Source organism: Hylobates moloch, unplaced genomic scaffold, assembly GCF_009828535.3.
Source record: "Hylobates moloch isolate HMO894 unplaced genomic scaffold, HMol_V3 SCAFFOLD_18, whole genome shotgun sequence".
Lineage (NCBI taxonomy): Eukaryota > Metazoa > Chordata > Mammalia > Primates > Hylobatidae > Hylobates > Hylobates moloch.
In genome coordinates, this window is record NW_026652293.1 from 59100625 (window position 1) to 59165199 (window position 64575).

Here is a 64575-nt window from a genome sequence, read left to right on the forward strand (position 1 = left end):
CTTGGCCTCTACTCCCGACCTATCCTCATGCAGTGAAACTTAAAAACCCAGAAAGAGGGCCAGGTGTGGTGGCTCACACCTGTAATCCCAGCACTTTGGGAGGCCAAGGTGGGTGGATCCCGCGGTCAGGAGTTTGAGACCAGTCTGGCCAATATGGTGAAACCCTGTCTCTACTAAAAATACAAAAATTAGCCAGGCGGGGCCCCGGGAGGCGGAAGTTGCAGAGAGCCGAGATCACATCACTGCACTCCAGCCTGGGTGACAGAGCGAGACTGTCTCAAAACAACAAAACAAAAAAACCTAGAAAGAACTACAGGATTCTAGGGAAAGACTGGGTGGAGTTGGGGTATAGGGACAGGAGAGTGAGCCAGCTGGGGAAGGGCATGGCCCTGGGGCAGGAAGGTCCCCCAGGGAGAGTCCTGTGGGGCCTCCAGAAAGCAAATTTGATCCTGTTTGCTCACTAGCTGACCCTCAGGAAAGCTTCTCAGCATGCACTCCACCAACACCAATCCCGGGTCTCCTTCCAGTTCCACCCGCAGGCTGCCAACCTGGCAGCTCCCAGGGCCTCACTAGGTGGGAATGGAGACCAAGGAACAAAGGCCAGGCTGGGACACTGCCTAGGACACTGGCTTGAGGGGATGGAAGAGCCACCTCTGCACCTTCTTTCCTTGCCACTGTCCTCCAATTCATGCTTACAGAACAGCTGTGTGGGCGTGAGCTGAGGGCCACTGACCCTTCGTGCCACCAGTGTGCAGGCTGCTGTGAGCGGGCAAAGCTGTTCCGGGCAGCCTCTGCCGGTGCCTCTGCCCACGCAGCGCCCTTCAGCTCTTCCAGTGCCACCAATTGAACCCGTCACAAGTTCAACCCGTCCAGCCTAGCAAGTTTTCTGGAAAGACTTGTTCCTCTGTTCTCTTAGTGGCCCTCCGCCTCCTCCCTTCCTGGGAAGGGGCTGGTGTTCACCGTATTATTAATGTCCTGTCGCTATTACAGGAACCGCAAGAGACACACACGAAAGACGGCCCTGCCCTCCAGGGCTCTCCAGATCCTTGGTTCCTGTCGTGGAAGAGAGGGGCAGGTAACAGCCAGTGTGGCCCAAGGTCAGGGCTACGGTGAGAAGCTGTGTGAGGACAGGGGCCCTGTGCTGTGTGCAGAGGGGGTCCCTGGGCCTCTGTGGAGGGAGGACAGAGTCCTGAAGGTCAAGTTAGTAGGAAGGGCAAGGCCCAGAAGGGTGACTGATGAATGTGGGGGCATGTCCTGGAGGCAAATGGGGAGCAGTGAGGGGGCCTGGGAGGAGGAGGTAGAGCTGATGCTGCTCTTTGGAGTGACCTCTGCTTAAAAGTATGGCTCTTGTCTAGAATTTTTTGGGGACTGAAGAGTTTTAAGCTGGGGAGGGACATTAGATCTGCCTTTCGGAAAGCTCCCTGGCTGTGTTGCAGAGACCGGATGGATGAGGAGGCTAGGCAGCAACTCAGCAGAGAACTAGTGAGAGCCCGGGGAGGGAGAGGAGCTGGCTTAAGAGTCCTTGGGAAGTGGAAGCAATAGGACTTGGGCGCTGATGAGGGGGGAGGATGGAAAGAGGACACCACTCACAGACACAGGGATCCAGGAGGCTGGATTTGGGGGCAGTTTTGGACAAAGTTGAGATGCCAGTGGGACTCCACAGTAGAATCCAGGACAGCTCAGCGTAACCTGGCCATCTCCGTTCCCATCATGAATAAGGGGAGCAGCCTCCATTACGTTTCCAGGTACATCATGCAGCCCTCCCTCCAGCACCGACAGGAGATTCCCCTTCCCTTCCCCACGTATCTTCTCCCAGGTGATACCAAACCCACTCAGCGTGCAGGGTGAGGCCCACTCAGCGTGCAGGGAGACACCCACTCAGTGTGCAGGGAGAGACCCGCTCAATGGACAGGGAGAGACCCACTCAGTGTGCAGGTTGAGGCCCACTCAGTGTGCAGGGTGAGACCCACTCTGTGCAGGATGAGACCCACTCAGTGGACAGGATGAGGCCCACTCAGTGCACAGGGTGAGACTGTGTACAGGTGTGGTGGCCATGGTCTCAGGCAGCGGATCCCAAAAGACTTTTGAACACTGCTCAGGACACCAGGTGGGGTGACTTCCAGCATAAACCGTGGCCCAGCAGCACCCCAAACATTGCCACTCCAGACAGGTCCTGTCACCTGTCAGCTCTGTCTTCAAAATGTATCCTGCATTCGACTCCCCTGTCTTCACTGCTCCAGCCTAGTTCAAGCCACCAGAGCCCCACCTGGACCACTGCCCTCACCTCCTAACTCATCTCCCTGTATCTACTGCTTCCCCACTCTCTATACAGCAACCAGAGAAATGTTTTCAAATAGAAGCCAGATCATGCCCTTCCTGGGCTTCACGCCTCCCCCATGGTCCCCACCACACCTGCAAAGGAATGATGTGCCCCGCCGCTTTCTCCAATCTCATCCCCTGCTATTCCCCCCCCGCCTCTCACTTCGCGCTTCACTGGCCGTCGTCCTCCACACACACAAACGTGTTCCTACCTCAGGGCCTCTGCACTGGCTGTTCCCTCCTGGAAGCCTCTGCCCCCATCTTCACGGGGCTAACATCGTTCAGGTCTCAAACAGCCCCTCTTCATAGAGCCTTTCCTGACCTCTCAAGCTAAGGTGGTGGCCCCCGTATCATCCCTTCACTTTTCTCACTGCTTTTCGTTATCTGTTATTTCCTTTCCTTATTTGGTCTGTCTCTGGCCAACAGGATGTCAGTTACTTGACAGCAGGGCCTGTGCTGGGCTCCATGCCCGGCTTCGCCCGCGTCTGGCGCTGGGAGCGCAGGTGCTACAAGAGTGTTTGTTCAATGAATTGTTACTGAATGCTGCAGAACCCTGCTCCACGCTGCTTCCTCGCCCGGGCGTTTGGGAGCCTGATGACAGCCCTGCCCCTGAAGACCGCACCTAGGGACAATGTCAGGCTGAGGAGTTAGCCCGGGTGGCCTTGGCTCCAATGCTGCTGCCCTCTGTGCAGTCGGCCCTTCTTCACAGGCCGGACCCAGGGCAGGGCGCCCTCACAGCCTCCGTGCTAGGCCTGGCCTTCCGCCAGCACCTCTCTCCTCTCCCAGTGCCAAAGTCCACTCTCCTTCCTGCTGTGGGGAAAATGGCACTCCTTTTAGGGGAAACACCCACTCCCCACTCAGCCTGGAGCTGGGCTTAGGAGCCAGTGAGAGCTGCAGGAGGGGAGAGAGACCAGCCGGAGCGTGCAGAGCAGTAGACACTCACTTCTTTGGTCAGCGTCCTTTGAGAACAGGGTAGAAACTGAGAAAAGGCCTAGGTGGCCACATCCTGCACTGAGGTTTCCAGAGGGTTCACACAGCACCACAGCCGATCCACAGGGTTCCAGGAACGACCGAGGAGCCCTCCCTCCCCCGGTGTCTAAGCTGCTAACACGGGTTACCAAAGGCGTTTTACACACAAGACTGCTTAAAATCCTCAAACAACGCTTTGCAGGGGGTGCTCATGTTTCCCGGACTACAAGAGAGGAGGCTCCCAAACCAGCGGGCCAGGTGGGAGCGCACAGGGGAGGGAGAAGAGGGCTGCAGCTGGAATCCCTGGGACCTGCGTGTTTCGGGGACAGGCAGGAGCCAGGGAGAGGGCGGGAGAGTGCCCAGGGAGGCAGCAGGGAATGGAGAGCACCAGGTGGAGCGGACTTTCAAGGAGGAAGGGGCAGGAAAGAGGGTGACATATTGCAAAGCAGCCCAGGATACAAAGGTGTCAAAGGTTTTATCCACAGAAACTGCTGGTGATCTTTGGTGAGGGCAGAAGCCAGCCTACTGGGTTGACAGGACAGATGAGGGGTGTAAGACGTTGCTGAGCAGCCTGCGTCTGTGTGACAGAAAGGAGATTCAGCAAAAGCTAGCGGGGGCCAGGCTCCGGGCACATTAGTTTTTTTCCTCCTAAGATGAAACTTGAAGGCTGGGTGTAGTGTGGTGGCTCACACCTGTAATCCCAACATCTTGGGAGGCCGAGGCGGGCGGATCGCTTGAGCCCAGGAGTTTGAGACCAGCCTGGGCAACACAGCCCCCTGCCCCCTCACCCTGCATCAACAGCTCCCTCCAATCTCCCCTCCACTGGCCTGGCTGACCACCTGCCCTCACTCTGCAGGGACCGCTTGGCCTCTCATGGGATGGTACCTACTCCCCACCTATCCTCATGCAGTGAAGCTTAAAAACCCAGAAATCAGGCTGGACGCGGTGGCTCACGCGTGTAATCCCAGCGCTTTGGGAGGCTGAGGCGGGCGGATCACGAGGTCAGGAGATCGAGACCATCTTGGCTAACAGGGTGAAACCCCGTCTTTACTAAAAATACAAAAAAATTGGCCGGGCGTAGTGGCGGGCGCCTGTAGTCCCAGCTACTTGGGGGGCCGAGGCAGGAGAATGGCATGAACCAGGAGGCGGAGCTTTGCAGTGAGCTGAGATCGCGCCACTGCACTCCAGCCTGGGAGAATGAGCGAGACTCCATCTCCAAAAAAAAAAAGATCAGGCAAAAATCTACTCTTAAAATACTAGGGAGGAAATGGAAATATATTGCTGTAATGTTTTTTTTTTTTTGAGACTCAGTCTTACTCTGATGCTCAGGCTGGAGTGCAGAGGCACGATCTCAGCTCACTGCAACCTCCACCTCCTGGGTTCAAGCGATTCTCTTGCCTCAAGCTCCCGAGTAGCAGGGATTACAGGCGCCCGCCACCACGCTAGGCTAATTGTTTGTATTTTTGGTAGAGACAGGGTTTCACCATGTTGGCCAGACTGGTCTCGAACTCCTGTCCTCAAGCCATCCCAAACTCGAACTCCCACCTCAGCCTCCCAAAGTGCTGGGATTACAGGTGTGAGCCACCACACCCGGCCTGTTGTAATGTTCTTATGCTGTATGTGAAGTAGTGTAATATATTTGAAAGTAGTCTGTGCTATATTAAAGATATAAATTTTGGATCCAAGCACACTAAAAAACAACAAAACTGAAAATAAAACAGAAGAACTAATGTAATAAATCAACGAGAAGAAAATAGATCTATAAAAAAAATCAATCCAAAAGAAGGCCATACAAGAGGGAAAAAATAATCCAAAGAACAGATGGGGGCTGGGTGCGGTGGCTCACACCTGTAATTCCAGCACTTTGGGAGGCCGAGGTGGGCAGATCACCTGAGGTAGGGAGTTTGAGACCAGCCTGACTGACATGGAGAAACCCTGTTTCTACTAAAAATACAAAATTAGCCAGGCGTGGTGGCACATTCCTGTAATCCCAGCTACTTGAGAGGCTGAGGCAGGAGAATCGCTTGAACCCAGGAGGCAGAGGTTGTGGTGAGCCGAGATCACGCCATTGCACTCCAGCCTGGGCAACAAGAGCAAAACTCTGTCTCAAAAAAAAAAAAAAAGAACAGATGAGACAAAGAGAAAATAGCAAAACTGTATATTTAAATCCAATCACATTGATAATTACATTAAATGTAAATTGTCTAAACATGCCAATTAAGAGAAAATGACTGTCAGATCGGATTTTAAAAACACTCAAATTATATGCTGTCAACAAGAAACCCACTTTAAATATAAAGACATAGATAAGTTAAAAAGTAAAAAGATGGATAGATTGGGCATGGTGGCTCACGCCTATAATCCTAGCATTTTGGGAGGCCAAGGCGGGTTGATGGCTTGAATCCAGGAGTTAGAGACCAGCCTGGGCAACAAAGCAAGACCCTGTCTATACAAAAAGTAAATAAATTAGCCAGGTGTTGTGGTGCAAATCTGTAGTATCAACTACATGAGAGGCTAAGGCAGAAGAACAGCTTAGAACCTAGGAGGTCAAGGCTGCGGTGAGTTATAACTGCACCACTGGTTATAACTCACCGCAGCCTTGACCTCCTGGGCTCTAAGCTGTCCCCCAGCCTGGGGGACAGAGCAAAACCCTGTCTCAAGAAAATAAAAATAAAATAAAATAAAAAAATAAAAAGATGGAATAAGATATATCATGTAAACTTTAATCAAAAGAAAGCACGAGTGGCAACACTAATACCAGATGAAATGGACTTCAGAACAAGGAATATAACTAGACATGAAGAGATATGTTACATAATAATAAAGAGGTCAGTTCATAAAGAAGCCATACAATCATCAACGTGGATACACCAACAAAAAACTTTGAAATAAATAAAGCAAAAATGGGAAAAAAAAAAGTGGGAGGAGGGAGGAACAAATCTACAATTTAGTTGAATAATTCAAAACTGTTTTGGTAACTGACAGAACAAGCAAACCTTACCATCACTACCAACCAACTTAACTTGATTGACATTTACAGAACATTCCACCCAATGACAGCAGACTACACATTCTATTCAAGTGAACATGGAACATCCACTAAAAGACACCATTCTGGGACATAAAACAAGCCTGGTAAATTAAAAAAAAATGAAATAATGACATTCAATTAGAAATCAACAACAGAAAAACACTTGGGAAATCCTCAAATATATGGAGCCTAATACACTTCTAAATAACCCATGTAACAAGGAAGAAATCACAAAGGAAATTAGAAAATATTTTAAACTGGGCCGGGCCCGGTGGCTCATGCCTGTAATCCTGGCACTTTGGGAGGTCTAGGTGGGTGGATCACCTGAGGTCAGGAGTTGGAGACCAGCCTGGCCAACGTGTGAAACCCTGTCTCTACCAAAAATTCAAAATTAGCTGGGCATGGTGTTATGTGCCTCTAATCCCAGCTACTCGGGAGGCTGAGGTAGGAGAATCGCTTGAACTCCGGAGGCGGAGGTTGCAGTGAGCCAGGATCATGCCACTGCACTCCAGCCTGAGCAACAGAGTGAGACTCTGTCTCAAAAAAAAAAAAAAAAAAAAAAAAAGAATTTTAAACTAAATGCAAACAAAACCCCAACATATCAAAATATATAAGATGTAAAAGAGCAACACTCAAAAGTTTTTAGTTTTGGATTAAAAAAAAGGGAGGCTCGAATCAATAACCTAAGTTTCTACCTGAGGAATCTGAGGAGCAGGGGAAGCCAAGCACAGTGGCTCACACCTGTAATCCCAGTACTTTGGGAGGCCAGGGTGGGAGGGTCATTTAAGCCCAGGATTTCAAGGCTTGTACCAGTGTACTCCAGAGAGACCATGTCTCAAACAAAATACATGGAAAGCTCAAACCATGAAAGTTTAATAAATCTGAATGAGGGCTGGGTGCGGTGGCTCATGCCTGTAATTCCAGCACTTTGGGAGGCCGAGGCAGGCAGATCACGTGAGATCAGAAGTTCCAGACCAGCCTGGCCAACATGGTGAAACCTCGTCTCTACTAAAAAATAAAAAATTAGCCGGGTGTGGGGGTGGGTGCCTGTAATCCCAGCTACTTGAGAGGCTGAGGCAGGAGAACAGCTTGAACCTGGGAGGAGGGGTTCCAGTGAGCCGAGATGGTGCCACTGTACTCCAGCCTGGGCGACAGAGTGAGACTCTGTCTCAAAAAAAAAAAAAAAAGGCTGGGTGCGGTGGCTCACACCTGTAATCCCAGCACTTTGGGATGCTGAAGCAGGAAGATCACTTGAGGTCAGGAGTTCGAGACCAAAAACCCAAAGTGTGGCACCAATTATTTGTGATGCACACAACCAAAAAGACCGTAGTATCCAGAATATTTAAAGTACGCCTACAAATCAAGAAATGTACAACAGAATAATGAACAAAGGATATAAATACACAACTCACAGAAGGCCAGTAACATATGAAAAGATGGTTATCCCCGTTGGTTATTTTTTATTTTTTTTGAGACAGAGTCTCACTCTGTTGCCCAGGCTGGGGTGCGATGGCATGATCTCGGCTCTTGCAACCTCCACCTCCCGGGTTCAAGCAATTCTCCTGTCTCAGCCTCCTGAGTAGCTGGAATTACAAGCACGTGCCACCAGGCCCGGCTAATTTTTGTATTTTTTAGTAAAGATGGGATTTCACCATGTTGGTCAGGCTGGTCTTGAACTCCTGACCTCAAGGGATCTGCCCACCTCGGCCTCCCAAAGTGCTGGGATTACAGGCGTGAGCCACCGCGCCCAGCTCCACTGGTTATTAAGAAAATATAAATTGAAACCACAGATGAGATTCTGTTTTACACCCAACCAAACTGGTACAATTACAAAATCTGACAATTCAGCAAAGACATGGAAGACAGGAACTCTTTTACTATTGGCAGTTTAAATTGGCATCACCTTTGAAGAGCAATTTTGTATTGTCTAAAATAGACCTACATAGTTACGGCTTAACAATTCTGCTTCTTGGTATATACACTGGAGAAACCGGCACATGAGCATAAGCAGACACGTATAAGAATTTTTTTTTTTTTTTTTTTTTTTTCAGAATTTTGTTTCTCAGACAGAGTCTTGCTCTATCACCCAGGCTGGAGTGCAGTGGTGCCATCAGCTCACTGCAGCCTTCAACTCCTGTGCTCAAGTGATCCTCTGGCCTCTGCCTCCCTAGTAGTTCAGGAAGGAATAAATTTATTTATAAAATAAATAAAAATGCCAAGAATTTATGATCCAGTATCCACTTTTTTTTTCTTTTTTTGAGGCGGAGTCTCACTCTGTCACCCAGGCTGGAGTGCAGTGGCATGATCTCATGTCACTGCAACCTCCGCCTCCTGGGTTCAAGTGATTCTCGTGCCTCAGCCTACTAACTAGCTGAGATTACAGGTGCCTGCCACCACGCTCGGCTAATTTTTTGTATTTTTAGTAGAGATAGGGTTTTGCCATGTTGGCCAGGCTGGTCTTAAACTCCTGGCCTCAAGTGATCTGCCCACCTCAGCCTCCCAAAGTGCTGGGATTACAGGCGTGAGCCACCACCTGGCCCAGTATCCACTTCTTGGTATATACTTTTGAAAACCTCATGGAGATTTGCAGAGACAAATAACTGGAACATCACTTCTAATAACAATGATAACAAAAAAAATCAGAAGTAACCTAAATGTTCAATAACAGAAAAACAGCCAAAAAGACTTCTATGGAAGAACACACAGTTGATCAAAAGAACACGATAGAACAATACTTAAAAGCTCTCCGGGCCGGGTGCGGTGGCTCATGCCTGTAATCCCAGCACTTTGGGAGGCTGAGGTGGGTGGATCACGAGGTCAGGAAATCGAGACCATCCTGGCTAACACGGTGAAACCCCATCTCTACTAAAAATACAAAAAATTAGCCGGGCGTGGTGGTGGGCGCCTGTAGTCCCAGCTACTCGAGAAGCTGAGGCAGGAGAGTGGCGTGAACCCAGGAGGCGGAACTTGCAGTGAGCCGAGATCGTGCCACTGCACTCCAGCCTGGGTGACAGAGTGAAACTCCGTCTCAAAAAAAAAAAAAAAAAAAAAAAGTTCTCCAAAACACAACCTGGAATTTTAAGTTGCAAAATGTAGACCTTATGAAAAACATGTTCACATTTCCATACTTTGCCATGCCCAAAAAAGGTGTGTTACCTTTAACTGGAGACATTTAAGTTAATGACCTTCGAAAAAGATAAAAATCGTTTTTATTGGCCTGGCACGGTGGCTCACGCCTATAATCTCAGCACTTTAGGAGGTCTACACAGGCAGATCACCTGAGGTCTGGAGTTCGAGACCAGCCTGGCCAACATGGTGAACCCCCATTTCTACTAAGAATATAAAAATTAGGGCGGGGTGCAGTGGCTTATGCCTGTAATACCAGCACTTTGGGAGGCTGAAGCGGGTGGATCACTTGAATCCAGGAGTTTGAGACCAGCCTGGACAACATGGTAAAACCCCATCTCTACCAAAAATACAAAAATTAGCCAGGCATGGTAGTGCATGCACCTATAGTCCCAGCTACTGGGGAGGCTGAGGTGGGAGGATCGCTTGAGCCCAGGAGGTCGAGGCTGCGGTGATCTGTGATTGTACCATTGCACTTCAGCCTAGGTGACAGAGTGAGACTCTGTCTCAAAAAAAAAAAAAAAGAAAGAAAAAACATCTTAAAAAAACTGAAGAACTGAGATATACATGAGACAAAAGTCCAATACTGATTCACACGTAATTTGAAAAGTTAATGAATGGAAATGAAGATCTGCTCTAACCCAAGCAGATACACAGGCACACGTTTTTAGGTTGCAGACGGAAGTGTTGAACTGAGAAAAAGCCAGGGAGAGAAGCAAAGATGGTTTTGGTTGTAGATTGTTGAACTTTTTTTTCCCCCAAGACAGAGTCTTGCTCTATCGCCCAGGCTGGAGTGTAGTGGTGCAATCTGGGCTCACTGCAACCTATGCCTTCCAGGTTCAAGCGATTCTCATGCCTCAGCCTCCCGAGTAGCTGGGACTACAGGTGTGCACCCCCATGCACGGCTACTGACGGTTGAACTTTCATTTTTATTTTTTTGAGACAGAGTCTCGCTCAGTGGCCCAGGCTGGAGTGTAGTGGCGTGATCTCAGCTCACTGCAAGCTCCGCCTCCCAGGTTCATGCCATTCTCTTGCCTCAGCCTCCCGAGTAGCTGGGACTACAGGCGCGTGCCACCACACTCGGCTAATTTTTTGTATTTTTAGTAGAGACGGGGTTTCACCGTGTTAGCCAGGATGGTCTTGATCTCCTGACCTCGTGATCTGCCCGCCTCGGTCTCCCAAAGTGCTGGGATTACATGCATGAGCCACCGCGCCCGGCCCGACTGTTGAACTTTAAGCCCTAATGAATTATTAGCAATTATTTATTATTTTGAACCGGTTGCTTCTCCTGCTCCAAAAGACAGATGGTCAAGACTCAGTAGCGTGGTTCCCAAGATGTGCTTACCTCAACCGCTCTCCTTAATGTGTCTTCAGTCTGGCTTTACGGTATCCCACAGAGCAAAAATACCAAGATGGTCACCTCATCTGTCTCCTCAGATTTCAAAAGAAAAAAATTACGCCAGTCACCCTGCCTATCAGTGGGGTCATCTGGATGTAGCAACCTCATTCTGGGACTCCACATCACACTGACTGGGCACTTCCCCACAAGTGCTCTGCAATCATCCACCCTGAGCAAGCGAGGGCTCTGCCTCCGGAGATCCATTAAAGTGTGCGGGGTCCACATATTTCATAGAACACACTACATACATGGTAGTGTAGAGAAACAACTTTATAACCTAGTCATTTTCAGTAAGAAATCAGTGCTAGCCTTTGCATTTAAAAGTGTGGAAAAATTTAAATCTATTTTAACTCCGTAAGGTAATTAATAGTAAAACTAAAATAATCGGCCAGAAAGAGTTGTTTTTCAACTAGAGCCTTTTAAAACAAAAAAGATGTTTGAAACATTTTTCTCCTACCCAAATGTTGAAATACTGTACTAATGCTTCAGAGAGTAACTATATTAATGAAACATCAACAAGTTACAGATAAACATTTTAATTGATTAAATATATTACTTTCAAGATCTTTTTGAAATCGCACTTGTACTGTACTAATCAACAGCCAAAGGCAATAAAAAAGTTTAAAACCAAAAATATTCTGACATGAACATGACAGGAACCGCTGCTATGTAAAGTAACATACACTGCTCCCAAGAACAATGATATTTTTAGGAGATAATTCATCTTAACATGTGCAAGGACAGATCTGTAATCAAAGGCTAGAAGAAATATATATTAGTGCCTGCTTTTTAAAAGTTTATTTTACATTTTAAATACAGTGTTTTTCTCATAAAAAAAAAAATCCAGGAAGTGCCTAACTCCATGGTTTCTATACCATATGTACATGAGAGCTGACAGAGAGCCTGACAAATGTTCTGGATGTAACAGTATGAACACCTACGAGCTGGGACTACTTCTGAATCAAAATTAAAAAACACAAATTAAGCACTGCTTAAGAAAAAAATAATCCAGTTTCTGAACAACCAAAAGAGAACAGAGTTAGATATGTACAAAACCAGGTATTAAAAAACAGAAATACAGCACACAAAAAACTCAAACAACCCATATGTAGTGAACTGTATATACTGCAGTTAATGAAAACCCTCCTACAAGAAGTGATTTAGGATTTGAAATTTTAAAAATCTAAGTACTTCAGTAACAACATATAATAACAACATTAAGTGTATATTGCCATCTTTGTCATTTTCTATCTATACCACTCTCCCTTCTGAAAACAAGAATCACTAGCCAATCACTTATACAAATTTGAGGCAATTCATCCGTATTTGTTTTCAGTAAGGAAAAAAAGATGTACCTCTTCCCGTCAATAAAGAAATAATACAAATTAAAGCTATAAAATTTAAGCATGGGCATATGTATTTCCAATTCTCCTTAATAAGTAATTCCAAACTGGAATAATGTGGGGTTTGTGACTAAGTAGTAACAAATTAAAAGAAAATAGACTGCCTCTGGCAGTGACTTCCGTATTAGTGCAATGTTACTTCCCATATGCTGAATTATATTTAAACGATTTTATGTATTTTAATTCAGTAGGTGCCAATTTGAGTTTGTAAAATCCCTAATTTTATTCTTTGTGCAGAAAAGTTTCAATTTGAGATACTCTATGAAGCCAAATCAAAACAAAACAAAAAATCTGTATTTTGCTACTAGTAGTATGAATACCAAATAAAGATACAAGGATTCAAAGTTTGTGGAAGCTCCTGAAGAAAAATCTCTGAGGTGTTCTACGTATCTTGATACTTCAATTATCAATTAGTTTTGAACATTCTAGTTTAAGATTATCTCAGAAAATAATTCTCTGTAATATAACTCTGAACTAAACAGCTGCACCCAAAGCAGAAACAATCTGGGTCATTCCGAACAAGATCAAACTGAGGCCATTTCTTTTTCTATTATAATCTGTGAGGTCTTGAGTTTTTAAGTTTTAAAAATGACCTTTAATCAAAGCCAGCTGCACCTGATATAGACTTATTAACTTATGGATTTCAAATTAGGGGGCACTGTAACTACGGGCTCTCATAAGGACACATGGAGCAGGCAGCAAGGGGCTACCATCAGCCGGGTAAGGTCAACGTTGGGGTGTTTTATTTTGGAGACTTTAAATATTTAACATGTAGCTCAGGTAACTTCAGCATCCACTAGTGACTCTGCTGGTCAGCACCCAAGGACTGGATGAGTCTGAGGAATCTCCTCTAACCCCAAAGTATGAATGCTAAACAGTCTCAAGGAAATTTTGATTCCCAGCAAGAGTTCACAAACCATCAGACCAATATCAATAAGGTAAACTCTGACTCTAATGCTCCACAAAAGTAAAAAGAAACTTCCAAATTAAATGTCATCTTCTGCCCAACCCTAGACTCCAGAATTTGTAACAACATTTTTATCTAGTATAATAGACTCTGTAGTAGACTGATTTTGACCTCCACAAAGAGTAGGAGTTGTCAAACTTGAGGAGATAGACTCCTCTCCCTGGATATTGGTGGCTGCCAGCATACACCTCCTCATGACAGTCCCGTCGGTACACAGGCACAATCTCATCCAGGAGAGGCTTGTTGGCATTCTTTTTGGCTTTCTCTTCACAAGTGATGTTTTCTGTAAGAACAGAGACAAGTCAATGAACAGATTCAGGAAAACCACACTTGCATCAAGCAATTAAAATCTATCCTTTCTTTTTTTTTTGGAGACAGAGTCTTGCTCTGTCACCTAGGATGGAATGCAGTGGCGTGATCTCAGCTCATTGCAACCTCTGCCTCCTGGGTTCAAGCAATTCTCCTGCCTCAGCTTCAAAGTAGCTGGGATTCCAGGCGCGCACCACTACACCCAGATAATTTTTGTATTTTTAGGAGAGAGAGGGTTTCACCATGTTGGCCAGGATTGTCTCGATCTCCCGACCTTGTGATCTGCCTGCCTCAGCTTCCCAAAGTGCTGGGATTACAGGCATGAGCCACTGTGCCCAGCCTATCCTTTCTTTGAGAAACTGCTCTTGTTGGGAATTCTGTTGAACCATTTAACAAGTTATGTGCATGTGAGCATTTATTAGTTCCATTCATTCATTCACTCACTCACTCATTCAAATACCCGAGTATGTGCTATATATCAAACCCTGTTCTGAGCCCTGGGAGCCCAGTGATGAACATCTAGTGGTAGCAGTGGTCAGCATCCTATCTCTTTCTGTGCTTACTACCATTCCTATTTCTAGGTCCCATTTTCCCCTTTCCATAGCCATTCAATTTCTAATTCATCCCCAGGAATTTCATTCATCTAAGTAACATGAAAATGTTGCTCTCATCATCCTCCTTCTGACCAATATTTGGAAAGATGGAAGATGATTTGTGAGGACTATTGCTTTCTGTGTATCTTAAATATAAGCAGTAAAATGAAAAAACCATAGTAGGGAGATAGGCATTCAGAGATACTCTGAAAATTCAATTATTTTCACTAGGTCAATTTAACCCAGAGATGATCTAAGTGGCAAAAAATGGGCTCTGAAAGGTTTGCCCTGACTAATAGTTTTCTGAACTGTAATGCTATGAGGTTAGGAAAAAAAAATGTCTCTAGAAACCTACAGGAATGAGAAAATTATGAACCAGCTTCGAAGTCTCAGTTTAACATATTTAATACAAACCAGCTCAAAGAAAAGAGGTCAAGGGAGTATTCAGCATAGAAGACAAGACTTTCAGGTTTATGGGGTTTTTGTGTTTGTTTCTTTTTTGTTTTTTTAAGAGACTGGGACTACAGGCATGGATTTTCAGGTTTATAACATGGCAGAGTGAATTCTGGCAACACAAATTAACTGAGTGATGCCTGTCAATGGCCACTATCGGGAATTTAAAACAAGGTAAGTTTGAGAAATTCTCACCGTCCATAGCAGATTAAGGAGATACGATGATTGACTATAATGTGGCATCCTGGAATGGATCTTGGAACATTAGGTAAAAACTAAAAACATCTGAATAAATATGGACTTTAGTTAATTAATGAATCAATGTATCAATATTGTTTCACTAGCTGTGATGAGTGCACCACAGTACAATGTAAGATGCTAACAAGAGAGGGAACTTGGTGCAGGGTATATGCGTACTCTTTGTACTATCTTTGTAACTTTTCTGTAAATCTACAACTATTCTAAAATTAAAAGTTCATTTAAAAAAAGCAGATGGCACTCTTATAAAGGTAGGTCAAAACCAGATTTACTTTACCACAGAAATACCTATAATTAAGCATGTTTCATGTGCAAATGAGAAATACAGAACCATCCAAAATGTACACTATTGTTGACATCCAAGAAATAGACTGGTCCATTGATTCAAGACTCAAATTTTGTTCTAAATCTATAAAACTAAAGATTACTGGGATAGATGAAAAGGCATCTTTTATGAATTTAAGCCAAGGTTTAGGACCTGTAAACAGTGAAGAAAGTGGAGAATTAAAACAGGAGGATGTGTTACCATCCATGCTTCTTCAGAGAAAGCAAACTCCTCTGTCTACCTTTCAAGACCTAAGGAAGAAAAACCAAACCAAAAAACAAAAAACTCAGACTCTTCTACCATATGAAATACAAGACACGGTAGGACAGTAGCTTCTAAGGCATAGGGACAAATACAGTTTGTGAGCTAAATCTTTAAATGGGATAAAGTGATGCTCACGTAATAAACAATTCTTAGGAATGATAAAGCTTCACTGCTGTGAGGCTAAAATGTTTTAGCTGCAAATCATTTTATGATTAGGAATGGTACAAGCACAGGGAATGCCATCTTTCATTTGAGGGACATATTAGAACTAAGATCAAGGATATTAAGGTTCTCACCTCTAGAAATGAACCCCTGCCATTTTCACTAGTGATCTTCCCAACACCAATATAACCCCAAAACTATCATCAGCTGAGGGTTCAGACTCGGCAGTAACCACCTTTTAGAAGCTCTCTAATAGGCAAGCCAGGAGAAATACACTACCTCAACCAACTTCTGAACAGAGAATTCTTATTCACAAAGCTCTTTTTTTTTTTTTTTTTTTTTTGAGACGGAGTCTGGCTCTGTCGCCCAGGCTGGAGTACAATGGCATGATCTTGGGTCACTGCAATCTCCACCTCCCAGGTTCAAGCGATTCTCCTGCCTCAGTCTCCCAAGTAGCTGGGATTACAGGCACGCGCCACCATGCCCGGCTAATTTTTGTACTTTTAGTAGAGGTGGGGTTTCACCGTGTTGGCCACCTGACCTCAGGTGATCCACCCGCCTCAGGCTCCCAAAGTACTGGGATTACAGGTGTCAGCCACTGCACCTGGCTATCTTGTTTTTTTTTTTTTTCTTTTTCTTTTTTTTTGAGATGGGTTCTGGCTCTGTGGCCCAGGCTGGGGTGAACTGACTTGATCTCAGCTCACTGCAACCTCTACCTCCTGGGCTCAAGCAATCTTCCCACCTCAGCCTCCCAAGTAGCTGGGACTACAGGTGCACGACACCACGCCCAGCTAGTTTTTTGTATTTTTGGTAGAGACAGGGTTTCACCATGTTGCCCAGGCTGGTCTTGAACTCCTGAGCTCTGGCAATCCATCCGCTTTGGCCTCCCGAAGTGCTGAGATTACAGGCAGGGGCCACCGTGCCTGGCCTTACAAAGCTCTTTTTAAGTACAGTAATTTGTACACATACAAAAAACTTTCCTTCCCAGACATCTGCAGAGAGTCTGACTTTAATGAGTCCCTGTGATGCAACAGAAAGGACAGAACAGGTTCTGATGTTGTTGAAGGTCACATGAGAAACAGTAGTGCCCCCTGGCCAATCTGCTACAGTCCTGCTCTCTAACTGCTTTTTTTTTAGAGGGAGGGCCTAGCTCTGTCGCTCGGGCTGGAATGCGGTGGCGTGATCATATAGCTCACTACAGCCTCGAATTCCTGGACTCAAGTGATCCTCTTGCCTCAGCCTTCCATGTACCTGGGACTACAGTTACATGCCACCACACCCAGCTAACTAAAAATAATTTTTTTTCACAGAGATGGGGTGTCACTCTACAAAACGGGTTGCCCAGACTGGTCTTAAACTTCTGGTCTCAAGAGATCTTCCTTACTTGGCCTCCCCAAAAGCTGAGATTATAGTCGTGAGCCGCCGTGCCCAGACAGGCTTTTTCTTTTTTTTTATTTTTGAGACGGAGTCTCGCTCTGTCACCCAGGCTGGAGTGCAGTGGTGCGATCTCTGCTCACTACAACCTCTGCCTCCCAGGTTCAAGTGATTCTCCTGCCTCAGCCTCCCAAGCAGCTGGGATTACAGGCGCCTGCCACCACGCTTGGCTAATTTTTATATTTTTAGTAGAGACAGGGCTTCACCATGTTGGCCAGACTGGTCTCGAACTCCTGACCTTGTGATCCGCCCACCTCAGCCTCCCAAAGTGTTGGGATTACAGGCGTGAGCCACCGTGCCTGGCTCAGGCTTTTTCAATCTTACATTTTTTCTTTCTGTCTCAGTCAGTATTATTTATGGGCAATGCTTTCCCTTGCTGGTGGTATTCAGGAATAAAGACTGATGAAAACAAAATGCCACATAAGACAAAGCAGCTCATGCTTCCATATTTACCAGCTAGAATCTTGACCTGTGGTATAATGAAGGATTTTAAATCTGCTTCTGTCGTAAGAGTCAATCTGCAAGATGTACTGAAATTTCTGGGATACTCCGATGGTTCATGTAGATAATGGTACGGAATTATCTTTGGATTACCTTTTGATTAGCATTAAATATTAACTGTTAAATTGAATATTAAACTTAATTTCAAGAAATGTTATGGTACACCTGCTGTGTATGCTTCTGTAGATAGCCCCAGAGGCCCCAGGGTGTTGCATGGTATGGTAATATGATTGGACAACTCTGTACTTCACAAATTGATAGAACTTTCAGGCTTATTCCATGTACTTTCAACAGTATCTTTTTAACTTTATCCCACTGTAATCTGTAAAGCAACATTGCCAACCCTCTTCAAGAACAAGCAGTCTGTTTACAAGCCACCTGAAAGGTCAGTTAGTCCGGAAGAACTGAGACATGGTGCTTTTCCATTCTCACAGGGCATGCATTCCATATCACTTTCAATCAAGTCAACAAATAAATTAAGTGCTTATTAAGTGTATATAAACAAACCCTACATTCTAACTTTCCTGGGTAACAAAAATAAACAGACCATCTTCTCAAAAAGCAATACATTTATAACCTTTTTCTTAGACCAAGATATTTTAGACTGTCCTTTAAAACACCCAATTTTGTCTACTTATTCAGAGGAAGTAAAAAAATTCCACTCTAGCAAAATAGGGATTTCCAAATGGAAAAATAATTGAAATTTTTTTTAAGTGGAATGTTCTGGTGAGTTTCTGTATTTACATAAAAAATTTTAGAATAATGACCTAAAAAGCTAATATCAACAATATAAATTTAAATAAATGCCAGGGTTGACAGGAATTCTTACTTGCTCCTCTAAAATTTTTCAAAGTGGGCCGAGCTGTGGCTCACGCCTGTAATCCCAGCACTTTGTGAGGCCGAGGAGGGTGGATCACAAAGTCAGGAGTTCGAGACCAGCCTGACCAACATGGTGAAACCTCGTCGCTACTAAAAATACAAAAAATTAGCTGGGCACAGTGGTGCGTGCCTGTAATCCCAGCTACTCAGGAGGCTGAGGCAGGAGAATCGCTTGAACCTAAGAGGCCGAGACTATAGTGTGCAGAGATCACGCCACTGCACTCCAGCCTGGGAAACAGAGTGAGACTCCATCTCAAAAAAAAAAAAAAATTTTTTTTTCGAAGTGATCTTGCGTATTTGGCTTTTCAACACACAAGGTTAGAAGTAAAATAGTATTCAGAAAGGAGTAAAATAGCAAATTGCCACATAGATTTTCCTGGCATTCAGAAAAATTCAGGTTCAGGCCCCAGTCCCCTACAGGAGCCTGGCCTCACAACCTTTTCAGCCCAAGGTCCCACTAATGAAGAAAGTGCTCCCTAACCGTGAAGTGTTAGTCAGGAAGCATAAGGCTGGGTGACACCCGAACTATGTACCATTTCTGCCAACACACAACCCAGCAGCTACTGAATATGGACCAAGGGTTCTACCTTCTTCCTCCTCATCGTCATCGCTGGACTCACTGACATGCACGCTGACAGCAGTGTTTGGAGAGTCTGTCCATTCAAAATACACCCCAAACCCAATGTCATAATTGTCTGTAGCAAATTCCCAAAAGAGATATGATCCTTCTTCATGGGTGGGTACTCGAACAGTGACCACTTCTCCTCGGCCCACTGTAATCACGGAATCTGCATCCTGCTGAATCTTCTCTTTGAAGTCTTTGATCTGAGGTCGTGTCCACATGGATGGAGCTGCTATTACTGGAAGAGATTCTAAAGGCAACAGGAATTAAAAAGCTAAAGAAAAAGAGCCTTCACCCTGCAGGTAGCCACATTTTCATAGGACTACCTGATCAGTTGTACTCAGGCACCAAGTACAATATGGTCTAGCTTAGATCAAGGACTTGGAGGAATAAAAAAGCTTCCCCATGGGAGTCTCTCCAGATTACTATGCTTAACAATGTTGCAGGCACTCAGAGGTCATCATACTTCTTCAAGTAACAACGGCAGCCCACAATTTTAGAATCGAATTTTTTTCAGCACTCCCTCTATGAGGATTCAAGAATGACCTTGGGAAGGCCCCAGCTGGAGTAAGGGAAATATTCTAGCAAAGAAGAGAGATTCTGGCTTTAGGAATAAATTACTCTTGTGGATGTGAACAAAGAAAGCTGGACTTTGACTTCAGCCTGTCTGTTGAAAAATTCTTCACCTCCAACTATCCCAAAGTTCTAGGGACTATTCTAAAGGAGCTCAAAGAAACAAAAACTCGGACAGGATTAGAACCACTAGGGATTGAGAAAAAGGGGTAAAGTCTTGTTACTGAGCAGTATCTATGTGCACTTGACTATGCCATAAGTTTTTCAAAGTTAGTCACAGAGCCTTTGAAATATTTTCTCTCATTTGAAAATGCTAGTATAATCCCTTGATAAAAAAAAAGGGAAGGGGGCAGTAAACTAAGGGATTTCAAAGCCTTTTCTGAAGCAATTATTACTTGTTCTAAACAGACAAGGAAGATCTCTGAAACCAAATTTCTTATGAACCATACCACTATCCCTGACCACTGTCACTGAAATGCTCTCCTCTTCCTCCTTAGTTAACTCCTCTTGCTTCAGATATCTCAGGTCAATTGTCCCTTCCTCTGGGAAGCCTCTGGTGGCCTCTCTGACTAGGTCACACTTTCCTGTTTTACATTCTCTCAAAGATAATGTACCTCTCTCTCCATCATACTTATCGCAGCTACAATCTACATTTTCTGTGTGTTATTTTGCCTCACCACTGTACCCCTGGCACTCAGGAAACCTTCAACTAATTGCTGAATGAACAAATGAGCTGCCCATGGAAAGCTAGTAGAGCTTTGAAAATGCAGTTATTTTCTAGGCAACATGATACTTTAGTCTCAAAAATATATCTATTTATATGGTAGCCAGCCTCCAGGATGGTCCCCAGGGATCCTCACCTCTGGGTCTTCATGCACTTGTGAGGTACCACCCACAATATATTAGGATTGGTATGTGTGACCAACAGAATATGGTGGGAGTTCCAAAGTCAAGGCATAAAAGACACTGCCACTTCTGCTAGGGGAAGCCAGTAACTGTTTTGAGGACCCTCAAGAAGCCCTATGGAGAGGCTTCATGGGGCCAGGAATTGAGCTTCCGGCCAAAATCCAGCCATATGAGGGAACCATTTTGGAAGCAGATCTTCTAGTCCTGACATCAACATCTTGACTGCAATCTCATGGAACCTAAGTCAGAGCCATTCAGCTAAACTGCTCCTGAAATCCTGACCTACTGAAGCTGTGCAAAATAGTAATAAATGTTTATTGTTATTTCAAGCTACTAAATTTAGGTGTAATTTGTTTTTGTTTTTCTTTTTTTTGAGAGAGAGTCTTGCTTTGTCACCCAGGCAGGTGGAATCATAGTTCACTGCAGTCTCAAACTCTTGGGCTCAAGTGATCTTCCTGCCTCAGCCACCCAGAGTGCTGGGATTACAGGTATGAGCCACTGCACCCAGCCTGTAATTTGTTATGCAGCAACAGATAATTTATTTATATGTATATATATGATAAGACAAAACATAACTTTTGTCTTAAAAGTGTCCAAAGACATCTGATTTGCTCTTCTACACTGGTCTATATGAGTCACCCAAGCATCAGATTCAGACTAAAAAGAGTAAAAACAATGTTCAACTCTCACAAATATGTAATCGTTCTCAAAAGCTAATTATAACCTGACTTCATGACTTTTGCCTTTCACAGATTCGGAATTAGGACATCTGGACAAATACATATGCAAAACCTACCTTTTGGTCCATTCTCCAAGGCTTCTTCTGCAGCTTCTGGTTCCAGTTCTTTTTCGGAGCTGTCAGTGTGTGTTTTGGCCTGTCCATTAACCGACATCATATTACTTGGTACAGGTGCATTCACTTTTGATGATGTAGGCAAGGAAGACCCAGCCACTACTACTTCCTGTTGTTTCTGTAATGCTGCCTACAAATCAAGAGAAAGTGAAGACACACTGACCAGGAAGGCTAGCAAATAGGACATCTGCCCTGGAGTACATCTGATACCATGCTTTTGCCCTACCAAAGTGCTATGCTCAAGAAATTACTAATAAATTTTTATCAGTTTTTATCCTGTCTATAATATTAGTAGTACAATATCAAACTGACAGCTAAAAATAATAAAAAATCAATAAAAATTAATGTGGACAAAAACCTGCAACTAAGGCTCACATTTCTGTGATCTGAGAATCACCATAAAAACTAACCAGGAAAAACTGAAGTAAGTAAAGCCAGGAGAAGTGGCTCACACCTGTAATCCCAGCACTTCAAGAGGCCAAGGTGGGTGGATCATTTGAGGTCAGGAGCTCAAGACCAGCCTAACCAACATGGTGAAACCCCGTCTCTACTAAAAATACAAAATTAGCTGGGCACGGCGGCGCATGCCTGTAATCCCAGCTACTTGGCAGGCTGAGGCAGGAGAATTGCTTGAACCCGGGAGGCGGAGGTTGCAGTGAGCTGAGATCAGGCCATTGCATTCCAGCCTGAGCAAGAAGAGCGAAACTCCATCTCAAAAAAAAAAAAAAAAAAAAAAAAAGTAGAAATAACCCAAAATAAAACTATTAAAGGCAAAAATTGAACACAGTAACATGTGCTCTTAAAATTGATGGAAGAAAAAAATCTTGATAAACTTGGTGGGAATAGTCACAGAAGAAAATTCACAAAGGCAGAAGCTATAATTGGCAAAATCTGGTATGGGCCCCCAAAGTAATAAAAAAATCAAATATGGACAATTATTCTAAAATAATTGACCCCAAAAAATCAATAAATTAAAACTTCAGGGAAAAATTATGATCACAATGAAATTGAAAATTGTTAATCGTGTTGTAAAATGCTGACCTAAGAATTAAACAGATTTACAGGATGTAATTTGAGGTTAAAAATATTTTCTCAATGAAAATTTGTCACTGTTTATATGGTTATGATTGAAATGTGTATTCACAAATATAAAATCAAAATGTCCTCTGAGTCAAAATGGCCATAAAAACATCTTAAATCCAAAGGACTATTTTGGGACATTCCTATTCTAAATCAACATGGACAGATACTACTTCAAATATCTGAGTATTACTTAGGTAACTTTGGTGGGGAACTATAAATTGAATTACAACATACATGTAGAAAAGTGTACAAATGATAAATTACACAGCTTGATCAATTTTCATAAATCAAACACATCCATGTAACTAATACTCAGATCAAGACAGTATCTGCATCCAGAATATTCCCCGGTACCCCTTCCTGGGCACCTGCCCTGAAGGGTAACAACTATTCTGACTTATAACACTATAGATTTGCTTTGCCTATTTTAAAACTTTAAAGAAATGGGTTGTATATAGTATACGTTCTTTTTTATGTCTGGCTACCTTCACTCAACATTACTTTTATAAGCTACATCTATAGGGTCACAAGTAATTGTATTTTGTTGTTTGCATTACTATTAAGTTATTCCATCATGAAAAGATAAAATCTATCTATTCTACTGCTGATGAGCATTTGGGCATGTAAGCAATGTTTTAAACTAAAACATTGTCACAAGTAAGCAAGTATGCATATGTTCACTGCAGGAAAAAAAATACACACACACACATACACACATACACGGAAAAAGGCTTTAGTATCCCATGGGGTAGGGATAATGATATATTTTGGCATATCTCTACACACATTTCATTGAATGTATCATTTACAAGCCAATTACTTAAATGAATAGCAACGCCTCTCTTTGCTGCTAATATAGGTTAATAACATGCTTAAGATTTTAAGATATCTTCTTCCAAGGTCTGGATTTTCAGTAATTTCCACGTCAATTTTCTAGAAGGGATACTAGCTTCCAGAAAAAGTACCTAAAATCAAAACAAGTCAGCACATTCAGAACATTTACTGCATGACAGGAAAGCAAAAGAGCATTTTTGATGATCAATAGGCCCAGCTCAAATGGTCCCTCATCTCCACTAATCCTTTCTTGAAAGGCTCTAGCAGAAAAACAACTTTCTCTGGGATCCCCTGACCATGAATCTATTGTACTACATGTAATAGATTGTAATGATATATTTACATACTCTCTTCCTGTTATTAGGAACTTTAAAAAAGCACAGAAAGGTATCCAAGCAATGTAACAAACACCCACAAATGTATCTACACCCCAAAATTAACAAATGTGTTCATTTTGCTATTTACATAAAAATTAATATTTTATAGGAGTAAAGTTCCCTTTGTTCCTTCCCCAGTCCCTTTCCTTTTCTCTTCTCAGAAGCAACCAATCAATTTGATAAACTGAGTTTGATCACTCCAATCTCAATTATGGCTTTTTTTTTTTTTTTGAGATGGAGTTTTGCTCTTGTTGCCCAGGCTGGAGTGCAATGGCACAATCTTGGCTCACTGAAACCTCCACCTCCTAGGTTCAAGTGATTCTCCTCCTTCAGCCTCACCAGTAGCTGAGATTACAGACGTGTACGACCATGCCCGGCTAATTTTGTATTTTTAATAGAGATGGGGTTTCTCCATATTGGTCAGGCTGTTCTCGAACTCCCAACCTCAGGTGATCCACCCACCTCAGCCTCCCAAAGTGCTGGGATTACAGGCGTGTGTCACCGCACTTGGCCTATGGCATTTTTTTTTTTTCAAGACAGGGTCTCACTCTGTCACCCAGGCGGGAATGTAGTGGCGCCATCATAGCTCACTACAGCCTCAAACTCCTGAGCTCAAGTGATCCTCCCGCCTCAGCCTCCCAAGTAACTGGGACTAGAGGCGTGCACCACCATGCCCAGATAATTTTTTTTTCTTTTTTTTAAGAGATGGGGTCTCCCTATGTTGCCCAGGCTGGTCTGAAACTCCTGGCCTCAAGCAACCATTTTGGCCTTAGCTTCCCCAAGTGCTGGGATTAAAGGCATGAGCCACTATGCCCAGCCTCCATTATGGCTTTCTAGTTTTGTTTCAAAGATTTGTGGCTTTGTCCTATTTGACTTTCTTCTCATTAAATGATAGCAACCTATAAACAGGACAGAGTGTGTGTGCTATTAAAAACGATCTCACTGCCTATCAAAGAAGCAGGAAAATGGAAGTGAAACTAAAGTAGAAACAGGCTTCAGAGGAGAGAGAATAAATCTCTCAAAAATACCACCTATTATCTTGAATAAACTCTGGTTTGGCATCTTTTCCTCCTCTTCAGGATTACAAAAAACTTGCAGTGCTTTTTAACTTCTAACTGATGCCAAAGACTCAGGAGAAAAGGTTGTTTAGTAAGAATACACATTTTCAAGGAATTTAAAGAGTTTGGCAAAAACAACAAAGATTATTTCATGCAGTAAGAAATGCTGAGCAACTATAATGTAACACTTTTCTTCACTCAGATTTTTTGGCAGGTGGTAACTGCTTTATAAGTGAAAATTAAGTAAGTTAAACTAAGCTATGTTAAGTTTAAGGAGATATTTTATGCCTGCACAAGATGTAAAAAAATGAATGTAAAATTAGTGTCTTCCACAAGTACAAAAATCGTTCACAGGACAACTCTTTTCTCATTTGACTCCTCTGATAGTCCTGTGAGGTTAACAGGACAGGTGATTTGATTTTATATCCTATTGTTACGGACTGAAAGAAAGGGCAGAACAATCAGAGCAGTAAGAACTTGTCTGAGATCAAACAAGGTAATGTCAAAGCCCGAAGAGAATCCAAGTGTTATGAGACTCCCAGTCCCATGTTCTTTCACCTAAACCAACCTCTCCTATGTGGAAGCAAAATATTTGGGGGCAGGCAGCTGGAGGAGGAATAGCAATGTGCTGTTATGAGCACTGCCTAACCATGGTGCCTAACACAAAGTCAAATGGACCCAAGCTAGCTCTGCAGAACCAGCCCATGGTCTTAGGGCAGGGGCATCCTCCCACTGGAGGCTGTCCAAGCCTCTGACAGTGCACTGCCTGAAGGACATCTTTGAACTACGGCTAGTTACTCAGGTCCTTGTGTTCCAGGACCACTATTAGGGTCTATGCCAGACTCACAGTAAAGACACTCAACCCATACAACTCCCAAATACCCTTATGACAATATAACATCATCGGCTGCTTCGATAACACATATTTTCTCTCACAATTGTCTGTGCAATTCTCAAGTCTGCCTAAAAGATCACCCAAAAGTTACTTTACACCTTAGAGGCTAACTAATGCAAAATTCATTTGCGACTGTTAAAAAAGAACTTGGGTTCCAATGAAACTAAAAACTCTCTCTAAGGCTGAATTCTAGGGTTGTCTATCGTACCTGTTGCTGTGCAAGCTGGACTTGATACAACTGCTGCATATACTGCTGATAGTGTTGCTCCTGCAACTGGCGGATGAGAATTTGCTGCTGTTCGTAGTTCCCTGGATACTGTTGGGCTGCATACTGCTGGAACTGCACGGCAGTCTGGGAGTTTAAAGCTGCCATTATCTGCTGCCTAAAAACATTAAAAATATATATACTAGTCTGGCTACAGGAGATTGTTCATGACAAAATAAAATGTCCTTATTACTTACTTTTATAGTCTGTAACTCTTAAAAACAACTAAGCTAGTAATGTACAACAACTAGTATGTGTTCTGGGTCCAGAAGAAAGATTTAAGAAAATAAGCTTGGCCACTAATTTTTTACTTAGGATTTTCCAGGAAAATTCGGGATGGAAGATAAGCATATGATCATCATCATCATGACCCCCATCATAATTATTAACACTTATTGTGCCCTTACTATGTGCCATGCAGTGTTGAAAGTACTCACACATACTAACCCATTTAGTCCTCACAACAACCCTATGACAGAGGGTTCAGTAACTTGCCCAAGACTATACTGCTAGATGCTAGAGCCTGATGCAAATCCAGGCAGTTTGGCCCTAGAGATATACTAATTTACCATGATGCTATAAGATGATGGATTGTCATCTCTGACATAGATGAGGTATTTAACTGTTGGCTATGGCTTCTGTACCTAAATACATAAAAAACAGTAAGAGGCAGAAGAACAGCTGGAAGATGTTACAGGTGGCCCTGGTAAGTATAAATAAAGCCAGTGAAAAATTAAGGGTCCACAGCATTTAATTTAAAGCCTGTCTTAATAGAGGAAATACTGAAAATATCTTGGCATGCTTAGTTTAGAGATACTCATATTCTTTTATAGATAAACCACATGCTTTTTTTTTTTTTTTTTTGAGACGGAGTCTCACTCTGTCACCCAGGCTGAAGTGCAGTGGTGCGATCCCGGCTCACTGCAAACTCCGCCTCCCAGGTTCACGCCATTCCCCTGCCTCAGCCTCTCCGAGTAGCTGGGACTACAGGCGCCCGCCACCACGCCTGGCTAATTTTTTGTATTTTTAGTAGAGACGGGGTTTCACCGTGGTCTCGATCTCCTGACCTCGTGATCCACCCGCCTCGGCCTCCCAAAGTGCTGGGATTACAAGCATGAGCCACCGCGCCCGGCCCTTTTTTTTTTTTGAGACGGAGTTTCACTCTGTCACCCATGCTGGAGTGCAGTGGCGTGATCTCAGCTCACTGCAACCTCCACTTCCCAGGTTCAAGCGATTCTCCTGCCTCAGCCTCCCAAGTAGCTGGGATTACAGGCACCTGCCACCACACTTGGCTAATCTTCACATTTTTAGTAGAGACGGTTTCACCATGTTGGCCAGGCTGGTTTCAAACCCCTGACCTCAAGTGATCTGCCCGCCTCGGCCTCCCAAAGTGCTGGGATTACAGGCATGAGCCACCACGGCCAGCAACCACATGCTTCTTAACTTACTTATGTGACCAACTTAATAGAGACCTCAAAGCCATCTATTAATAGATAACAAAGCAAAGCCTCACAAACGCCTGCATACAGCACGACACTCGATCCACCTAGGACAACCTCCCTCAAAAAAGAGCTGCATTCATAGTCTTTCTCCAAAGTTGAATGAGGCCCTGGATTAGTTTGAGGCTAGCACTAAACCTTTTTCTGAGGAACTATCCAGAAATAATGAGAAGAAATCAATGGACTCTCATGTTCTCTGGTTTAACCTACAAGCCATGCCACCCCTACAAACTCAGACTTACTTCCCACAGTGTTTTATGGGTGTTAATCACTGCCTCCTTGTACCCACAGCTCCCTCTTGAAGAAACTGTCAGTCCCTGAGTCTCAAAGCCCTTACTGAGTAAGCAATAGTTGCAGCCTCCAAATGTACTGAGGACTATAAATGGTATAAATGGATATCTGACATAGACTGGGCCAACAAGATTCTCTGTCCTGGGAAATTGCAACTGGGTCTCACAGATTCCAGCCAGTCTCTGTCAGATGCATGGAAACACAGACCAAATAAATCCTGGGATAGCCTTGCATATGCCAAAGCAGACAGTGACAATTTGCAGAGAGCAAGAATGAAGCAGAGACATAAGCCGAGAGAAGCAGAGACAGGAAACAGCGCAACCAAGCAACCTCAGCTCCTGCTTCCAATCTCCGGATTCTGCAAGTGAACCCCAAAACCTTCTAATACATTCCTTTTTTTTGTTTTTTGAGGGACGGAGTTTCGCTCATTACCCAGGCTGGAGTGCAATGGTGCGATCTCGGCTCACAGCAACCTTCGCCTCCCGGGTTCAAGCGATTCTTCTGCCTCAGCCTCCTGAGTCAGCTGGGATTACAGGCATGTGCCACTGCGCCCGGCTAATTTTTTGTATTTTTAATAGAGACGGGGTTTCACCGTGTTAGCCAGGATAGTCTCCATCTCCCAACCTCAGGTGATTTGCCCGCCTCGGCCTCCCAAAGTGCTGGGATTACAGGCGTGAGCCACCACACGTGGCCCGCTCATTGCTTATTTTTATTCTATTTTTTTCCATTTCTCATTTTAAAACATAAGCCATATAATAAACTTACTTTTGCTGCTCCAACCGAAGCCTCTCTTCTTCTATCCGTCTCCTTTCTTCCTCCTCCCGGCGAAGCCTTTCCTCTTCTTCTCTCCTACGTTTCTCTTCCTCCTTTTGCAGACGTTCTCTTTCTTCCTCTTCACGCCGCCTTCGCTCCTCTTCCTCCTTCCTACAAGGCAAAGGATAGAGAATGAACCCTATATGTTGAATCCTGTTTAAAAATAAAACTGTAGCTCCCAGGGAAAACTGACACGACCTTTTTAGAGAACAAGGTGGATATATACATCAAAATTTAAAATACATACACTTTACTAGCAGAAACTTATAGGGAATCAATCTCACAATATACAAATCACATCAAGAATAATTATTGTTGCACAGCAACAGAAATGTGTCCATCATACGACACTACTTAAAGCATTATATTCCTATACCCTGAAGGATCCCCTCTAATATAGGCTCACAGCACTAAAAGCTTTTCCTTCATAATACCTGCTGTCATAATTAAATTTGTGTGATACATTCAGCAATAGATCTGCATTACCCATTAAAGTAGATGCTCCATAGGGGAAGAGACTGCCTATCTCACACTACTACATCCTCAGGGCTTAGCACCGTGCTGGAAAGAACAAGCACTCGACAAACGTGTATAGAAGTAAAAAATCCACCCTGAAACATTGCAGAGCCAAAGGATAGAAATACATGCCTAATATATAAAGACATTTAATACATTTGCTTAATGAAAAACAAAAAAGGTGAATACAAAGGAAAAGATCTGGAAGGACATACCCTAAGTTTATCAGTTATTATCTATGCAGAGGAGAGTGGAATTAAAAGAAATGTGGGAAAAAATATTTTTTTCAGTTTGTGTTTCACATACTGCCATAAATGAAAATCTTTATATTGCATATATTTGTGTATTATTTCTGAAATTAAAATTTTTGTAAAGCTTTTAATTTAAAAAAGAACGGTTAACCTTTCAGGGCAGCCCTTGCCCAGCTTTCACCCACCCCACAAGACCCTTCCAAAAAGAACAGATCCTATTGCGCTAGGAATGGACATCTTCAGGGTCTAAGAGTGGTATGGTGTTCAGGGAGGCTGCAGACAGGATGAAAGGGAAGATTTCTAAGGAGTATCAGGTAAGACACCATTTCTTGGTCCTACCACGAGAACTGTCTAAGCTACCTCACCTTTCTCCCCTCTAACTCCTATAAGTGATTAACAAATACCTAAGCCACAGCCAAGTCTCAAAATATAGCAATAACATGACCTACTTTTTTTTTTTTGAGACAGGGTCTCACTCTGTCACCTAGACTGGAGTGCAGTGGCACGTTCTTGGCTCACTGCAACCTCCGCCTCCCAGGCTCAAATGATCCTCCCACCTTAGCCTCCTGAGTAGCTGGAATTACAGGAACCTGTAACCACACCCGGCTAATTTTTGTATTTTTTTGTAGAGACAGGGTTTTGCCATGTTGCCCAGGCTGGTCATGAACTCTTGGACTCAAGTGATCTGCCTGCCTCGTTCTCCCAAAGTGTTGAGATTACAGATGTGAGCCACCACAGGCGTGAGCCACCACACCCGGCCATGACCTACTTTTAATGTGTCACAGCTGGTACAGGGCAAGAAGGTTCACAAGCCAGAGCTTAAGCTTCAGGATAGATGAAGTCTACTCTTAAACACTTTAAAATAATTCTATATGGACTTTATCCCATGACAAAAGTATATTTTTAAAAAGAAAATGCAGCTCTATATGTTGAGTAGTAACTTTTGACAATACTTAGGAGAAATATGCATATATATCATCAAAATAAGAACTTAAAAAGCAATATATAGATACTTCTTCTACAGACATCCTAGCGATACCTGATTGATCCAACATCACTACACAACGGACTGTAGGACATAAATCAATTTTCCGCGCCTCTGCCCAGCCGCCCCATCTGGGAAGTGAGGAGCGCCTCTGCCCGGCCGCCCCGTCTGGGAAGAAATGAGGAGCGCCTCTGCCCGGCCGCCCCGTCTGGGAAGAAGTGAGGAGCGCCTCTGCCCGGCCGCCCTGTCTGGGAAGTGAGGAGCGCCTCTGCCTGGCCGCCCATCGTCTGGGATGTGAGGAGCGCCTCAGCCTGGCCGCCCCGTCTGGGAAGTGAGGAGCGCCTCTGCCCGGCCACCCCGTCTGGGATGTGGGGAGCACCTCTGCCCGGCCGCCCCGTCTGGGAGGTCTACCACGGAGGCCAGACGCAATGTGGGGGCTGGACGTGGTGGCTCACGCCTGTAGTCCCAGCACTCTGGGAGGCCGAGGCAGGTTGATCACTTGAGGCTAGGAATTCGAGACCAGCCTGGCCAACATGGCAAAACATATGAAAAATACAACAGACAAACCAACCAACCAACCCAGCGACAACAAAACAGTCTACCCTGGAGTCATACTCTAATTTTTTCTATTTTCCTCCCTTTCTGATCCTTTATCCCATTTTCTTTTTCTTCCTCTTCCTTCTCCTTCTTCTTTGTCAAATAGAGGATTCAGTTATTATCACTGATCCATACAAAGTCCCTCTCTCATTTATCTTCTTTAATTCCCACCCCCATTTCTATTCCCCGTCTTCCCATGTGCAACCTTCCTGTTTGATATGCATCTTTTTGTTTGTATGTATTTTTAGAAAATGTTTATTGTTTTGTGTGCAAAAAAAATTAATAAAATTCCTTCTAGTCCTAAAAAAAAAAAAAAAATCAATTTTCCAGTTAAAGAAATCTCATTCTATTCTCATAAGAATCAAAATCTTTCCTTTAGATTAAAAAAAAAAAAAAACTTTCTTTGGATAAGTATCTTCTGAAAATGTAATCAAGCAATTTCCTATTATCTTAAACAGGAATAAATCATATCTAATGTTCCATCTCTTGATGACTCAGGGGTTACAGCTATAAACACAAAAATTATACATCATACTATTGTAATGGAGAAGTTTACCTTCATATTAAATGACCCCTGACTGCCATGCTTTCATAATTCTCGTGTCTATTTTTCATGCTTTCTATTATGTCCCTAATTATCAAGCTATTTTCTCTTCTAATCTGTTATTTCTAATCCACGTTAAGGTAGGAAACCAGAGAATCAATTGTTTTTAAAGAATAACATCAGCTGGGCAAGGTGGCTTACGCCTGTAATCCCAGCACTTTGGGAGGACGAGGCGGGTGGATCACCTGAGGTCTGGAGTTTGAGACGAGCCTGGCCAACATAGTAAAAACTCATCTCTACTAAAAACACAAAAATTAGCTGGGTTGGTGGCAGGCACCTGTAATCCCAGCTACTCGGGAGGCTGAGGCAGGAGAATTGCTTGAACCCAGGAGGCAGAGGATCGTGTCACTGCACTCTGGCCTGAGCAATAGCAACAGAGCAAGACTCCATCTTAAAAAAAAAAAAAAAGTATAACATAACCTGAAGAAAAATTGGTTTTGTAGCATCATTTTCATCACCTAAAATTTTAGATAGTCAAAACTGATGAAAATATAGCCACTAGATAAATAAGGTGTAACTATAATTCTAATTCACAACTACAATGGAGAATCCCATAAGCATAAACAGCACATTCAGTAGCTCCTCCTCCAAAACTTGAAAATAATCGGCCGGGCGCGATGGCTCACGCTTGTAATCCCAGCACTTTGGGAGGCCGAGGCGGGCGGATCATGAGGTCAGGAGATCGAGACCACAGTGAAACCCCGTCTCTACTAAAAATACAAAAAAATTAGCCGGGCGTGGTGGCAGGCGCCTGTAGTCCCAGCTACTCGGAGAGGCTGAGGCAGGAGAATGGCGTGAACCCGGGAGGTGGAGCTTGCAGTGAGCCGAGATTGCGCCACTGCACTCCAGCCTGGGTGACAGAGTGAGACTCCGTCTCAAAAAAAAAAAGAAAATAATCAATAAGCCAGCTGGAAGCCAAAGCCAACATGAATGTCTATATAAGGTAGCATAGTTGTAAACTATGAAATGGAGCATGAGTATTCTAGAAGCTCAAGGGAGACTGCAACAAAGGGTGTATCAGACCAGAGGATAGGGAGGAGCGAGTGGTTGAGTTTATGGTGGGGCTTATTCAGCAACTTAGTGTAATAAAACAAAAGGAAGGCTGCCATGATGGATGGGAGGTTCCTTTTAAAGGCCCGGCCAGTAGGAAGCAGTCCTCCCTCCCCCCAAAACTTATAATATAAGTAACTGCTCACATCAGGAAGTTTGAACAATTGCCACAAGAAGTGGGGATCCAAGGAAAGCAAGACACCTGATCTAGAACTAGAACAGACACTCTATAAAACAAAAGCATCAGTACACTGGGTTGCACAGCAGTAAAGTATTCCATGCCCTCAAACTTCACCTTTTTTTTTCTTGCTCTTCCTTCTCTATTTTGTGGGATGCGACATATGTTGAAAAGAGATGGCAACATCTATTTAAGAGCTTGACAAACTCCACCATGGCATCCTCTTTCGACATGTTTCCCAGGGCTGCCCATTCTCTCCTGTAAGGAATAATAAGAAAAGTTACCTCCCCTTCTTAGTAGAACCAGAACTTTTAAATTTAAATGTAAACATGAATAATTCTCAATTGTAACTAAAATGAAGAATGATTCTACTGGAAGCAAAAGGCTCAAAACTTCAAGTTTTAACAAGTATGTATTGACTTACTAAATTAGATATGCCACATACAATCCAAACAACTGCATTGCTGATGATTCCCATATAGCAAAAGGGTATCAATTTTTCTTTTATTTTCTTTTTTCTTTTTTTTTTTTTTTTTTGAGACAGGATCTGACTCTGTTGCCCAGACTGGACTGCAGTGGCGCGATCTTGGCTCACTGGAACCTCTGCCTCACAGGCTCAAGCGATTCTCCTGCTTCAGCCTCCTGAGTAGCTGGGATTATAGGCGTGTGCCAGTACCACCGGCTACTTTTTTTATTTTTAGTAGAGATGGGGTTTTACTATGTTGGCCAGTTGGGTCTTGAACTCCTGACCTCAAATGATCCACCCACCTCAGCCTCCCAAAGTGCCGGGATTACAGGCGTGAACTGCCGTACCCGGCCTATTTTTCTTTTATAATATTTGAGGCTTAATTAAACAAAAATACTCAATGTATTCTTTTTTTGTCACAATTTTTTTTATGCCTCAGTAAGGGAATCAATTACTATATATTTTAAATGACTACTTTTAATATTATTTGGGAAGAATCAAATGAAGCTCTACTTGTCTTATGTTCATAATCAGATGAATACAGTTCTTCCACAATATTTAACCATAAACATCTCTAAGCTAAAAACAGATAAATATCTGAAGACTCCAGAAGCTACAAGCAAAAATGTTCAGTTCTTATTCCAAACCAATGAACCAGCTATTCACGTCTTAACCAATACACATTGTACCCTTTGCCAACATTATTCTCATTAAATTCACTACACAGAAAAACACTGTTACCTCCTGTCATTCCCCAACACATCAAAGAATCCAACCTCAGGACAAGTGTCTGGATTATAAGGGCCCATAAGAACCTGCTTATGCAGTGCCACAAGCTTCAATTTTTCTTCATAAGTTGGATGAAATGCTTTGCCATCTTTTTCTATAAGAAAAAGAAACACAAAGAAAACAATTAGCACGGGCAAAATACATAATTTTCAGCATTATATACTAAAGCTTTGCTACAAAGTATGTCACAAACTGCCTGTAATAGACACAAACACTAATGGTGAAATTTTTATTTCAATTACTACTTTTAAAAAATTTTTTTATTTGTAGACAGTCTCACCCTGTTGCCCAGGCTGGAGTGCACTGGTGTGATGATGGCTCACTGCAGCCTTGACCTCCTGGACTCAAACGATCCTCCCACCTCAGCCCCCAAGTAGCTGGACTACACGTGCGTGCCACCAAACCTGTCTTTTTGCGGAGACAGGGCTGCCCAGGCTGGTCTCGAACTCTTGGGCTCAAGCAAGCCTCTTGTCTCAGCTGCCTTGTCGAAAGTGCTGGGATTTGAGCCAACATGCCCGGCCCAATTACTACATTTTATTAACAACAGAACCTAAGACGGAAATCCTGTATGCTGATTTTTTTTTTTTTTTTTTTTTTTTTGAGACAAGGTCTCGCTCTATTGCCCAGGCTGGAATGCAGTGGCACGATCACAGCTCACTGCAGCCTCAACCTGCTGAGCTTAAGTGATCCTCCCACCTCAGCCACCCAACTACCTGGGACTACAGGAGCATGCGCCATCATACCTGGAAAATGTCTTTATTTTTGTAGAGACAAGGTCTCACTATGTTGCCCAGGCTGGTCTCGGACTCCTGAGCTCAAGTGATTCTCCCGCCTCAGTCTCCCAAAGTGCTGGCATTACAAGTGTGAACCACCATGCCTACTCTGAATTAGGTTGTAAAAATAGGCCAACTATCAATATTTATGCTAAAGCTACTACAGAAAAACCCATCTGTCAAGCTGCAGTCAGGCTGCAGCCTTGACCTCCCAGGCTTAAGCAATCCTTCTGCCTCAGCCTCCCGAGAAGCTGGGACTACAGGCACGTGCCACCACATCTCGTTAATTTTTTACTTTTTGCAGAGACGATGTCTTACAGTGTTGCCCAGACTGGTCTTGAACCCTGGGCTCAAGCAATCCTCCTGCCTCAGCATCCCAAAGTGCTGGGATTACAGGTATGAGCCACCATGCCCAGCCCAACAATCGGTTTTTAAAATAGCTTTTAAAAATAATTTTTAGCCAAAAGAGAAAAGAAAAACTTAAAATAATTTTATATTAGTCCCTTTTAACATGATCATGCATAAGAGATTACATACACTTTGAAAGGCTGTATTCAAAAATGTATCCATCCCACTGAGGCAGTATGATGTGGTGGAAAAGGCTTTGGAATTGGATGGCCTGGGTTTAAATCTCAGCTGAGACACTTCCTAGCTATATGACTGTTCAACCTCTCAGTTTATTCATCAATAAAGAGAGAGTTACACTTCAGAGGTTGCTACTTCAGAGGTAATAGGATTATTATTATTAATAACTATTAATGCTTTTCTTTCCTTCACCAGATTGGCTCTGGTAGGTTTCCATATAGGCAATTAAGAGTGCAACCAGTTTGACCTATAAAGACTAACTGCTACCAACATTTAAAAGCCGTATGAAATTGGGTTCTGGTAAAATGGGAAATACTCAGAGAATAGTTCTGCTTCTTTGATAAATGGTAGCATTAACTACTGGTTGATTCCAATGACAACAGACTACCAAATTTAAAGAAAACGGGGAGGGCGCTTGAAAGTAGTATATACTACCTATATGTCTCATTCATGTATATAGTAGTGAAATAAAATCACTAATTAGTGAGAAGAATATGGGTTAGAGAACAGGAGGAAACTCAGAGAAGAAAAAATATAGAAGCTGCCAATAAACATCCAAAAAGATATTCAACCCCACTAGTCAAGAAATATAAATTAAAAGCATTAGATACCAAGACCCCCACCTCCCATCAGATAAACAAAAAAGTTAGATAACATCTAAAGTTATTAAGATCCTACAAACAGGTACCCATTCTTATATATGAATGCTGAAAGTATAAACTGTTATAGTTACCTTGAAGGGCAATTTGGCAATACACAATAGTCCCTATCTTATCCCCCAGTGGATGCTTAAAACTGCAGATAATATTGAGCCCTATATATATTATGTTTTTCCTAAATGTACATACCTGTAATTTATAAATTAGATACAATAAGAGATTAACAATAATAAAATATAACAATTATATAATATACAACAGTAAGTTATGTGAATGTGGGATCTCTCTCTCTCTCAAAATATCTGACTGTACTCTACTCACCTATTTTCAGACCTTGATTAACCCCGGTTATCTGAAACCAGGGAAAGCAAAACCGTGGACAAGGAGAGACTCCTGTATTTCAAAATTATAAATGTGTATGCCCTATGATCCAGTCATTCCAGTTCTCATTACATATGCTTGACAAGCACTCCCAAATATACAGAAGGAGGCAGATACATGGACATTCATTGCAGCACTGTTTTCTTGTTACTGGAAATAACTTAAAAGGTTACCAATAAGGGAAAGTCGAAACAATGTGGTACAGTCATGCTCTGCATAATGGCATTTCAGTAAGGGACAGATTGTTTCTATGACTGTAGTCCCATAAGATTATTATAATGGAGCTGAAATTTTCCTATGGCCTAGTGGTGTGGTAGCCACCGTAACATGATGCAACATATAACTCAAGTATTTATGGTGATGCTGGTGTAAACAAACCTACTGTGCTGCCAGCTGTATAAAAGTATATATAGCACATACAACACATAATACTTGATGACATTAATCATCAAATACTTGATAAGGATATTAATCACCAAAAGTTTTCTTACACTACTATGTCACAGGTAATTATTAGAGAAACACAGCCCAGAACAACTTCCTTCTCACTTTTTTTTTTTGAGACAGAGTCTCACTCTGTTGCCCAGGCTGGAGTGCAGTGAGTGGCACAATCTCGACTCACTGCAGCTTCCGTCTCCTGGGTTCAAGTGATTCTCCTGCCTCAGCCTCCCGAGTAGCTAGGACTACAGGTGTGCGCCACCACACCCAGCTAGTTTTTATATTTTTAGCAGAGATGGGGTTTTACCATGTTGGCCAGGCTGGTCTCCAACTTCTGACCTCAGGTGATCCACCCATCTCAGCCTCCCAAAGTATTAGGATTACAGGCGTGAGCCACTGTGCCCACCCCCTTCTCGCTTTTAACAAATGGTGATAATTTGAAAAATAGCTCCAGCTTCTGATCTTAGCCTTGTGATTTAGAGTTTTTTTTTTTTTTCTTGAGACAGTCTCGCTCTGTCACCCAGGCTGGAGGGCCGTGGCACAATCTCGGCTCACTGCAAGCTCCGCCTCCCGGGTTCACACCATTCTCCTGCCTCAGCCTCCCGAGTAACTGGGACTACAGGTGCCCGCCACCGAGCCCAGCTAAGTTTTTTTGTATTTTTAGTAGAGACGGGGTTTCACTGTGTTAGCCAGGATGGTCTCGATTTCCTGACCTCGTGATCTGCCTGCCTCGGCCTCTCAAAGTGCTGGGATTACAGGCTTGAGCCACCGCGCCCAGCCTGCCTGGCTAATTTTTATTTTATTTTTTATTTTTTTGGTATTTTTAGTAGAGACAGGGTTTCACTGTGTTAGCCAGGATGGTCTCGAACTCCTGACCTCGTGATCGGCCCGCCTCGGCCTCCCAAAGTGCTGGGATTACAGGCGTGAGCCAAGTTTTCGTTTTTTTTAAAAAAAAGGGCATTAAGCAGCCGGGCACAGTGGCTCACACCTGTAATCCTAGCACTTTGGGAGGCCAAGGCAGATAGATCACCTGAGGTCAGGAGTTCGAGATCAGTCTGGCCAACATGGCAAAACCCTCTCTCTATTAAAAATACAAAAACTAGCTGGGTGTGGTGGTGCAGCACATCTGTAATCCCAGCTATTCAGGAGGTTGAGGCAGGAGAATCGCTTGAATGAGACGGAGATTGCAGTGAGCCGAAATCATGCCACTGCACTCCAGCCTAAGTAACACAGCGAGATTCCAATTCAAAAAAAAAAAAGACATTAACCTATGTCATTTTATCTTGAGCCTATGAAAGAACATATGCTGCCAATGATTCAAGAAAAAAAGATGTGGTGGGCCTAAGAGTGCATTTTTCCCTTCTTTTTTTTTTAAGAATAAATTCAATTAAGTGGTTTTATCTAAATAAATGTCAGTAAAGATAAAATCACATGGAAACTATTCACCTGAAGACCACTTTTCTGATTAGTCATGCAAAATAGCAATTTTGAACATACACACACACAAAATTATTTTTTTGCTGCAGGAAGGTGATTTGAACTAATAGATGGGGCAAGTGGATATGAAAAAAATGTTTTGAAATCTCTGACTATTGCTATAAAGTTATCTGTAAAAGACTGCTATTTGGGTTTTCTTTTTTTTTTTTTTTTTTTTTGAGACGGAGTCTCGCTCTGTCACCCGGGCTGGAGTGCAGTGGCACAATCTCGGCTCACTGCAAGCTCCGCCTCCCGGGTTCACGCCATTCTCCTGCCTCAGCCTCTCCGAGTAGCTGGGACTACAGGCGCCCGCCACCAGGCCCGGCTAATTTTTTGTATTTTTAGTAGAGACGGGGTTTCACCGTGGTCTCGATCTCCTGACCTCGTGATCCGCCTGCCTCGGCCTCCCAAAGTGCTGGGATTACAAGCGTGAGCCATCGTGCCCGGCCTGGGTTTTCTACTAATGGAGGGAGGGTTCACTTCCTACCAGATGATAAGTTTGCTTCTTTTTGAGACAGGTTCTCACTCTGTCACCCAGGCTGGAGGGCAGTGGCACGATCACAGCTCACTGCAGCCTTGAACTCCTGGGCTCAAGGGATTCTCCCATCTCAGCCTCCTGAGTAGCTGGAACTACCGGTGAGTGCCACTATGCCCAGTTAATTTTTGTGTTTTTGTAAAGAGAGGGTTTTGCCACGTTGCCCAGGTTGGTCTCGAGCCCCTGGCCTCAAGTAATCAATCACCCTAGCCTTCCAAAGTGCTGGGATTATAGACATGAGCCACCATGCCTGGCCAACTTGCTTCTTTATTTCAAGCATTTGATAATGTGAACTAGGTGCAGGGGCTTTGAGGGATGGTAAGTAAACAATTTTTTTTTTTTTTGAGACAGAGTCTCACTCTGTCACCCAGGCTGGAGTGTGGTGGCACAATCTCAGCTCACTGCAACCTCCATCTCCCGGGTTCAAGCGATTCTCCTGCCTCAGCCTCCCAAGTAGCTGGAATTACAGGCATGAACCACCACGCCTGGCTAATTTTTGTATTTTTTAGTAGAGACGACGTTTCACCATGTTGGCCAGGCTGGTCTCGAACTCCTGACCTCAGGTGATCTGCTCGCCTTGGCCTCCCAAAATGCTGGGATTACAGGTGTGAGCCACCGTGCCTAGTTGAGTTTCAGTACTTTTGGATGTTATTTTAACATCTGCCCTTTTTACACCTGACAGAATTAAAAATATAGTGCAAATTTAAAAAGTATTTTTATTTATTTATTTTGAGATGGAGTCTTGCTCTGTCACCCACGATGGCGCACAGTGGCTTGATCTTGGCTCACTGCAACTTCTGCCTCCCAGGCTCAAGCGATTCTCGTGCCTCAGCTTCCTGAGTAGCTGAGACTACAGGTGTGTGCCACCATGCCCGGCTAATTTTTGTATTTTTCGTAGAGACAGGGTTTCACCATATTTGGTTGGCCAGGCTGGTCCTGAACTCCTGACCTCAGGTGATCTGCCCGCCTCAGCTTCCTAAAATGCTGGGATTACAGACGTGAGCCACCGTGCCTGGCCAATAAATGTATTTTTAAAAAGAAGAATACGTGGCCAGACACGGTGGTTCACGCCTGTAATCCTGGCACTTTGGGAGGCTGGGGCGGGTGGATCACCTGAGGTCAGGAGTTTGAGATCAGCCTGACTAACATGGTGAAACCCTGTCTCTAATGAAAATACAAAAATTAGCCAGGCATGGTGGCGCACACCTATAATCCCAGCTACTTGGGACACTAAAGCAGGAGAGTTGCTTGAACCTGGGAGGCAGAGGTTGCATTGAGCCGAGATCGTGCCACTGTACTCCAGCCTGGGCAACAAGAGCAAAACTCCATCTCAAAAAAAAAAACAAAAAGAAAAAAAGAAGAATACATTTTCAGTGTTAGTCCTGGTCAGGCAAACAGATTCGTTGACCTCTGTGAACTTCAGTGCTTAAGCCTACGTTTTTGTTCACAGGCCCTCATCAAAAAACACGCCCAGCAAATCTCACAAAAGAAATTGACTTTGTGGGTCAACTACTATGAGAATGAACAAAACAGTATATCCATGCTTGTGAACTGTCCTGGCATTCCCATTTACTCTTTTATGCACTTACTAGTTTTAATAATTGCTCTATTGCCAGCTGCAGTGGCATGCACCTGTAGTCCCACCTATTTGGGAGGCTGAGTCAGGAGGATCATTTGAATCCACAAGTTAGAATCTAGCCTGGGCAATCCACTGAGATTCTGACTCTGAAGAAAATAAAAATAATTGCTCTATAATCCTTTCTGTAAATCTTACTACTGAATCTCCAAATTAATAATTTTTCTAGATGAGAGCCAAATTTGTCTCAAAAAAAAAATCAAGAAAACAAACAGCCAGGTGCAGTGGCTCACACCTATAATCCCAACACTTTGGGAGGCTGAAGGGGGAGGATCACTTGAGTTCAGGAGTTTGAGACCACCCTGGGCAACACTGCAAGATCCCACCTCTACAAAAAACTAAAAAACAGCTGGGTGTGGTGGCATGCGCCTGAAGTCCAGGCTTCTCTGGAGGCTCAGGATTGCTTGAGCCTGAAGGTTGAGGCTCCAATAAACCGTGAAAGCACCACTGAACTCCAACCTGGGTGACAGATGAAGACCCTGTCTAAACAACAAACCAACCAACCAACCCAGCTGGGCCTGGTGGCTCAGGCCTATAATCCTGGCACTTTGGAAAGCTAGGGCAGGTGGATTGCTTGAGCCCAGGAGTTTGAGACCAGCCTGCGAAACATGGTGAAATCCTGTCTCCACACACATACAAAAAACCCAAAAATTAGCTGGGCATGGTGGCGTGCACCACAGTCCCAGCTACTAGGGTGGCCAAGACGAGAGGATCCCTTGATCTTGGGCGTTGAGGCTGTGGTGAGCCATGATGGTGCCACTGCACTCCAGCCTGAGTGACAGAGTGAGACCCTGTCTCAAAATGAAACAAAACTCAAATGTTAATACTAATAATTATTTTTGAAAGACTGTATTACAAATTAATTTTATTTATTCATTTTTTATTTCCCCAAATTTTCAGTAAGCATATGTACTTTGTAATCAAACACACATACACATTATCTTTTTTAACACACATTTTTAAAGTCAAAGCAATGTATTTTCAGCCTTTGGGATGAGGTTAAGAGATTATTCTCCCAAGGAATATACAAAACCCAGGAGGCTGTGCTAATCCCAACCACTTTTGGTATAGCACAGTTCACACAGTACTGAAGTTCTAAGCTTCAAAAAAAAAAAAAAACACAGAAAAATAAAAATCCTTCACAATCTATTTTGTTATGCAGACTACTAGTATTACACAAAAGGTTACTTCTCTCTTACTCTTCAGGTGGCTCTGGTTGACACATCACAAGAGTTTAGTCTTTTAAATCAGATGAGAATAATTTTCTTCTTTTTTTTCTTTTTTTTTTTGAGACAGAGTCTCACTCTGTCGTCCAGGCTGGAGTGCAGTGGGACGATCTCAACTCACTGCAACTTACGCCTCCCAGGTTCAAGTGATTCTCCTGCCTCAGCCTCCCCAGTAGCTGGGATTACAGAAGTGCACTACCACACCTAATTTTTTTATTTTTAGTACAGATGGGGTTTCACCATGTTGACCAGGCTAGTCTCAAACTCCTGACATCAGGTGATCCGCCTGCCTTAGAGTCCCGAAGTGCTGGGATTACAGCATGAGCCACCACGCCCAGCCAAGAATAATTTTCTTCTAAATTATTTCTGGTACCATAAACGTTAAATGTAGTTAGCAGGAAAGTAATAAGTACCACTAACTGCACAGACACAAAAAGCCTTGTAGAAACTCAAAAATCTTTAACCAGGGCCCTATTCCTAAAGGAAAGTTCTATTTCAGTCCTCCCAGAAGGGAACACAGGCATCATCCTCGGCTCTTGCACTCATTAATTATCAATATTACAAAGTTATTTAATTCAATCAATTTTGGAATTCTGCTTTCTATGGCAAACAAAACCAAACACAAATTCTGCTTGGAAAAGAAAACATGCAGATAAACCTCCAGTTAAACATGATAGATTGAACACACACAATTATCTCTGATCCTTAATAAAATCCCACTAAAAGGAATAAGGAAGCCAATTCAGAGAACCCTGGAAAGGGCCAGGTGTGGTGGCTCACACCTGTAATCCCAGCACTTTGGGAGGCCAGGGCGAGTGGATCACCTGAGGTCAGGAGTTTGAGACCAGCCTGACCAACATGGTGAAACTCAGTCTCTACTAAAAACACAAAAATTAGCTGGGAGTGGTGGTGCACGCCTGTAATCCTAACTACTTGGGAGGCTGAGGCAGAATGATCCCCTGAACCCGGGAGGCAGATGTTGCAGTGAGCCAAGATCGTGCCACTGTACTCCAGCCTGGGCAACAAGAGCGAAACTCTGTCTTGGGAAAAAAAAAAAGAGAACACTGGAAAGGTTCACAAATTGAAGGCATCAGGTTCTTTAAAAGCTGAAGTGTAGATGAAAACAAGAATCTGGTTTAAAGTCTATATAAGATGTAAGGAGCCACCCTCCCTCCTATTGTGTTTGGCAACCCCAAGCAGGCAGATGGCTACCCTGCCCCTACCCAGTAGAGGGCTGGATATTTACTACAGAAAGTGAATCAGGGATGCTCCAGATGTTAGGACACTCGGCTTACAGTATACTATTAGACATATAAATGAAATGTTTCCCCAGTAAATGGTAAGTACCTCCCACTCATCCCCACTTCTCCTGCCTAGTTCCTGAATGTTGGCAACCAGGTTCATATATCCCATGCAGGAGATAGGAGTATTTTCTTGAAAAACTGTCCCCAAATAAAGACCTACAGACACTGATTTGAAAGATGCTGATATGTGAAGGTTCTTCCGTCTCATCACCTTAGAAACCTACAGACACTGATTTGAAAGATGCTGATATTTGATGGTTCTTCCGTCTCATCACCTTAGAAAAAAGGTTTCTACTTTAATGTTACAATTAGGTGTTCTGTACTTTATCCTTTAACATGAAATACTGAAGGATCACCAGACATTTGAGGAAAGCTTCCACCATGGAAACAAAAAAACTAAAATAAATTTTAACAGTGAAATAACATTCAAAATTTATAGTCAATATCCTCAGAAACAGAAGCTAATGCATCCATGAAGCAAAGCCAGATACTTAAAAAAAAAAAAGACAATTCAGAGAAAAAAGAACTCTTGGAAATTAAAAATGTAAAAAAAAAAAAAAAAATTAAAAAATCTAGAAGATGGAGCTGAGGATATTTCCTAGAAAACAGAGCAAAAATATAAACATGAAGAATGGGGAAGAAAAGGTAAGAGAATTAGAAGTTTAATCCAAAAGATCGATTACCTATTAACAGTACCAAAGAGTGAAAACAGAGAAAATTACCAAAGAAATATGGCCGGGAGCAGTGGCTCACGCCAGCAATCCCAGCACTTTGGGAGGCCAAGGCAGGCAGATCACCTGAGGTCGGGAGTTCGAGACCAGCCTGATTAACATGGAGACACCCCATCTCTACTAAAAATACAAAATTAGCCAGGCATGGTGGCACATGCCTGTAATCCTAGCTACTTGGGAGGCTGAGGCAGGAGAATTGCTTGAACCCAGAAGGTGGAGGTTGCGGTGAGCCGAGATCACACCATTGCACTCCAGAGTGGGCAACGAGAGCAAAACTCTGTCGAAAGAAAGAGAGAGAGAAAGAAAGAAAACAAGAAAACAAGAAAATTTCCCTGAAATGAAGGGCCCAAGTTTCCAAACTGAAAAGACTATCAAATATTCAGCAAAATCACTGAAAACAAACAAGGAGACAATAATTCTCTAACTTTTTAACATGGAGATTAAACAGGAGATCCTACATACTTCTAAAAAGAAAAACTGGTCACATACACAAGATAAAGAATCAGAATGACTATAGACTTTTTAAGAATATGAATACTGCTGAGTGCGGTGGCTCACGGCTGTAATCCCAGCACTTTGGGAGGCCAAGGCAGGTGGATCACGATGTCAGGATCCTGTTCAAGACTAGCCTGGCCAAGATGGTGAAACCTCATCTCTACTAAAAATACAAAAATTAACTGGGTGTGGTGGTGGGTGCCTGTAATCCCAGCTACTCGGGAGGCTGAGGCAGAGAATTGCTTGAACTGGGAGGCGGACGTTGCAGTGAGCTGAGATCACGCCACTGCACTCCAGCCTGGGTGACAGAGCCAGACTCCGTCTCAAAAACAAACAAACAAACAAAGAATACTGAATACTAGAAAACAATGAATGGGAAGCTGGGCGCAGTGGCTCAGGCCTGTAATCCCAGCACTTTGGGAGGCCAAGGCAGGTGGATCACCTGAGGTCGGGAGTTCGAGACCAGCCTGACCAACATAAGGATGAATAATGTTTCAAAATTCCGAGATTTTTCCAATCTAGACTTTTATGCCCAATCAAATAAATCAAAAGTGACAGTAAAACAAACATATTTTTGGAAAGGCGTGGCCTCATGCACTCTTTTCACAGGAAGATATTAAGGGGTGTGAATTTCCAAAGTAATGGAACAAATAAAAACAACAACAAAGGAAAATAAGTGATTCAGAGAAAACAGAATCTAACACAATAGGAAAAGGTGAAGGTAATTTCCAGGATGACAGTTGGACAGCCAACTTAACTAAGTCTTACCACAAACACTAAGACTGGTTCAAGAATTTAAGGACATTTAAGATAGATGTCTTAAAAAAAGGTTTGCATAAGAACAAAAATGTAATCAAAGTGTATAATCTGTTTCAACAATGAATAACATAAAAACAAACAGCAGACAACAATTTCACCACAAAACAAAATTAGGAGTCTGAGAGGAGGAAAGGAGAAAGAGATATAGACATACATTCGAATTTTTTTTTTTTTTTTAAATTAAAGCAGCAGTAGGAAAATGGAAGCAAATACCAGAAGAAACAGTTAAAATAATGGAAAGCCGCTGCTTCTGGGGAGAGGGCCTAGGAAATGGGAAAAACACCAGAAAACAGGTTGATTATTTTTCATTATAAATGTCGTAGTACAATTTCACCTTTTCAGTTGCTCTGGTTTCCATTTTTAATGAAAAGATAAAATGAATAAACTCATGCTCAATTTCAGTAATCAGTTCATAAGCTACTATGACACAAGTGGTGGGCAGAATAATGGCTCCTCAAAGATGTTTAACTTCTGGAACCTGTGAATATGTTAGGTTACTTGCAAAGGCAGAATTAAGGTTCCAGTTGGCCTTTTCCTGAACTACTCATGTGGGCCCAATGTAATCGTAAGGGTCCTTATAAATGGAAGGGGAGAAAGAAGAGTCAGAGATTTGAAGAAGCTATGGTGGCTCTGAAGATGAAGGAAGGAGCATAAACAAAAGCTTGTGGCCGGGTGCGGTGGCTCACGCCTGTAATCCCAGCACTTTGGGAGGCCGAGGCAGGCAGATCATGAGGTCAGGAGTTCAAGACCAGCCTGGCCAACATGGTGAAACCCTGTCTCTACTAAAAATACAACAATTAGCTGGGCATGGTGCACGTGCCTGTATTCCCAGCTATTCGGGGAGCTGAGGCTGGAGAACTGCTTGAACCAGGACCGGGAGGTGGAGGTTGCAGTGACCCAAGATTGTGCCACTGCACTCCAGCCTGGGCTACAGAGTGAGACTCCGTCTCTGGGGGAAAAAAAAAAAAAAGCTTGCAGGTGCTCTCCAGAAGAAACAAAGCCCTACTGACACCTTGATTTTACCCCAACAGGACCTATCTCTAATCTACAGAACGGTAAGAGTGTGTGTGTGGTTTTTTGTTTGCTTTGCTCATGGTCATATTTATTACTACAATTTTTTACACCTTCTTTAACAATAGTTGTGACCCTGGTGGTCTTTGGCAAGAGGACACTCAGAAAAGCACGATTTAACTTTTGGTATTATGAGTGAATGAGAAATTACTATCATAAAAACTGTGACTATATGAATATGAAAAGTAAAATATACATGAAGAAAAAATGCCTTAAGTTTTGTGAATACTGACTCACAATGTCAAATAATCAGCAAAATTGTAAAGCTAATTATAAAGTTTATCTGATTCATGACTGTCAATGAGATATTTTTTCTTCTCAGTAAATTAAAAAAAACAATATTTGTTAGTAGATAAATTTTTAGAAATTGCTTTTAACTGCTTTTGAAGAAACATGTCTATCAACTTTGAGGAAAAAGTGTGCACATTATTTTTAATCACATACAATCAAACATAATTGGTAATGTACCGAAGATTACATTCAGCCGTGAGTAACAGGAAACACCCACAATATTCCTGATATGAGGAAAGTGCTTATTCTCACATCAAAGTACTGGGTGAAACCAGTCACTGCACAATGCGGCAGAGGAACAAACTCCCATGTAACTGTTTTTTTTTTTTTTTTTTGAGATGGAGTCTTGCTTTGTTGCTTGAACCGGGACCGGTTCAAGTGGTCCCGGTTGATGCTGGAGTGCAGTGGTGTGCTCTCGGCTCACTGCAAGCCTCCCAGGTTCATGCCATTCTCCTGCCTCAGCCTTCCGAGTAGCTGGGACTACAGGTGGCCACCACCACTCCTGGCATTTTTTTTTTTTTTTTAGTAGAGATGGGGTTTCACCATGTTAGCCAGGATGTCCATCTCCTGAACTCGTAGATCCGCCCGCCTCGGCCTCCCAGAGTGCTGGGATTACAGGCGTGAGCCACCATGCCCAGCCCCATGCAGCTGTTTTTGACAGTACCATTGTAGCTGTCATCTTGAATCAGGAACAGTCAATACCAGTATGAACAGAGGAGTTTACTATACAAATCAGATCTTCTATCAATTTAATCCATAGACTAGGGGAGTCAGATCATCAGAGGATATTCCCAACCATGAGAGTCTGAACAGGTTGTCCAGTACACGTTAGGGCTTGCAGGAAAATCTTAAGTGCAGATGGATTTTTAGTATGAGTTGTTTTAAGCCACCATTTTTTTTTTTTTAGACGGCATCTTGCTCTGTAGCCCAGGCTGGAGTGCAGTGGCACGATCTCACTCACTGCAACCTCTGCTTCCCAGGTTCATGTGATTCTCCCACCTCAGCCTCCTGAGTAGCTGGGGCTAAAGGTATAAGCCACCAAGCCCGGCTAATTTTTGTGGGTTTTTTTGCAGAGATGGAGTTTCCCCATATTGCCCAGGCTGGTCTGGAACTCCTGAGCTCAGTGATCCACCTGCCTCAACCTCCCAAAGTGCTGGGATTACAGATGTGAGCCACTACACCCAGCCCAAGCCAATAAATTTGTGGTAATTTGTTACAAGAGCAATAGGAAACTAACATGATATACAAAACACATTTTTCAGGCAATTAAAAACAGATTAACGGGATCTACATTATGTTCTTACTAAACTTACAAGCATTTAGCTTTACAGTTCAAATAGGACAGCATAATTTGATACCAAGTCCAAAGCTCTGAAAGATTACAATTAAGTCCCTCCCACCTGAAATTAAGTATACAAATGACTATTAGGGGCTGGGCGCGGTGGCTCACGCCTGTAATCCCAGCATTTTGGGAGGCCGAGGCGGGCGGATCATCAGATCAGGAGATCGAGATCATCCTGGCTAACATGGTAAAACCCCGTCTCTACTAAAAATACAAAAAAAAAAAAAAAAAAATTAGCCGGGCATGGTGGCGGGCACCTGTAGTCCCAGCTACTCGGGAGGCTGAGGCAGGAAAATGGTGTGAACCTGGAAGGCAGAGCTTGCAGTGAGCCCAGACTGCGCCACTGCACTCCATCCTGGGCGACAGAGTGAGACTCCGTCTCAAAATGGCTAACATGGTAAAACCCCGTCTCTACTAAAAATACAAAAAAAAAAAAAAAAAATTAGCCGGGCATGGTGGCGGGCACCTGTAGTCCCAGCTACTCGGGAGGCTGAGGCAGGAAAATGGTGTGAACCTGGAAGGCAGAGCTTGCAGTGAGCCCAGACTGCGCCACTGCACTCCATCCTGGGCGACAGAGTGAGACTCCGTCTCAAAAAAAAAAAAAAAAAGACTATTAGGCTCACACCTCAATTGCTATCTTATAGGAGAAATCATATTTTTTCTCTTCTCTCTGGAGGCAAAGGAAAGTACCAAATTATTTCAATGTCCCTTCTAGCCTTCATTTAATGAAAGAAGGCCATAAAATCTATGGCGTGGAAGGGATATTAAAGATAGGTGATTGAATTGCAAACTAAATCTCAAATCCTCTCTACAATATCCACCCAGCAATTGCTAACCTATGCTTGAATACTTCCTGGTGATAAGAACTCACTGTCCCAAAGCAGTCTAATCCATCTTTGAATAGTTGTGATTCTTAGCTCTTTATTCTGAGGTGCTATCTCTCAACTCCATCCACAGGGTTTATTTCCTGTCCTCACCATTAACTAAAACACATCTAACTAATTAGACCTCAAGAAAGTCACAAAATACATATTGTGTTTGCCCTGAGTTCTCTATTCTCTTGGCTAAATATTCCCAGCGTAGTCAATCTTATACCTCAAATTTAAATTTAATTCCCAGCTCTGCTATTAAGTATATAACATGGACAAGTTATTTAATCTTTTGAAATCTGTTTTGTTATCAATAAAACAAATACTGCTCCTTAGGGTTCATGTGAGGGTTAGAAATGTGTACCAAAATCTTGGTACAGTGCCTGCATAGGGCAGACACCGACTAAACAGCAGCCATTATGATAATAATGGCAGGGATTTGAATTCCCACTAGGTACAAGTTGCTCTCTTCTGAATGAGTTCCATTTTGTTTTTAACCCTAAAGGATGATGCCTCAAACAAGCAGTATCCAGGGCTTGTTTCAGGTGCACTCCTTGGTACAGAGGAGAGCAGGACTATCTCTCTCTTTCCCTCATCCTAGGTACCATATTTCCACCAAAGCAGCCTCAGATCAAATCTGTTTTATTTCATGGCCATATCACACTGTTGCCTCACAGAGAATACACTTTGATTAAAATCCATCTTTTAGAAATATTAAAACTGGGCCAGGCGTGGTGGTTCATGCCTGTAATCCCAGTACTTTGAGAGGCCGGGTGGGCGGATCACCTGAGGTTGGGAGTTTGGGACCAGCCTGACCCAACATGGAGAAACCCCATCTCTACTAAAAATACAAAAATTAGCCGAGTGTGGTGGTGCACACCTGTAATTCCAAATACTTGGGAGGCTGAGGCAGGAGGCGGAGGTTGCAGTGAGCCAAGATCACACCATTGCACTCTAGCCTGGGCACCAAGAGTGAAACTCCATCTCCAAAAAAAAAAAACAAATATTAAAACTGAAAAACCAACCGGGTGCAGTGGCTCTCACCTGTAATTCCAGCACTTTGGGAGGCCGAGGTGGGTGGATCACGAGGTCAGGATTTCAAGACCAGCCTAGCCAACATAGTGAAACCCTGTCTCTACTAAAAATACAAAGATTAGCTGGGTGGGGTGGCACGTGCCTGTAGTCCCAGCTACTCGGGAGGCTGAGGCAAGAGAATCGTCTGAACCCAGGAGGCGGAGGTTGCAGTAAGCCAAGACTGGGCCATTGCACTCCAGCCTGGGCAACAGAGCAAGACTTTGTCTCCAAAAAAAAAACGGGTAATACAATGCAGTATTCCTAAATCAATGAGTAGGAAACACTCTGGGAATTGCCTAACATATACTAACTGCTTAGTAGAAGTTTTAAGACTTCCCCTCCATTAACTCAAAACATCCATAATCAATTCTCAGAAGTACCTCCTTTTCAACAACATAAGCAGCCACAAAAATACCAATAGCCAGGCATTCTGCTAAGAGTTTATATATACAATTTCTTATAATTCCTAAAACAACCCTTTGAGTACAGGAAAGCACAAAACGTTAACAAAATTAAGTGGTAGAGCAAGGAAAACACACCCTAAAGAGTGTTGACTCCAGAGCTTACCTTTCTAAATACTGATTCACAGTAGCTCTTGTATTAGTTAACTGATAAAACATCTGCTCCTGGGCATTGGCTACACTGTCCACTTTGTGAAAACTCATCAAACTACACACTTAGTATTTGTGTACTTTAGTGCACTGCATGTGTGATAAAGGGAAGCCTCAGGAAAATGTTAAAATCACTTACATTAAAAACATATACACACTGGGCACAGTGGCTCACACCTGTAATTCTAGCACTTTGGGAGGCCAAGGCAGGTGGATTACCTGAGGTCAGGAGCTCGAGACCAGCCTAACATGGTGAAACCCCGTCTGTACTAAAAATACAAAAATTAGCCAGGCGTAGTGGCATGTGCCTGTAATCCCAGCTACTCGGGAGGCTGAGGCAGGAGAATTGCTTGAACCCAGGAGGCGGACGTTGCAGTGAGCTGAGATTGCGCCATTGCACTCCAGCCTGGGTGACAGAGTGAGACTCCACCTCAAAAACAAACAAACAAACAAACAAAAAAAACAAAAAAAAAAGGACAACAACAACACATACACATCCCTGAATCCAGTCAAAAGAAAGTTTTGGTTCAGCTCAAATTTAACATGAACTTGGTGGCTATAATTGTTTTTCTGTCTTACATCTGTCTCTCTTAGGTCTATATATCCTCCTACAGTATTACATACTTATGTCTAAAGGTAAAGATAATAAAAGGGAAAAAGAACTCTAATAGATGTTCCATAGTAACAAACTTGAAATTATCTGAGGATAGACCACTGAAGTCCAGGAGGCACACTAATTATGTATGTTTCCAATGAATAAAGTATAGCTGTACAGCATTTTAAAACATTAAGGAAGCCATTCATAAATGCTCTTGTAGTTGCCTATGTTTAAAGAAGACAAGAGGAAATGGAACCATTTCAGTTGTCCATCTGATTGCTATCATTAATATAATTCTCTCCCAACATATAATACTCTGCTATCAGTAACATAATTGGGCATAATCAATAGCAATGCTAGTAGAATTAACTATTCCATAAAGAAAATGAGTCCAAGACTTACCTTCCAAATAACTGAGGGGCCTGAGGCAGGATCCTTAACTCAGAAATGGGGTTAATACCCTTACAGAAGGCCTCTTGGAGGATTAAACAAAATAATATATACACAGTTTTTGGCATAGTACCTGAGATTTAGTAAACATCTACTCAGTAACTACTGACAATTATTACTCTGAAATTTTAAATTAATGTAAACAATCTACCAGCTTAATGTAATACAGTAATAAAGTATTGGAGAAGGAAAAGTCCACCCCAAATAACTCTAAAAACCAAAATACAATTCCCCAGGTCAACTCCATCCAAGAAGTATAAAGGCCATAATAAAACGAACCCACTGGATTCCTGTGGGTCCTTAACCCATGGAGATAAGAAAACCTAGCTTAACATTGCTAAAATAGAACTGGGCAACTCTGGCCGGGTGTGGTAGCTCATGCCTGTAATCCCAGCACTTTGAGAGGCCAAGGCGGGTGAATCGCTTGAGCTCAGGAGCTCAAGACCAGCTGGGCAACAAAGCGAGGCCTCTGTCTCTATAAAAAATACAAAAATTGGCCGGGCGCGGTGGCTCACGCTTGTAATCCCAGCACTTTGGGAGGCCGAGGCGGGCGGATCACGAGGTCAGGAGATCGAGACCAGGGTGAAACCCCGTCTCTACTAAAAATACAAAAAAATTAGCCGAGAGGCGTGGTGGCGAGCGCCTGTAGCCTGTGCCACTGCGGAGAGGCTGAGGCAGGAGAATGGCGTGAACCCGGGAGGCGGAGCTTGCAGTGAGCCGGGATTGCGCCACTGCACTCCAGCCTGGGCGACCGAGCAAGACTCCGTCTCAAAAAAAAAAAAAAAAAAAAAAAAAAAAAAAATACAAAAATTAGCCGGGCGTGGTGGCTCGTGCCTATGGTCCCGGCCACACAGGAGGATAAGGTGGGAGGATGGCTTGAGCCTCGGAGGCATAGGCTGCAGTGAGCCAAGATCGCACCACTGCCCTCTAGCCTGCGTAAAAAAACCAGACTGTCTTAAAAAAAAAAAAAGAATTGAGCAACTTTGCTCCTCCCTTTAAAAACCTCCAGTGGTTCCTCATCTTCTAATTTACTGACAAAAAGGCCGAACTATTAATATTTACATGGCCAGGCACGGTGGTTCACGCCTGTAATCCCAGCGCTTTGGAAGGCCGAGGTGGGCAGATCATTTGGGGTCAGTTCAAGACCAGACTGGTCAACATGGTGAAACCCCATCTCTATTAATAATAGAAAAATTAGCTGGGCGTGGTGGCACAACCTGTAAGCTTAGCTACTCAGGAGGCTGAGGCAGGAGAATCGCATGAACCCAGGAGGCAGAGGTTGCAGGGAGCAGAGATCACGCCACTGCATTCTAGCCTGGGTGACAGAGCGAGACTCCGTCTCAGAAAAAAAAAAATTACAATGGCATGTAAGTCCTTCCAAGATTTGAACTCAGTTACCTTCCCAGCTCTCTCCATCAAACTGCTTTCTATTTTCCACTGCGCAAACACACATACTTTGCCTTTTCATGGCTCTCAGCCTTCCCCCACTCTGGAATGGCATCTGCTCCCTCAGTCCTCCACACTGTATTGGCAGTTGTCACTGGGTCCTTAACTCCTCTTTTGGACTCTAAGCAAAAGATAATGTACTATTCATTTATAATTGTAACCTAATACAAAACTATCCATACTGAGGAGACAATAATGTCTGAAATTTAGATGGTAAAATGCTAACTTACATTTACCCATATCTTCATCTATTTTACTTTTACTGCCATAAAAAATTAAGAATAGTTGACATAATCGATTCAGTCACTGGTCTATTACCACCCTGACAAGGATGGAATAAGAAATAGGGCTTGTCATTTCCAATCCAAGCTATTTGCAATGGAAAAATATATCCATGCTTTCAAGATTTGTATTTATTTCACAGTGGAAGAGAAAATGTAATGTTCTTTCCTTTATTTATTTATTTATTTTTTGAGACGGAGTCTCGCTCTGTCGCCCAGGCTGGAGTGCAGTGGTGCAATCTCGGCTCACTGCAAGCTCCACCTCGATGGTTCAAGTGATTCTCCTGCCTCAGCCTCCCAAGTAGCTGGGACTATAGGCGCCCGCCACCACGCCCGGCTAATTTTTTGTATTTTTAGTAAAGATGAGATTTCACCGTGTTAGCCAGGGTGGTCTCGATCTCCTGACCTTGTGATCCCCCCGCCTTGGCCTCCCAAAGTGCTGAGATTACAGGCAAAAGCTACCGCACCCGGCCGAAAATGTAATGTTATTTCTAATTCTCGTGAGATACTGGTACAAAACCATAGAATAGCGATTAAAAGTCCTTGCAAGACTGACAAAACACCAAGTGTTCCACTAGAAAAATCCACACATTAAAACAAAGGTGCCGGGCGCGGTGGCTCACGCCTATAATCCTAACACTTTGGGAGGCCAAGGCGGGCAGATCACCTGAGGTCGGCAGTTCGAGACCAGCGTGGAGAAACCCCGTCTCTACTAGAAATACAAAATTAGCTGGGCGTGGTGGCACATGCCTGTAATCCCAGCTACTCGGGAGGCTGAGGCAGGAGAATCACTTGAACCCTATAGGCGGAGGTTGCAGTGAGCCGGATCGTGCCATTGCACTCTAGCCTGCGCAACAAGAATCAAACTCTGCCTAGAAAAAAAAAAAAAAAAACAGGCCGGGCACGGTGGCTCACACCTGTAATCCCAACACTTTGGGAGGCTGATGCACGTGGATCACGAGGTCAGGAGATAGAGACCATCCTGGCTAACATGGTGAAACCCCGTCTCTACGAAAAATACAAAAAATTAGCTGGGCGTGGTGGCGGGCACCTGTAGTCCCAGCTACTTGGGAGGCTGAGGCAGGAGAATGGCATGAACCCGGGAGGCGGAGATTGCAGTGAGCCCCGAGATCGTGCCACTGCACTCCAGCCTGGGCGACAGGGTGAGACTCCCTCTCAAAAAACAACAACAACAACAACAACAACAACAACAACAACAACAAAGGCAGCATTACTTGGCTCACTCCACATTCCATAATTCTTCTGACTGCTTTTACATCCTTCCCTTTCTTTTGTCAGTTAGTGTCTCATATACTAACAGTCTCCAATGATACATGCAGAAAGGTAGCTTTTAATTGCTACACAGCTATTTCTCCTTTTTAGTACCTGGACATTGCTTTGAGAACTTAATTTAGGAAGTGAGTGAACCACACCTATCAGTGTAGCTTTATTCTCTAAGGTGACTAACACCTAGGCCCCAAGTTATAAGTTTCCCAAGGATTCCTACCACTCAAGACACATGTTAAAATAATCTGTTAGGTTTAGACCACTGAATCTTAAATCTGAGACATCATATTTCATCAAATCCAGCTCCCTTTATACATGAAACTGAGTCTGGAAAAGTTAATTGTCTAGTTTACAAGGTAACTAGAATCCAGAGCTTCCTGACTCTCCAAACAATGCTAAGTGTACTACATATTATAGTGTTGTAATCTTTCTTTTTCTTGAGACAGAATTCCACTTTGTCGCCCAGGATGGAGTGCAGTGGCATGATCTCGGCTCACTGCAACCTCTGCCTCCCAGATTGAAGTGATTCTTTTTTTTTTTTTAGACGGAGTTTTGCTCTTGTCGCCCAGGCTGGAGTACAGTGGTGCCATCTTGGCTCACTGCAACCTCCGCCTCCCGGGTTCAAGTGATTCTCTTGCCTCAGCCTCCCTCAGTCCTGCAACAGAGCAGGACTCCAGCACAAAAAAAAAAAAAAAAAAAAAAAGGAATTAGTTCATTTCTACTCTTACTCTCTGCTACAATATACTTTACTGAAAAATAAGTTCCAAGAATAAAAATGTAAGATGGAATGTAGCTATATGAGTTGTACAAAAACTACCTGATTTTTATAAAGTGGTACTATATCATCACTACAGCAAACTCTAAATTCAAGCCGGTGATCTAAAAGTCAAATGATCCAAAACCCATTAGCCATTACCAATTCCCCAAGCTAGTTAGTACACAGAGGGCTCAACTCAATGTGCAGTGACCCCGAATATATCATTGAATGTGAAATGATCAAATGTTCTGGAAAATTTATAAAACATTCACTAGTTTGCACAATTAAAGTTATTTTGAGAGAAAACAACTTCCGTGTGTATCATTACATTGAACTACTCAACTTCAGCTAGTAAAATATGTACTCTAAAAGGTACTCCCTCCCTCTGGGGAAAGTGTCACAAATATGCTGTTCTGGAATGTACGTGGAACCTAGCAACCACTTTTAAAGTTTCATTTGCTGATGTCCCTCCCTGTCCATTCGCCCTACAAGACTAAGTATCTTTCAGAATCAAACTAACGGGCTTTTCATCAGTTTTTCCCACTGACAAAAATCATGTGACTGGTCTCTCCACCATTTGACTAAGTGAATCACCCAATTAAAAAAAAAAAATCCACACACTACAATCTTGCTCTAAGACAAGAGACATTTAACAATTAATTATGCGAAAAGCACAGAAGGTACTGTTAGGCCTGACTCTGAGAATTCACTCTTGCACATTGCTTACAATGTAGAATTTTAACCACCTAGAAGTTACTAGAACATAGTGGACATCTCTCCTCAAGAGTTTGACAAGCCGGAGGGGATGATGAGCTTAACACTTTACTTCCTCCTCTCTGCCACATCAATCTGCCAGGGGATCAAGTCCTATTCCAGTTTATGGTTCCCAAGAATGGCTGGAAAGGCTATGTATGGAACCTCTTGACAGATTTCTTCCACTAAGGGTAAAAATCGGCAGGCCCTGATGTGACAAGCCATGGGAAACAGGAAAAGAAAAGCGTCAGTTGAAAAAATAATAATAATAAAAGGCAATCCCAGAATGGGATCCTTTGGAAGAAAGTGGGCTCATTCTTCCGCCGGGGCTCCTGGAAATCCCAGAAGCTAAATCAGGTAAAATGTCCCGGTAACCGCTGGGAGGCGGGACATGACTGCTCAACCAAGGTTGCAGGCCCGTCAGGGGTGTGAGCTAGTGGCCAAGCGGGTAGTGACAAACTTCGGGTACCCCCAAGGAAGGAACCCCGCTTGAGTCACCACAGCCCAGTATGAGTGGGTGAGGGCAAGTCTAGTCCAGTCACCCTGGGGACCACAGCCCATGCCGGGCTCCCGGGGCCGGGCATAAGCGGCGGGGGTGGGGCTGGCACGGCTCACCTTTGAAGAAGCGCAGTGCCAGGCCGTACAACTCCTCCAGGCCGAAACCCCAGCGCTGCTCCAGCCGCCGCGCCTCCTCCGCCGCGCCCCCAGCCGCCGCCTCCCCGGACTCGGGCTGCTCTCCTGAGGCGCCCGGGCCGCGACCGGATCCGGGTGGCGAGGGCGGTGGCAGCGGTGGCGGCAGCAGCGGGGCGCCCTCCGCGCCAGGTCGCTCCTCCGGGTCCGGGCTGAGCGTGAGGCCGTCGACGGACACCTCGAGTCGCTCTGCGTTCAGCACCGCCGCCATCTCCGGCTGCACCTCCTCGGTGGGGACAGGCGGCGGCCACGTATCGACTTCCTGCTGACCTCTGACCTCCGCTTACCGACACCGGAACTTCCGCTGCTGAGGAGGCTGGAGGGCTGCGGGAGAGGGGCTGAGGCCTGGTGCTTCACCCCCTCCGGAACCGTCAGTTGCCCTGGCTCCGCGACCACCCTTCAGGCTCCCCACCTCCCGTTGGTCCCGAGCTCCCCTCCCCACCACCCCATCCTTTCGGATCCCAGTTGTTCCAGGTGGGCGGGTGCTACCACCCCCACCGCTCGGTTCGGTGCTGCGGCTGTCAGTGCCCAGCAGGGGCGGGGTCAGTGGAGCCCCGCGCGGGAGTCGGAGCAGGGAGGATTTACGAGGTCGGCCAGCACCCAACCCTCCAGGTCAGAAGCCCTTCACGTTTTCAGGGGCTTGCGTGGTTGGCAGAGCTCTTTTGCCCACCACCATCTCGTTTGGCCTTCACAGCAACTCTAAGGAAATGCAGAGCAAATTCCCAATTTTTTTAAAAGGGGAAACTGAGACTGCAGAGAAATTGAGTGACTTTGAGGTTGCAGACGGGGCTGATCCTGGTTTTGCAGGAAGCGCAGCTCATACAATTTGTGGGGACCCTCATTAGGAAAGAGTACAAAAAGTTACACGCAGAAGGGTAGGAAAGTGAATGTATATTTAGAAAGAGAAAGAAATAGCAAATGACATTTTAAAAGTTAACAAAACCCACAAACATCACACACATAACCGTAATATTTTCATTGACTGCCTGATATTCTTATACAGGGCGTCCGAGAGCCCAGAAACCTATTTTTTTCTAAAACATTGAAGTCGCCCCGGACATTAGGTATATTCACCTGTTTCCAGACTTTGGGAGCACCATTTATGATCATTTTTCCCACCTTTGTTTTGGCCGCGTACTTTTGATTGCCTTTTCCTATAATAATTATTTTGTAACTTTTTTGGTTTTGGAGATAGTCTTGCTGTGCCACCCAGGCTGGAGTGTAGTGGTGCAATTTCGGTTCACTGCAACTTCTGCCTCCAGGGTTCAAGCAACTCTCCTGCCTCAGCCTCCCGAGTAGCTGGGATTATAGGTGCCCGCCACCATGCCCTGCTAATTTTTGTAAATTTAGTAGAGTCAGGGTTTCTCCATGTTGGCCAGGCTGGTCTCAAACTCCTGACCTTATGTGATCTGCCCACCTCAGCCTCCCCAAAGTGCTGGGATTACAGGTGAGAGCCACCGTGCCCAGCCTATTTGGTAATTTTCTATAAAGAAAAGAAAAAGATCAGTCTTTTCTCCAGCATGGCTGATTAAATTTGTTTCTTAATAATTGTTTATAAGTTTATTTTAGCATCACAACTCATTACTGATATTGTTACGTACTTTTTTAAGGTTATTTTTCAGTTTGGGAAACCTCTCTCGTTTCATAGATGTGCTATGAAATTTTATGGCCGTTTGGCTGCTTCAGTGACAATTTTGTGTGTGGTTTTTACTGAAGCCCTAGAGAGTTTTTTTTGTTTTTTTTTTTGTTTGTTTATTTGTTTGTTTTTGAGACGGAGTCTCTCTCTGTCGCCCAGGCTGGAGTGCAGTGGCGCAATCTTGGCTCACTGCAAGCTCCGCCTCCCGGGTTCACGCCATTCTCCTGCCTCAGCCTCCTGAGTAGCTGGGACTACAGCTGCCCGCCACCATGCCCGGCTAATTTTTTTGTATTTTTAGTAGAGACGGGGTTTCACCGTGTTAGCCAGGATGGTCTCCATCTCCTGACCTCATGATCTGCCCACCTCGGCCTCCCAAAGTGCTGGGATTACAGGCGTGAGCCACCGCGCCCGGCCGAGAGTTTTTTCAGGACAAGATTTGTATGCTACATTCAGACAGCATCTGATCCATTACAGTGGATGAGACATATAACTTCACATACAGACAGACTCACTGTAGTACAACTGTAAGTTTATGTCCCATAAACATAGGGATTCTAATCTATTCCCTTTTGCGTGATTCACATGAAAACAAGTAACAAGTATGGTGCAGTTATAATTGCAGATATGACTTAGATTCTCAGTGAGTGAGAACCTTCATTTTGATTAGTCATTGAGAGAATTGATCCCTGTCCTTATAATTTTCCACTTCTGTTGGTTGGAAGCATATTTTTAAGTCTTTTAATTACTCAAAAAAGCTTCATTTTTATTTAGCTTTCTGACCCTGTGCTTGTGCCTTCAACACTCTCACAATGATTTTCTTTTCCTCGATTAGGAAAACATGCTTGATCCTGTCACGAACACATATAGCACACGTGGAACCACCATAGGCCCTGCTGACATGGTTTTTTGTGTTTTGGACAATCTCATAAGAACTTTGGGTCTTACAGCACGAACCCCTTGAAGTCTGCTTGGGTACACACCGCAGTAGATTTTGGTGCTTTCCCAGCCTTCTTGGTATAAAGGTAAGCAATTCTATTACCAGGGATTGAGGACAGCCTAGTTTTATTAGAAGCTGTGTTGTAGGAAAGCCTACAACAGTATGTCAAACGCTGGACCATTCTGTGTGCCTATAGACAACGTTCCCAGAAGAGGAAAAAGAGTGGAAGAATTTTACTAGCTCTTTCTTCTCTTTCAAACCTTGTTGCTCCTCCACTACCCAAGTGCTTCCTGTGTCAGGCAACATAGGGTTCCTTCGCCCTCTGGCCTTGCACTTTTGTGACATGATGCTGGCTGAATTGACATAATGGGCAGTAGGTATGTTCCAGAAAGCCATTCCTACACTCATGGTGAACAATAATTTAACAACATGCAGAAGTGACTGCAAACCACTTAAATGCATGCCACTAACCCCAAATTAAATGTATCCCTATTCATTGTCCCCTTAGCCAAATCCCCCACAAAGCCTATAGCCATTTCAATACCTCCTAACCAGAGGAGGACGATGAAGGGAAGTTAGAAACGAAGACAGAGGTCTTAAATATCTTACTCTGAAAACTGTTACAGAAGCGTATACTGCTAAGGCCGCTCTAAGGGCCTTGGGAGGGGCCTGTGTAAGCAAGGGGCCCTGAAACTTGAGCTTCATTAACTTTATGGTAAACCCACTTCTAGTTGTTGAGGACTAAAAACTAATTCTACTACTCTAAGGTCTGTGTTCTTCCCACTTAGCTTGGATCTTTATATTTAGCTTTCATTAGCTTAAAAATATGCATATTATGTGCCCAACCTTCAAAATGTTATTTATATATATATATATATACACACACATATATTTATATGTAATATATATGTAATAAAAAAATATATATATATATATATATATATTCCCCTGTGTTTAGCTCAGTGTTCTACCTTTAACATTCAATAACTGTTGGGATGATAATGAGTAGGGTAAATATAACCCTTCTTCATGAAATGATGGATTCTGTTTTCCAAGTTTTCACAATAAGCATTTCTTTTGTAATCAGAAAAAAGAGGTTATTTAAAAAAAAGTATACAGTAATTATTAAAACCTATAGAATATACCTAGGAAGGTAGGTAAAATATGGTAATTAATTAATTACATGGACTTTTTATACAAAAATTAGCCGGGAATGGTGGTAGGCACCTGTAATCCCAGCTACTCAGGAGGCTAAGGTAGGAGAATTGCTTGAACCTGAGCGGTGGAGGTTGCAGTGAGCCGAGATCGCACCACTGTGCTCCAGCCTGGGTGATGGAGAGAGACTCTGTCTCAGAAAAAGACATACATTAAAAAAAATTATATGGACTTTTTTGTTGTTTTGTAATTTAACATATTGAATATGCTTGGAAAACCCAAACATCCTCCAGACCAAACATCTGAACCCCTTGCTAATAGAACCATCAAGGGCAATTGTGTAGGTGGTTGCCCTTAATGACTCAAAACATTAGGGGTTGGCACAGTGCATCATGCCTGTAATCCCAGCACTTTGGGAGGCTGAGGCAGGAGGATTGTTTGAGCCCAGGAGTTTGAGAACAGCCTGGGCAGCATAGGAAGACCCTGTCTCTACAAAAAATAAAAAATTAGCTGGGCATGGTGGCATGTGTTGGGAGGCTGAGGTGGAAGGATCACTTGAGCCTGGGAGGTCAAGGCTACAGTAAGCTGTGATGGCATCACTGCATTCCAGCCTGGGCAACAGAATGAGACCCTGTTTCTAAAAAATAAAATTAAAAAATTAGAGAATATAACTTCCCTTTAACAGTTCACTGTGGGAGATGAGTTCCAGACAGGCTTACCTGAATGTCTTATTAAACTGCAGATTCTGACTCAGTAGGTATAGAGGGAGGCCTGAGAGTATACATTTCTCATAAGCTTTCTGGTGATGCCGATGCTGCTGTCTACAGACCACACTTTGAATAGCAAGTCTAGGAAACGTGTTTTTCCCATGCTTTATTGAGTATAATTGTTGTATAATAAACTGCAAATATTAAAGTTTACAATATGATGAGTTTTGGCACAGGCACATACCTGTATAACCATTGCCGTAAGATAACAAACATCCATTACTGTTTTGTAATTCCTCCTTCCCCCAAGACTTTTCAATAGATCTTTGTTATAATGCACTTGTCACAGTAGAATCTAACTTATATAAACAGTTCAGCGCAACTATCTGTTTTTCTTTTCTTTTTTTTTTTTTTTTTGAGACGGAGTCTTGTTGTGTCGCCCAGGCTGGAGTGCAGTGGCGCGATCTCAGCTCACTGCAAGCTCCGCCTCCTGGGTTCATGCCATTCTCCTGCCTCAGTCTTCCAAGTAGCTGGGACTACAGGCGCCTGCCACCACACCTGGCTAATTTTTTTGTATTTTTAGTAGAGACGGTGTTTCACCTTGTTAGCCAGGATAGTCTCAATCTCCTGACCTCGTGATGTCCCTGCCTTGGCCTCCCCAAGTGCTGGGATTACAGGTGTGAGCCACCGTGCCCGGCCAACTACTTGTTTTTCTGTATCCCTGTCTTTTATATGTGAGGAGGCACACAGATTGATCAAAACGGTGTATTTTTGAAACCTTTCAAATATCTTCTCCATGTCTGTTCTTTTATAAAAGGGTGTTCTGCCTATGGTGTACCCATTCTTTTATTCCTTTACTTTCTTAATAAACTTGCTTTCATTTAAAAAAAAAAAAAAAGATACTTTTCTTTTTTTTGAGATGGAATCTCACTCTGTTGCCTAGGCCGGAGTGCAGTGGCATGATCTCAGCTCACTGCAACCTCCGCCTCCCAGATTCAAGCAATTCTCCTGACTCAGCCTCTTGAGTAGCTGGGATTACAAGAATGCACCACCAGCCGGGCACGGTGGTTTACGCCTGTAATCCCAGCACTTTGGGAGGCCGAGGCGGGCGGATCATCGGGTCAGGAGATTGAGACCATTGTGGCTAACACGGTGAAACCCCGTCTCTACTAAAAACACAAAAAATTAGCCGGGTGCGGTGGCGGGTGCCTGTAGTCCCAGCTACTCGGGAGGCTGAGGCAGGAGAATGGTGCGAACCCAGGAGGCGGAGCTTGCAGTGAGCGGGGAGAGCTCGCGCCCCTTCACCTCATTGTGTGTGAGAGCGGGAGACTCCGTCTAAAAAAAAAAAAAAAAAGAATGCACCACCATGCCCAGCGAATTTTTGTATTTTTAGTAGAGATGGGATTTCACCATGTTGCCCAGGCTGGTCTCGAACCCTTGATCTCAGGTGATCTGCCTGCCTTGGCCTCCCAAAGTGCTGGGATTCCAGGCATGAGCCACCGCGCCCAGCCAAAAAAAGTTACTTTCCAATCTGCAAACTTTGCTGTGTGAATTTCTTAAGCTCCATTCCATTCAATAATTTTCCAGATGAAGTGTTTACCATTTCTGAAATGCTTTCTGAAATTTAGACTTTCCATTTGTTCTCTCCACATATTTTCTTTCTTTTTTTTTTTTTTTTATGAGACGGAGTCTCGCTCTGTCGCCCAGGCTGGAGTGCAGTGGCACAATCTCGGCTCACTGCAAGCTCCGCCTCCGGGGTTCACGCCATTCTCCTGCCTCAGCCTCTCCGAGTAGCTGGGACTACAGGCGCCCGCCACCACGCCCGGCTAATTTTTTTTGTATTTTTAGTAGAGACGGGGTTTCACCGTGGTCTCAATCTCCTGACCTCATGATCCGCCCGCCTCGGCCTCCCAAAGTGCTGGGATTACAAGCGTGAGCCACCGCGCCCGGCCTTCTCCACATATTTTCATCTTTTCTGTAAATATCGTGGATCACTAGACAGGGACTGAGTTCAACTTTTTGTTTCCTGCTTTTTCTGGTGAACTAATAATCAGTACTTGGTAAAGTTTTGCAGTTAGTCTTATTTAGTAATGCAGTACCCTTTAGTAGTGAAAATTATTTTGTACTCCTTGACTGCAAGCACTTAGAGAGCAAGGGGCATTTCCCTGGACTTCCACAGTCCCTAGCACAGGATAGGAAACATGATAGGCACTCAGAATGTTTTATTGAGTGAATGAATGAAGGTGTAATTACACTATTACGTACAATATCAGTTCAGCTCAACATACATGTAAGGATTGCCTTGTATACCAGGTATTTTATTTTATTTTATTTATTATTATTATTATTATTTTTTGAGACAGAGCCTCGCTGTGTTGTCCAGGCTGGAGTGCAGTGGGATGATCTCGGCTCACCACAACCTCCGCCTCCCGGGTTCGAGCAATTCTCCTGCCTCAGCCTCCTGAGTAGCTGGGACAATAGGTGCACACCACCATGCTCAGCTAATTTTTGTATTTTTAGTAGCGACAGGGTTTCACTGTCGTGGCCAGGCTGGTCTCGAACTTGACCTCGTGATCTGCCTGCCTTGGCCTCCCAAAGTGCTGGGATTACAGGCATGAGCCACCATGCCTGGCCATATACCAGGTATTTTAGGATACAAAGGTGAGTGCTGTGGTATCTACACCCAAGGTGTTTATGGTCCAGTAGGTGAGACTGTGGCAAAAGCACCAAATTAGGGCCAGGCTTCCAGTGCTGGAATTTTACTTACCAACTCATGACCTTGAGCCGGTTACTTTACTTCTGTTTCCTCCTGTATAAAATGGGAATAATAATACTATCCCCCTCTTAGGCTGTTGAGAGGACTGAATCTATGAATACTGTACATGTAAAGCACATAGAAAAGGACCTGTTTGAGGCTAGGCACAGTGGCTCACACCTGTAAACCCAGCACTTTGGGAGGCCAAGGTGGGAGGATCACTTGAGGCCAGGAGTTCGAGACCAGCCTGGGCAACACAGTGAGACCCTGTCTTTACAAAAAATTTTAAAAATTAGCCAGGTGTGGTGGTGCACACCTGTAGTCCTAGCTACTCAGGAGGCTGAGGTAAGCGGATATTTGAGGTTATAGTGAACTATGATCGTGCCACTATACTCCAGCCTGGGCAACATAGCAAAAAGGACTAGCCTGACACATACTGAGCCTTTAGTAAATTTTGTCCACTATTATATACAATGTTCTCTTACAATGTAAAAGAGAGTTTGCACACTCGGGGCTCCCAAGATAAAGCCTACCCACTAGTATCTTGTATTTGGCTTGGAAGAATTAGCCCCTATAATGCTTTAAATTTGAATTGGTTGCTAGATTTTAAGATCTGGAATTTTAATGTAAAAATCCAGATTTATGACTTACCTTAAAAAACTAAGAAATCTGGCAACTGTGGGCCTGACATTGGTGCTTGACAATAATGAGGTGGAGTTGTGTAGAGAATGCCTTCTTCAGGAGAGACATGTGCTCTCAAGTTCTCAACAGTCCCCCAGCCCATGGTGACAGACACTGTCCATGCTATCTATCATAGACCTATATTTGGTTTTGTAGAAAATGATAAAAATTAGTTTATCAGCTGGGCGCAGTGGCTCATGCCTATAATCCCAGCACTTTGGGAGGCCAA

General features: G+C 43.6%; 1 protein-coding gene and 2 pseudogenes across 1 annotated transcript; all 3 read right to left on the reverse strand.

Annotated features, from left to right (window-relative positions):
• Positions 1–11364: 11364 nt before the first annotated feature.
• On the reverse strand, positions 11365–13283 carry LOC116457433 (uncharacterized; annotated as a pseudogene).
• On the reverse strand, positions 11365–56759 carry ACBD3 (acyl-CoA binding domain containing 3). The gene is made up of 8 exons (XM_032136747.2): positions 56401–56759; positions 33850–33991; positions 32760–32900; positions 28414–28572; positions 25802–25976; positions 21290–21476; positions 18980–19264; positions 11365–13497 (listed from the first exon to the last, which is right to left on the reverse strand). The coding sequence occupies exons 1-8, from the start codon at positions 56684–56686 to the stop codon at positions 13286–13288; spliced, it is 1587 nt and encodes a 528-aa protein (XP_031992638.1). The 5' UTR covers positions 56687–56759; the 3' UTR covers positions 11365–13285.
• A 2115-nt stretch (positions 56760–58874) lies between these two features.
• On the reverse strand, positions 58875–59229 carry LOC116457510 (large ribosomal subunit protein eL34-like; annotated as a pseudogene).
• Between the last annotated feature and the right edge of the window lie 5346 nt (positions 59230–64575).

Excerpts from the sequence above, each read along its gene's own strand:
- ACBD3 (XM_032136747.2), bottom strand. The coding sequence starts at position 56,686 with ATGGCGGCGGTGCTGAACGCAGAGCGACTCGAGGTGTCCGTCGACGGC. Across the intron at positions 21,477-25,801 it reads TCCAGCTTGCACAGCAACAG|GCAGCATTACAGAAACAACA; the intron begins GTACGATAGACA and ends CTTGATTTGTAG. Across the intron at positions 13,498-18,979 it reads TGACGATGAGGAGGAAGAAG|AAAACATCACTTGTGAAGAG; the intron begins GTAGAACCCTTG and ends CTGTTCTTACAG.